At 37.7% G+C, this 72,089-nt stretch overlaps 2 protein-coding genes and 1 long non-coding RNA gene across 20 annotated transcripts; 1 reads left to right on the top strand and 2 right to left on the bottom strand.

The window, feature by feature from the left end:
* Nucleotides 1-5,857: 5,857 nt before the first annotated feature.
* LOC114306140 (uncharacterized) lies at nucleotides 5,858-6,487 on the bottom strand. Its single transcript, XR_014343058.1, has 3 exons — nucleotides 6,364-6,487; nucleotides 6,171-6,243; nucleotides 5,858-6,025 (listed from the first exon to the last, which is right to left on the bottom strand). It is a non-coding gene; the product is annotated as an uncharacterized LOC114306140 (long non-coding RNA).
* A 29,651-nt stretch (nucleotides 6,488-36,138) lies between these two features.
* Nucleotides 36,139-69,802, top strand: LOC114320838 (allantoinase). 18 transcript variants are annotated; one of them, XM_082893092.1, is made up of 12 exons: nucleotides 36,147-36,502; nucleotides 38,923-38,989; nucleotides 40,754-40,826; nucleotides 41,572-41,631; nucleotides 41,712-41,858; nucleotides 45,615-45,688; nucleotides 51,029-51,105; nucleotides 55,320-55,445; nucleotides 55,976-56,055; nucleotides 58,571-58,645; nucleotides 59,040-59,144; nucleotides 59,235-59,374. In XM_082893092.1, the coding sequence occupies exons 4-11, from the start codon at nucleotides 41,618-41,620 to the stop codon at nucleotides 59,053-59,055; spliced, it is 609 nt and encodes a 202-aa protein (XP_082749218.1). In that variant the 5' UTR covers nucleotides 36,147-36,502; nucleotides 38,923-38,989; nucleotides 40,754-40,826; nucleotides 41,572-41,617; the 3' UTR covers nucleotides 59,056-59,144; nucleotides 59,235-59,374. The 18 variants fall into 18 exon arrangements, with proteins under 18 accessions (XP_082749252.1, XP_082749240.1, XP_082749218.1 ...); XM_082893126.1 differs by lacking the exons at nucleotides 41,572-41,631; nucleotides 41,712-41,858 and adding an exon at nucleotides 38,636-38,849 and having other exon boundaries at nucleotides 36,139-36,502; nucleotides 38,965-38,989; XM_082893089.1 differs by lacking the exon at nucleotides 38,923-38,989.
* Nucleotides 53,784-54,642, bottom strand: LOC145801478 (uncharacterized). Its single transcript, XM_082893148.1, has one exon. It carries the CDS (start codon nucleotides 54,460-54,462, stop codon nucleotides 53,875-53,877), a length of 588 nt encoding a protein of 195 aa, XP_082749274.1. The 5' UTR covers nucleotides 54,463-54,642; the 3' UTR covers nucleotides 53,784-53,874.
* Nucleotides 69,803-72,089: the final 2,287 nt, after the last annotated feature.

Below are 72,089 nucleotides of genomic sequence, written 5' to 3'. Positions count from 1 at the left end.
GCAATTCTCTGTTGCTTGCTTCTGGTTAGAAGATTTAAGAAAAGAAATTCTCTGCCATTTGCTTAGAAGATTTAAGAAAAGAAAAAAAAAATATGCGTTGCTGCAACATTTTGTTTGGATATAATAAAAAATACATGAAAAAAAGAAAGTGAATGCAATCATATAGAAAAGTGAAAGAAAAGGGAAAAAAAATTATGTATTTGTTTAGATAGATTGAGTCCTATAAAATAAAAAAACTAGTTTGTTAGATAGGCTAACAATTTTTTACAATATATATATGAAATTTTATTTTTTCTCACAATTGGAAGGTGACTCTTTCTTTTTTCCTGATGCAGATTGAAATTCTTTACTTAGAGGTCACGATTTTGAGGAGCCCCAGTTAAGGGAAGCTTTTGACTGAGCTACCTATTCTGTTTTCTGTGTTGTTGAAGGCGGTAGTTCGTCTGTCTGAACTTTATTACTCCCCCAACTGGACCAACCACTTGTTTTTGGGTAATGTTTGTCCAGCCCCCAAGTTTAGTTTTCTGTCAACCCCCCATTCCTTACTAGACTCATCATTTTGACTGGACTTCCAAGAATTGGAAGGTGACTCTTTCTTCTTTCCTGATGGAGATTGAAATTCTTTATGCAGAGGTCACTATTTGAGGAGCCCCAGTTAAGGGAAGCTTTTGACTGAGCTACCTATTCTGTTTTCTGTGTTGTTGAAGGCGGTAGTTCGTCTGTCTGAACTTTATTACTCCCCCAACTGGACCAACCACTTGTTTTTGCGTAATGTTTGTCCAGCCCCCAAGTTTAGTTTTCTGTCAACCCCTCATTCCTTACTAGACTCATCAATTTGACTGGACTTCCAGGAATTGGAAGGTGACTCTTTCTTCTTCCTTGATGGAGATTGAAATTCTTTACTTAGAGGTCACTATTTTGAGGAGCCCCAGTTAAGGGAAGCTTTTGACTGAGCTACCTGTTCTGTTTTCTGTGTTGTTGAAGGTGGTAGTTTGTCTGTCTGAACTTTATTAGTCCCCCAACTGGACCAACCACTTGTTTTTGGGTAATGTTTGTCCAGCCCCCAAGTTTAGTTTTCTGTCAACCCCCCATTCCTTACTAGACTCATCATTTTGACTGGACTTCCAGGAATTGAAAGGTGACTCTTTCTTCTTTCCTGATGGAGATTGAAATTCTTTATATGGAGGTCACTATTTGAGGAGCCCCAGTTAAGGGAAGCTTTTGACTGAGCTACATGTTCTGTTTTTTGTGTTGTTGAAGGCTGTAGTTCGTCTGTCTGAACTTTATTACTCCCCCAACTGGACCAACCACTTGTTTTTGCGTAATGCTTGTCCAGCCCCCAAGTTTAGCTTTCTGTCTACCCCCCATTCCTTACTAGACTCATCAATTTGACTAGACTTCCAGGAATTGGAACGTGACTCTTTCTTCTTTCCTGATGGAGATTGAAATTCTATACTTAGAGGTCACTATTTTGAGGAGCCCCAGTTACGCCAAGCTTTTGACTGAGCTACATGTTCTATTTTCTGTGTTGTTGAAGGCGATAGTTCGTCTGTCTAAACTTTATTAGTCCCCCAACTGGACCAACCACTTGTTTTTGGGTAATGTTTGTCCAGCCCCCAAGTTTAGTTTTCTGTCAACCCCTCATTCCTTACTAGACTCATCATTTTGACTGGACTTACAAGAATTGGAAGGTGACTCTTTCTTCTTTCCTGATGGAGATTGAAATTCTTTACGCAGAGGTCACTATTTGAGGAGCCCCAGTTAAGGGAAGCTTTTGATTGAGCTACCTGTTCTGCTTTATGTGTTGTTGAAGGCGGTAGTTCGTCTGTCTGAACTTTATTACTCCCCTAACTGGACCAACCACTTGTTTTTGGGTAATGTTTGTCCAGCTCCCAAGTTTAGTTTTCTGTCAACTCTCCATTCCTTACTAGACTCATCAATTTGACTGGACTTCAAAGAATTAGAAGGTGACTCTTTCTTCTTTCCTGATGGGGATTGAAATTCTTTACGTAGAGGTCACTATTTTAGAAGCCCTTATTGAGGGAAAATTTTGACTGAGCTACCTGTTCTGTGAGAGCCTGAATATAAAAATTAAGTAAATAATTAAATAATAATCTTATTACAATCTCAAATATTTTGGTGGTCAATCCTAAAGTGCAAATTAAATATTTGGAAGGTCTTTTAATTAATTTTTAAACGTAAAATAAATTTATGGTGGAAATCTCTAAAAAATTTATGGTGGAAATCTCTAATTAATGTTTAATTTAATTATTGAAAATTCAAAAACCAAACATGAAAATTCCAAAGCATTAAAGATACCTGAGAGAGTCCATTCATTAATCCAGAACATTCATTAACTCATTGCAATTCAATAAAGAAAGTAATGAACTAATAAAGAATTGCAAAGGAAAGAGCACTCCCTAACAAACAAACAAAAAATGTATACAAATCTATTTGTATGTTTGGTGAGTAAAAATATTATATTCACCCATTTGAGTAAGATGAAAAAAAAAACTATATAACAACAGCCCAATACAAGTCTACATTAACTTGGAGTTTTTTTGGAAAGCTCAACCCATTAAGAAAAAACAACACGCCTGTTCAAACACCAAATAACACTACAAGAAATAATACTCTCTGTCACCTGTAACCTGTGCATATACAAAATTATTCATCAATCCCTCATTCGTTCAATTCTCAACCATTGAATAAAAATATTTCTCCACAACCTGTAGCATTCAATTTTCAACCATATACACAACTTAACTATTAACCGTACATATCAAAGAAAATAAGAATCCGTAAACATAGTATAATCTAACAAATACATATACTATCCGAACCAACAATTACAATTCAAACTAAAAAAAAAAATCTTAATAACAAAACATATTAGTTGTACATGTTTTCCATAAACAAAAAATATAATGTAAATTGCGCCCATGCAAACATCATCAAGCTGTCCCAAAAACATCACTGTATCCATGCCAACATTTTCAATCTGCAACAAAAACCAGTGAGGTAAGTAATCAAAAATGCAAAGCTTGATTTTTGTTTAAACATAATATGGTTCAATTTATTTAACAAGTAATTTGGCTTATGGAGAAGGAAAAAATTAGATAACTAACTCAGTTGAATTTAGATGAATAACACAACGAATATACCAATTGATATAGTAAGACTAAATAAAGAAAAATCAGTCAATGATTCCTTTTAGCTTAACATATTGTCATTTCAAAGATTTCAACTAAAATAGGCAAATAACGATTTATGAGAATATAACACACAATATCAATTATACAGCAACAAAGTGAGTTTATCAATTAGCTTTTTCGCACCCTTAACGCCCTTTTCCGATTAAGTTTAATGCATTTTCGGCTCTAACTCCCAACCTACACGTGCTAATTACATTCCGTCTGCTGTCACAGGTCCTATTTGTCACGGGAAAGCTGGCTGTGACATCTAAACAGTGGTTCAGAGGCTGTTTCGCAGTTTCGCCCCCTTAACGCCCTTTTTCGGTTAAGTTTAAGGCGTTTTTGGCTCTAACTCCCAACATACACGTGCTAATTACATTCCGTCTGTTGTCACAGGTCCTATTTGTTACATAGAAGGTGGCCATGACATCCGAACGGTGGTTCGGGGGCTGTTTCGCCCTCTTAGTGCCCTTTTTCGGTTAAGTTTAAGGCATTTTCGGCTCTAACTCCAAACCTACACGTGCTAATTACATTCTGTCTGTTGTCACACGTCCTATTTGTCATGGGAAAAGTGGCTGTGACATCCGAATGGTGGTTCGGGGGCTGTTTCACAATTTCGCCCTCTTAATGCCATTTTTCGGTTAAGTTTAAGGCGTTTTCGGCTCTAACTCCCAACCTATACGTGCTAATTACATTCTGTCTGTTGTCACATGTCCTATTTGTCATGGGGAAGGTGGCTGTGACATCCGAATGGTGGTTCGTTACATAGAAGGTGGCCATGACATCCGAACGGTGGTTCGGGGGCTGTTTCGCCCTCTTAGTGCCCTTTTTCGGTTAAGTTTAAGGCATTTTCGGCTCTAACTCCAAACCTACACGTGCTAATTACATTCTGTCTGTTGTCACACGTCCTATTTGTCATGGGAAAAGTGGCTGTGACATCCGAATGGTGGTTCGGGGGCTGTTTCACAATTTCGCCCTCTTAATGCCATTTTTCGGTTAAGTTTAAGGCGTTTTCGGCTCTAACTCCCAACCTATACGTGCTAATTACATTCTGTCTGTTGTCACATGTCCTATTTGTCATGGGGAAGGTGGCTGTGACATCCGAATGGTGGTTCGGAGGCTGTTTCACCCCCTTAACGCTATTTTTCGGTTAAGTTTAAGGCATTTTTTGCTCTAACTTCCAACCTACACGTGCTAATTACATTCCATCTGTTGTCACAGGTCCTATTTGTCATAGGAAAGCTGGCTATGATATCCGAACGGTGGTTCGGAGGCTGTTTTGCAGTTTCACCCCCTTAACGCCCTTTTCAGTTAAGCTAAAATCATACTAAGTGTGAAGCTCTATTCCTATTCAATCATCTGTGACCCCAAACAACTAAGCAAGCACTATAATTTATCTAAAGTTGTGATTACATTCTCATGATCCATATGGCAAAGCAATTTGATTTCACGTGACGTCCTCATTGCTAAACAATTTCAAACTCAAAGGCAAGGGATACATCTATTCAATGAAAAAATAATCAAAGCAAAACAAGAAATAAACAGGGAGAATTCCATAGAAAAACTGTCAAGGACGAAGTAATGGAAACATGGAAATCTACTGAAGTTATACGCACGGGAGAATGTATAACACGGACCAAGCTAAATTTTAGTGAATGAATGAGACCAAAAAGCTTTGCCCAGTTCAAAAGCTCCCTATTAGATTTAATAAAAAGGTTTCATCATTTATGAATTTAAACTGATTAAATTATAATCGTGAAAGGTAACAACACAGTAAGCATTAAGGAACTATATACTGTACTACATTTTATTTGCTGCAAATAAAAAAGTTGTCCAACTTTAAAAAAATAATATGAAACAATAAAAGTTGGAATGATCAAAAAGTGCACATAATTGGGAAGGCCAAGCTTTCCTGTAGCAAAAAATAAAAAATAAAAAGAAGACAAGGGCTACAAATGTCCTACTAGTGGGTTTACAAAGTACTTAAATGGACTCTAGTAAACAAGATTGTAATTTTCCACATCATTCTGTTTTAAACCCTCAGTCCCTCACCAGATATGTGGTAGAAAAAGTTCGAATGGACACATTACGATGGGTTATCTCTTTTTCCAGAATATATACGCTTATAGATTTTGTGCCTTTGACTTAAAGAGGTAAGATCTTTTGCCCTCATGGAGAATTTGAGACATGCTCATGACCATAATGAATTGTAAGCCTCAACCTTGAATCCATGTAGAAAGAGCACAAAACCTTGCTCAAAGCTTAGAATGTGAACTCTTCCATAGAATGTCATCTAGCATTCAATTAGACATCCTAAAATCCAAGAAACCAACCTACTTCACCAAATGAATGTCAATGTGATAACATGACTAACTAGAACAATACCAAACAAACATAATATATATATATATGTATATATAAACCACAATAAAGAGGTCATGCAAAATGGTATTAATAGTCAGTGAATGGCTTCTCTGTGAGAACCCAAAAGAGTCGCAAGTCGATCTGTTGGAATTAAGAAAATGGTATTAATAGTAAAAGACCAGCAATAGTGAAATTACTGAACAACGACGAAAATATTAGTCGCCAAAAGTAATATTTGGCGACTAAATTTAAATTTAGTCGCCAATAAGTAATATTTATTGACTAAAAAATTTTAGTACTGGTATCTTGAACCAACGCCGACAAATTTGAATTTTAGTCGCCAAAAAATGTGCATCAAGTGCTGTTATATACATGTTGCATACCGAGAACAATAGGCCTCTCTTTTGACCAGGGAAAACTGAATATTTTTTCCATCCTATTTCCCTCCTCCAGTGTTGGAACTCTCCCTGCAAAATAAATGCACAACACAATTAAGCCACAGGATATCAGAAAAGGGCCTTCATTTTATGTGCATATGGGACTTGATGATTAAGTGAGATGATCAAACAACAGAACCCCATCAACACAGGTGAGTGGCGCACCTGTCCTAACCTGTCTTAAGGAAGGAATCTATAGCCACATTTAACCTGGCTCGATTCAGCGTACGCAACACAACAGATTTAACCTGCGCAAAAACAAAAACAAAAAAATTGAATACTTGGTAGGTAAAAATGACACACTTTGTTCCATATGGCACAAAAGTATATAAAGGGCAAAAAATTATTACTAATATACAACAGACAACCTCTTGGTAGGAGCTACAAAGGTATCCACATGAAAGGAAGGCAAATGTTGTGACTAGGGAGGGGTTTCTTTTTGCCATCATGATGCTCAACCCAGTTCCAAGCTTCAAAAAACAAGGGTTCAGCAACATTAGCTCTGAGTAAAAATGTTCAATGCATAAGTATGTGCATCATGCAAACTGCAAAAGACCATAAAATTCATACCCAATTCTCAGCTCACTGATCCAAGCCAGCAGCAGCAACACACAGCCGACAGCAACCAGAATCAAGAAACAGCAAGCAACCAGCAACCAGCAACACAACACGCAGCTACCCTTTCCTTCAAAACAGTAACAAAAATAGCAACAGCAACAGCATCTAGAATCTTAGAAAATAAGCCACAATTACAAGATAAGATATGCCAAAAGCCAGAACTATATAATAAGCCACAACTTAAACAACGTAGACTAATCCAAGTGAAAACACCACCTGAAGATAATGTTTGAATATGCTTACCAATGTTGGTTGTTCCTAATGTCCTAATTTTCCCCCTGTTCCATAACCCCTTCCATGGGTTTGTCTCCTGGGTCTCTTACTATATACTCTCTATATATCTTGCGCAGCTACACGTACGACTCCCTCGCTCGCTTTTGTAGAAGCTGGCTGCACATCACCAATGGCTGCAGTACAATCATTTGATACCACCTCTGGCACACCTTCACATACGGCACTAAGCTATGAAACGCCATCATCCGCTGCATTATTGTCATGGTCTATTGCTTGGCGTCGCCCTCGGCCTCGTCCTCGGCCTCTACTTACACCAGGACGGCTGCCACAACCTCTACCCTTACCTGTCCCTCTGGTAGGTGCATGGACCTGGCTGTCCCCCTTCCCGTCAATGTGGAAGTCATGGGTAATGAGTGGATCAACATGGTACGTGAAGGTTATATGTGGTGTAGGAGATAATGGTGGGGTAGGAGATGATGGTACTATGAAAGGGTCGAGTGCGGTCAATGTCGACGTAGAGGGAATCATAATAGACAGACATGTAGTAGACAGTGGTGCTAAGGGAGTCACCGGGGTACCAACCGTTGTCCTATATGAGGGTGGTGACCAGGAGGGGTCCAATATATGGCCATGGTGTGTGGAAGTATGTTCAAACATTAGAGGATCTACCTCAGGGGCAAATTGGGATGTGTAATTGGTACATTCAGGTGGGGAAGTCTGTGGTGTATGCATTGCTGTAGATGGACCACGAGGGGACAGGCCCATGGAAGGCCCCTCACCAAAGTGTTCCATATCGAAATAGTCCGATTGATGTGCATGAGGTGCGGTAGGATGTGGTGGAGGCATTGATGTCGATGGCATTGATGTCGATGACTCAGTGGATGGCATATTCGGGTGCGGCATTGATGTCACTATAATAGCTACCCCCATATAAGGATCCTCGCCAAAGTGGCCGAAATCTAGTCGGTCACGTCGGTGTGCCTATTGCAAACCATCGTACAATAACTCTCGTATCTCGGCAATGGCATCCAATCCCTCTCTACCATTGCGTGTAATATGGGTAGCGTCTGCCATGTGATATGCCCTCGCAACTCTACGAACCTGTAATGTAATGGTAGCTGTGTTACATAACCATCAATGCCAAATAACAAACATACACAAACTTAAGCAAATGTTTGTTTTGGAGAATATAAAGAACTTACCAATCCCTCTAAACTACCCCCAACGCCTTGGTATCCAAAGGCAGCAATGTCACTCGGATTACTAAGTACTAGACATGTATGACGGCGAAACCATAACATGTATGGGTCCGAAGATGTAAGCACTTCATTGCTCCTCTCAGCATGGACAATGGTGTTGCGTCGGTTGTTCCACTCACCAATAAATGTCTGGTATTCCTTTGTCCAATCAATGGCCATTTTGCCACGCCTATCTCTAAAATGCATAGCCAAGTGGGCGTCAAAGCGATCAGGCACACTCTGAACTCGTCCAAATTGTCTAAGCACCCGGTCGGGGAGATGCCAGTCAATGATATCAAAGCATATAAGTAGCACTTGTGCCATCCATATGTCTCGACCAACGGTACAATACGATAGGAAGCTGGTCATGATATCATCCTCCGTCCTGTAAGACTCCCATATGAACTGCAATAGCAATGCAATAATTTAGAGATCTATTCATACAACGGAGGTTGACAAACAAAAAAATGGGTAAATTCACATGAACAAATTACAAACCTCCCCCTGCACCATGCGGTCGAACTGGTCCCGGAAGATGACACCGACATTAGTCGATATCACCTCATGGCTGAAGGGAACCCTCCACCTGCAAGCTCACGGGCCAGGTGGTAACAACTGGTCGCCCTCCCCTATGGCACGCTCGCCAGCAGCAATGTTTGACTTCCGACTAGGGGCGATCCTGCTCAATCTCTCCCACGCCCAAACCTACAATGAATGATGCCATTTTTAATTTATTACAGTAGGCACTTTACAAAACATGGAAATTGAGAATATGAGATAAAACTACAAGTCATTGTAACTCACTTGTAACAACACTAGTGGGCCAGCTATCTCCTTTGTATCAACCTTAGTTGCCCGACACAACATCCTGTACAAACATGCCAATGTGGCACCACCCCAGCTGTACTCCTGCATACGGTCAAAGTCTATAAGTAGTGGCAAAAACATCATCTTGACTATATTTTGTGACTTATCGGGGACGAGCACCCCCCCAAGAAGCCACATAATATAGGCTTGAGCATAATAATGAACCGTCTCATCGGATGCATCATGTGGAAGGTGACGGAAATGCTCTGATATCCATTTCAACTTAAGCGATGATCCAATGAAGTCTTCTTATGTAGGTGCTGCTCCTAACAACTCCACACATAGCGCTATCAAATCATCCAACTTATTTCCTAGGTCTTTTCCAGTGACTGTGTGTCCGTCAACCGGTAGGCCAAATAGAATAGTCACATCTTGTAATGTAACTGTGGACTCTCCAACAGGAAAATGAAATGTGTGTCTCTATGCGCCACCTCTCTACGAGAGTTGTAACGAGATGGTGGTCTAATCGAATAGGTCCGATCCGATACACCCCGTAGAACCCCGCATGGAGTAGGCAACATAGGACTCTATGGTCCAAGGCGGTGATCTATATGCCCGAATTAGATCGTCGGCATTTCAATTTCGGCTGATCTTTTGCCTGCACAAGACAACGTTGTGTGTAAGAGACATAATTCTTGTACAAATGACAATTGAATTTTCATAATGAACCCATCTTCTATTAACTAAAACAGTGGGTGAGATAACCAACATTTTAGTGGTGCATAGTGCGTAAGTGGTGTAAATGTACAAAGATAAATACATACAGACACAGATTTGCAGTGTCGTGACATAGAAATAAAAGGCTCCATCAAAACTAATATAAGTTTTAGAATGTTTGGTACACCTGTTAACGAAGTTGGGTTGCACCCTTCACTGTAGACTGCAATGGGGGGTTATGTGGTTTTCAGTTAAATTAGAAGGGCGTAAAATATAACCAAGCCGTCATTTCATCATTGAGATAAGAATTAAATAAGTTGGGGATCAAATGAATACAATGACATATTACAGACTAATATAACATATAATGAATATATTTGGAAGAGTTTAAAGTCCTTTATTTTGAAATGAAAAATGTCGCTCGAACTATATTAATGCAAGTTGTGTAGTATGAAATAAGTTAAAAGTTATTTAAGTAAACGAACAAGCTAAAATAGTCACTTTGTCAATAATTGAAATTGTTTGTGTTCTTATTTTATATAATTTTTAGGACAGTAAAAATATAAAATAAGAAATCGCTGGCAAGTAGAAGATTATGTTATTCGGAATTGGCAAAATGCTTCACTGATGAATCAACAAATGAGAAATCATAACATATTAAGTGAATTATTTATTTTTCTTAATTATTTAACAAAAGTGAATCAACACATTTTTCCCCTAGAGTACTACATATTTCTTAATTATTCCATTTAATATAATCTTCGTCATTCTCTCTCTATGGACTAACGTTTACACTTGGGGAAATTTGTCTAAACCATTGAAATGTCCAAATATGATGATCCATGGGCTAACATTTACAATTTCACATTATATTATGTAACAACTACAGTTTGTGTAGTATTCAAATATCGATTTTAGGTAAATAATTCATACCGACTGACTCCATATCGTATCGGCTCGATGCTGATGAATCAATAATGGGATCTCCTTTGGTAAATGAGTCATAGACCTGCACAAGTTTTCATATATGAAATCGATATCCAATGACAAGAAGTTTGACAATAGTACATACATATGCTGACAAAATTAGAATACGACCTGACAGTATATCACAGGTATACATACTGCAACAAGTTAGGGAAAACAAAAAAAAAACGGTTGCCTGGAAAAATTTCTTGATAACTAAAAAACAGTTCACCACCTAACAAAATGTGGCTACGCATTGAATATTACATGCATTTATATTGTTGATTAGTAATTCATTTCACATTATTGTGATAGGAGATAAGGTACACATGGTACCTGTGAGTTTAAAGATATTGTCAGCGCATTGTCACGTCAAGCTTTATGACATGAAAACCTATGCTTTAAGTAGATTTCAAATCCACTACTCAAACTTTTTAGAACAACTAAGCATTTACCAATATGTACTAAATTTAAGACACATGATTGAATTGATAAAATGGTCTTCCCTCACGTAATGAATTTTTTGGAAACTAAAAAAACAATTCATGACCTAACAAAATGTGGCAACACATTAAATATGACATGCATTTATATTGGTGATTAGTAATTCATTTGACATTATTGTCATAGGAGATAAGGTTCACATGGTACCTATGTGATTAAAGTTATTGTCAGTGTGTTGTCACGTCAACCTGTATGACATGAAAAAACGTGCTTTCACTTTAAAGGAGTTGTCATTTGGATAGGAAAGAAGTACGAAGGTTTGAAGAGGGTTTTATGTAGATTTGAAATACATTAGTCAAACTTTTTACAAGAACTAAGCATATACGAATACGTAGTAAATGTCCGAGAAATGATTGAATTCATAAAATGGGCCTTCACCCACGTAATGGATTTCGGAAAAAAAATTAAAAAAAAATTAGTTTCCCATATAACAAAATGTGGCAAAACATTGAATATAAACTGCATTTATATTGGTGATTATCAATTCATTCTGTGAATATTTGCATTTTTCTAACATTAGATAAACTAGTGTCCATCGAGGTCAGGACACAATTGACCATCAACGCACCAAAGTCTGCACAGTCTAGTGCACAAAGGACACTTGCAACAACTAAAGCAATTGAAGAGATTTGCCACATTTGACCAAATCTATGTCATTAGTAATTGAAGTCGTAAATACATTATCAATTTACTGAATACTAATTCATTGAATATTACATTGACTCCAATTCAAAGAAAGTAGCGTGGAACTAATATGTAAAGAAGACAAAAAACTAATGTCGAATCGATCGGATTCTCGCTGGACATTTTGTCTTATCATGCCCTCTTTGCAAACACAAACTACAGTGGTGCAATCCACTTTGTCTAGAAGTATCCATTCATTGTGTATGCGGCTATGTTGAGGATAACCCGTTTTAACTTCACGTTGTCGAGCTGGAATAGCAAGCAAAGTTGGGTAATCATTGTCAGGCCAATATTGCTCATGCAGCATGGGCCTAAACTTCTGCGCGAAGATACGCTTGTGGACTTCCAACCTATACTCTAGTGCAACGAAAGGAAAAGGGTCATCTCCCAAGTCTGCTGTCACAGCAAGCATGTGGGAACATGGCAAGTGTAATAATGTGTACTTCCCACATGAACAACTTGATGGTCGGAGACTAACTATTTGACGAGCACCACCCCGCATCCCATGCGGTGCGGTCCTCACCTCATATTCCCCTATTCCCCTGCAGGAAAAATGTGTGTACTTGGATTAATATGCATATATGTTTAAATATAGACGAACATCAATGATCGACGAGTGCGAAATGTTAATGTGTAGTGAATTCGGTGCATCCAATAAAAATTACCTATTGATCGGTACCAACATATGCACATTCGCTTTAGCTTGGTGCTCGTCAATCCATCGTTGAACATTAGTCGTGTACAAGTGACCCTGATTACTCGCATTTTCAGCAATGGTCTTGCCCTCGTCAAAATATTTCACGAGCCGATAAAAAGTTATCTCAACTAATGCTGTAATGGGAACACTGCATGCGCCTTTCAGTACACCATTGAAGCCCTCTATATGGTTTGTCGTCAATATGCCCCAACGACAACCACCATCATGGCACAATGTCCAATGAATAGGGTTTATCCGTCTAAACCACCGTTCAACATTCTTCTCGAGCTTGTAGATATCATCCATAATCTTGTTAAACTTCCGCACTTGCCGTGCAGAACCAGCTCTCCACACAAGATCCTTCGCTACTATATTGCCGAATCTTTCATTGAAATTGCTACATATGTGTCGCAAGCAATACCTATGGTACCCTCTTGGTTGAACTGTTGGATTGTCCCAAATTCTTGACACGACACTAAGCAAAGCTGTGTGTCGATCGGATATCAATGTGACCCCCTCTCGGTCACGGCACACATGTCGCCTAAGCAGAGTAATGAACCAACCCCAACTCTCGATCATCTCCTTGTCAACAATGGCAAAGGCATGAGGTATAATCTTGTCCGCAGCAGTCACTGCAGTGGCCGCAACAATCTTCCCTTCGTTTTTCCCATACAAGTGTGTGCCGTCAATGCATATCACTGGACGACAATACTTGAAGCCTTCTATTGCAGGTTTAAATGCCCATAACACATAGTTCATGTACATTTCAGTTCCGATTGAGGTAGAGTGCAAATTCAGAATCATGTCCCACATGACAACTGTGCTTGGATTGAATGCCTGCAATGCAGCCATATATCTATGCAACCTTCGGTGTGACTCGTCCCAGTCACCAAACACCATTGCAACTGCCTTCGTCCTTGCAAGCCACGCTTTCTTATATGATATAGTGAACTGAAACTTCTCCTTCATGACCTCAATTATGGTAGCAAGAGGCAATTCTGGCGATATCTACAAATATAAATTATATTTGAATACATTACAGTCATAATGAAATCCTAAAAACAATAATGTATCTAGCATGGCACTTACCACAATTTGTGCCTTGATGAAATGAGCAATGACCTCGGACTTGAGGTTGCAATTGTCCCTATTCATTCTAGGGTACACACACTGATGCGGCGCTTCAAACCTTCTAATTTGAAAGAAATCTTTGTCTTTCAACTTCGTTGCCCGAACCCTCCAGTTGCAGCCGTGCTTGCACTCGGCCACCCAACTGTTTCCTTTGGAATCTACGACCTTGCATTCTCGATTGCGCTTCAGGTTATACAACTGAACAGCGTGCACTAGTCTCTTCTTATCAGTAAATATCATTCCTTTCTCCAAATTAGCAGTTTCGAAGTCCCACAATGGCTAACGTTTGTAGACGTCCCTGAACGCCCCGGGAGGGTGAGCTCCCGTTCTGTTCATTTGGGGTCACTACAGCTTAGGACTCTTGAATTGTCACGGTTCTAAGTCTGAACCAAAGAGTCCAAATCCGGCAAATCATTTTGAGAAAAACAGATTTTTAGAAAAGAAGTGCCAAACATGGACTGCTTTGCCAGATACAGAGTCGCCACCTAAATATTTCATTTTTGGGAAATTTAAGAAACCCTGACTCGTTGCCTAAGGCCACGTGTCCGTCATCACCAAAGTTGCCTCGGCTCGAGAACTTGGGTACAATTGGGGAAGGTCACTTCGTGAGCACCCCCGCTCGCCCAATCAAAGATCGGCCTCTACTAACCATGATATCAAATTTTGAAAACATTGTGTGTTCTTATTCCGGTTATTAGCCTAGATTACTATGTGATGCGCTCAGCATACAAGTATAGACTGGGTCGCCTGAATTGGAACAAAACATTTCATGTTTGTTTGTTTGAAAATGGTTTGATGGTGCTACTCGGAAGTAGGCTAAGACGTGGATTTGCCACCCTTAGGTGGGCTTAGAAAACATGATTTTGCCACTATCTAGTGGGCGTAAAACACACATTTGATGAATTGTTCCAATCCAAATAACCCAACCTTCACCCACAGGCATTCAGGCAGTTTATATCACATAAGCACATAGCCTCATGGTAAGCATGCTATTCATGGCAGTCACTCACGCGCATGCAAGGATGCTAAAGCATAAAACTTACCGAGTACTCCAAGCCAAAATAGAAGCTAGGTTAGAAATCATGCATGATCCTAAATATACAGAAATGCCTAATGCAACACATGCAAAATGCAACTATAGCATGCTCGGCTATTCTAAACATGGCATATGAGATGCAACAGCTAACAAGTACTCAACTTGGAATTGAAAATACAATGCAGTTGGTATGATGCGCCGAGCCCGGTGCATGCAATACAGATGAATGATGCAAACATGCTGTCATATTGTATGCTAATTTAAACATGCCCTAATCTAACCATCATAAGCAGGTAAATAAAAGGGAAGAAAGACGTGGGGTTGGAAGACATACATCACACTCACGCACGCTTATTACAACATTGCCCTCGCGCAGAGGGTCCGAAAGAATAATGCAGTCTCAAATGAATATTACAGTCCAAATAGTACAGTCCAAATATATACAAATTCCTAATTAATTTACAAATTAACTAAGAAAGCTGTAAACTGGCATGCAAGCCAGGGACTGCCTTGACTCTTCTTCGGATGATGAATGATGCATGTCTGGGCTGCCTTGCGCGGAAATCCACGGCGATGCCCCGATTAGCCTCTGTTTGCAATTTATCCTTGGAAAGCGCGCCAAGCCCCGGAAGACTGCTGATTCTTGATTTGCTGCAACAGAGAGCAGGAAAAGGGCATAGCAATGTATTTTCACAAATGTATGCATGTCTCGATCCTCGTGCCACCAATCACGCATCTCGATGCATGATGGCCGAGGAGTCGATTTGTATTATTCAATATAGAATGAATGCACATGAGAACTTAACTAAAACCTAACTCCATCATGGATAATCCGGAGTTTCGGTGACTGGGGAATTGAGACACGTTCCGTCACTCAGAGTACGAAATGTACCTCGTTTCCCGTGCTCGGGCTAACTCCTATCCCAAGCACGATGCAATATGCATGATATGCATGAAATACAACTAAGATACAACCTAACATGCACAATGTTATGAGATGGCATACACGATGCACGAGGTGACATGGCATACACAATGCGCTAACAGACAACCTAGCGTACGCAATGCTATGAAATGAAATGGCATACGCAATGCACAATGGACTTACACTAACATGAGTGGACCTCAGCCACACTCACATAAGAGGCCATGAGATGAAAATGAGACACTCGAGATGCGTGCACGCATGCACGCAAACCGAGGACCGAACCTAAGGCACCAAATGCCACTCTAACAAGACATGGCAAGGCATGAAATATGATATGCTAGCATGCAAATTTCAGAACTGAAATGCGACACAAAACAGCCCCGAATCATGACGATATAGCACCCGATGCATGAAATGGTCCCGAAATGGAAGATTAAGCGCATGAAATGACTTGTAGCTACATCAAGCATGCATTATTTGATCATGACATGTGAAGACAGATTCAAGGCAGCCCCAAAACAAGCATGTTTTCAGTTTTAAGCGAGGCCAAACAGAAAACACAAATAGGGCAAAACTAGCATGCAAAAATGGCCCTAAATGTGAGATAAAGAAGCAACTCACAGCTTATGACCCCAAAAATATGAGGGCCCTTCAACAATGTTGAAGAGGGGCCCAAAATATGACCTTTTACAGTTTACAACAAACCCCAAAAACCAGCACAGGTATGACTAAGCTCTCATGCAAGAAAAGGGCCAAAAGATGGACAAAGAAGCAAGTAGTGGTTTCTGGCCTCAAACACAAAGGGGCCTTTCAACAATGTTGAATAGGGGCCAAAAATAATTCACTTTACAGTTGATGTCCGGACCCAAAACAGTATGCAAGAATGCTCAAAATGCTATGCAAAATAAGGCCAAAATGAGAGATATAACACAAAATATACAAAGGGTGCCTCAAACAGTGAAATACCCTTAATGAAACATGAAAAATAGCTCAAAATAATGTCACTTGTAGTTCAGACCAGAGCCCAAAAACAGAAGCAAAAGAGGCTAACAAATCATGCAAAAATGGAGCCAAAAGAGAGATATAAAGGCAACTGATAAATAAAAGCCTCAAACAGTAATGAGCCCTTCAACAATGTTGAAGAAGGGCTCAAAATAAGAAACTTTACAGTTTATGACATGTCTCAAAACAGTCTACACGTAGGCCAAAAATACTACACAAGGAATATGCATACAATAGGGATAATGAAGCAAGTGCAACAAGGAGGCCTCAAACAGTGAGAGGCCCTCAAACAAAAGTGAAAAGGAGCTCAAAATAAGTCTAACTCCAGTTAGGGTCGGAGTCCAAAACAGCAAGCAAGTGTGACTTATGTATTGAACAAAATATGGACCAAAAAGGGGGAAATGGAGCTTACCCTTGAAGACTTGTCTTTGGCAGCTCTTTGGCTTGAGTTGCAGCACTCCTAGGCCTTGAAGAACAACCTCCAGCTGCTGGAATGGAGGATGGAAGGGTGAGGCTTGGTGGTGGTATGAAAAGGGGTATAGGACTTGGAAGGTTTTGAGCTTGGAATAGAGAGGGAGAGAGATATAATGCCAAGGGCTTGAGGCAAAATTTTCCAACCCTTAAAACCAGAGCTGGAGGCTGGTTATATGGGTAAAAGAGGGGGAAAATGGGGGGAAAAATGGAGGGAAAACAATCAAGTTTCCCCCCAAAAATGCACCCCCCCGGATACACAATCTGCAGGGAAAACAGATACACAACTGTAAGGAACAGGGTGCCAGGAGCATGGCCGGCCAGCTATCTCAGTTGCAGGTGGCCGACCGGCTACTTCCCATGGCCGGCCGGCCAAGGGTCAAAAGGTTCAAGTATAATTAGTGGCCCAAGGGTGTTCAACATTGGCTTTGAAGTGAGGAAAATCGGGCGACGGAGGGCAATGAAGGGATAAAGTTGGCTGACAGAACAATTACTGGCCTCCCACCCTTCTATGGCTTTTTTACCAATGAAACAGAGGTCCTTACCAAAAATGAACCAAAACCGATGCAGAATGAAGGTTCGGGGGCCGAAACACGCAGCTCGGGGCCCCGAAAATGGGCTGTTAAGCACCGGGAGTGGTGTTCGACCACGAAGTCGGCTTCTCAGACCACAGTGTCCCTCAAAAGGGAGTAAATGAGACGTACGCCAAAAACCGGAGCAAACGGAGATGGTTAAGTGGTCCCGAACCGAGGCACACGGCCAACGATTCCGAAAAACCGGAAACCGGACTCCAAACAGGCAAAATGGCCTACGACCACGAAACGTAGCCTATGGCCACTGAGAGATGATCTACGAGACCTCTCCCTCCCTTCGCGAAGAGAAACAGAGAAAACCAAGCCTGGTTCGTAAACCGAGGCAAAGCATGAAAGAGTCCGGAGGTCCGAAGGCAAGGCTCGCAACCGAGACTCTAAAACCTCTGGACGAGCACGATATGCAACATCACCAAGCGCTCAATCGGCGACGTCTGAGTCTTAAGGTCGGTCAAAAATGGGGTGTCTACAACGTTCGACAACATCACGGCTAGTGATGGAACCATCATTGTCGAAGTGCAAATTATGGTAGAAAGGGATATGGACATTTGTGTGTACCTCCTGCATATCATGATGCCCTCCAACTTCGTCATCAGCGGAGTCATTGTCTGCACCTTCCCATGCGCCATCCATATCTTCCACAGAATCTTCGTCACTTACTCCAACCTTGTCAAACAATGGCACTGTATCATCGGAGGATGCATAATTTTGGACAGCCATCTCCGTTATACGTTGAACATTACAAACCGGTGGACATTCTTCATTCCAATGGGGATATGGGGTTGTAAGAACCATCGGATTATACGTTGTCGGAGCACTTGAACCTGCTGCGGCACTGTAATAACCATCTACGTTCTGTGATGCATTAAATTGATTGTAACTTTGAGAATGATTGAATGAAGGGTAATCTTCAGGGAACATGTGTGCAAACTGTATAAGTGTATTGTCAGGGGATTGCGATTGTGTCAACATTTGAGTGAATGTCCCACCCACTAGAATTGGCATCTGTGTGCCACCAAAATTGCTATCCTTCTCCACATAGATTTCCAAAAAATAATCAGGGCCTAATTTATGTGGGAGCTCTAAGACATTACTTAAGGTCTCATTATCTTTGATTGGCAGCAACCTATACTTCCCCCGACATGGGAGTCTACATTTAAACTCTAATCGCATTATTTCCCCATGCGTACCAACCTTCGGCACCATCATAGCCTCCAACTCGCCCAATGTTATCCCCTAGTGCACATTATACAACCCTTGAGGTTCGGTGTCGTACAACACATTTTCATCGCGATTGCTCAAAATCTTTCCACCCCAATAGAACATAATGCTCACAACTTCCATACCAACACTTTGCATTCAAAGTAACTCAATTATTTCTAAATAATAAAGTAAACACATTTGAGAGCAAACACCACATATATTACACAGGAGTACCTTTAGGCATGGGTCTTTTGGTATTACAAAATATTTAAGTGGCATATCGACATGAACATGGAAATGAAAGTTATTTGCTCCATATATAATAGCATCCTACATGACTTACATTTCTTGTATTATTTAGAAGGATTATCTATTTGTACATTTAAACAAAAAATCATGTGTCAGATCATTTCTTCAATTATCATGAATTAACATTTGAATTCTTTTGTTGTGATTTGTCATGATTTCTTCATCCCTTCTTACGAGCTTATGTTTTCCTTTACTCTTTGTTTTATGTTGTTATGCTTTCCCTTTGGTATTATTATTATTTTTTTAAATAATTTTTTCAATTAAAACTCTTTTTTTGGGGCTTTCATGGGTGGGTGTTTTCAAATGCTTTGAAAGAACCTTTTCCATATCTTTTATTGACATTTTGTTCAGGTTTATCAAACCCGTTTTCGTTATGTGTTTCGTGTGTAGTTGCTTTCATACTTTGATTTTTTTAATTTCACATTCTATGAAATAGCATGCACACACTATAAGAACTCTTCCCATAACCTCACTGTGCGCACCATAATTTCTCATTTCATCTTCATGTATTGAACCATCCATGTAAGACATTATAACCAATAGGCCTTTGACACAGAAAAACTCTACTAAACTAATTCTTCATACTATAAGAACCTAATTTTACAAGCCCTAATTTTTCATACTATAACAACCTAAGAACTTCCAACAGGAAAATCCTAAATTGTTCACAAGTTCAAACTCTAAACTACCATGCCCACAATTGTTCAGTCTGAAACAATAGTATAAAATATTGAAATTCCAACTTTCCATGAAGAATAAAAAGTATCTTGCCTTCTAAAAACATAAACACATTAAGCTTTTGGGTCAATCGCTATTCTAATAGATTCATGTAGCTACAGCTAATCAATTCACGCATGGAGTTACAACACCTCAGTTTAGAAGAAGCTCTGAGGATTGTTGAATAAACATTTGTTTTCTTAACTCCGTTTGATTGGGCTAATTACATTGATAAAGAGGTTATCTTTGCAACTTGGTAAAGTAAATGCCAGTCAAACAGATGTCAGATCAAGTGCAAATCAATGACACATAGACCCTTTGAACTTCTTTTGACTAAAAATCACCACAAGAATTAAGACCAACCAAAAAAGATTTTTTGAGACTTTATTGTGATAACAAATTAGCTACCAATTGTGCTCGTAGTCTAGAATCCATTAAGGAGCAATGCACCGATTGTTTATTTTTCCATGCCTACTGTTACAAGAATTTCGCAATTTCTTTTAATATATTATTCTTAAAATGGGAAACCCCTTTATCCAACTAAGCATTCATAACACTCAACATGTTCAAGTAATTAACTATTCAGACTTTATTAACATCAATAAAAGTTTTTATTTTTTTTCCCTAAATATTTTCATACACTTTCAAATCCTTTTGTTATTTCTCATGTTTTCGAAAAGTTTGAAAAGTTTCCAATTCTATTTTCATTTCCAACCTAACTGAAAGAACGTATGGAAACGAAATTTTGATCCTATTAGAGAAGACGGGAAAATTATCACATTTTAATAACAACATTTGATTTCTTTAACATCAATTTATAACCCAAGTTTGACATCACATATGCACACCTATACAGTACCACCGAACAAAGTACTAGCCAAAATTAACAACAAATAAAGAAAAAAAGAAAAAAAAAGCTTACTAAAAATAAAAATAAAAAGAAGAAAAAATAAGCACTTTTTCATATTTTTTATTTTTTACTGAAATTTTTTTCAGACTTCTCATAAATATTAAAATTTTAAGTATATTTATATTAGGTGCATCAAAATAAATAGATTTTTAATTAAAATCTAAAAAAAAAATCAAAAATAGATGAAGACAAAAATAAAAGCTCATTTTTTTTTAAAAAAAAATTTCTAAACTCTATTAGAATGTGTGTATTTCTTAAATTTAAATTTATCACAATAGTACCTGTAACCCCGTGCAAGGCATCGGCATTTTACCCTAGTATCTATATATCTGGCCCTAAAGGGTTGCACTCTATCACAAAAATATGGTTTTACCATAAAATTGTGTAATATCAGTAACAAAATGTATAATCTCGTTACAAATTAGCATAATAAAATGTCCAAAATTTTGTGGTTAATGATGTAAAAGTTTTTGGCTTAGTTACGATACTTTTTACTATGCCAATTTGTAGTTAGGTTATGCATGATGTAAAAGTTTATGGTTTTGTTGCGGCATTTTTTGTTACGTCAATTTGTAATAGGATTACACATTTTGTGGCACGTGCATATGGTAGCATTTTCCATATAGGCTTGAATAACTCGATTTAGATCTGTTGTTATTGCATACGATGTAATGGGTTGGGCTAGGCTGTGGGCTCATACAAGAAAATTGTGAGCTTATTGTAGGGCTTGGTCCAAATGGGCCAGACTTCTATATCTAGAGGCTCTGAATTATAGGATTTTCCTTTTTTCAAAAAATGTTTGATTCCCTTATTAGATGTGGGCTTTTTCTTTTTATATTTGTTTTGAGGATCTTTTTTGCACATATTTATAATTTCCTTTTTATGTACTAAAAAAAATGTAATTAAAATACAAGGAAAAATATGTTAAGTTTGTTGTGAAGTTTTCTCAAACCTAATATATTATTATTTGAAGGCATTTGTTATTCCCCAACTTTTAGATTTATGAACTTGTTCATCTTGTTTTTTCTTTTCTTTTTTTGCCATTTCTATTGACAAATTTAAAATCCAAATGTAGAAATTAAAATTAAATCTTCTAAAATATGCCCCTCTATTCCTCGGTCATTTGGCATATTAATTCCATGCTGATCATTCAAGAGGTAAAGTCTCAAAAAATTATGAAGTCCAAGTGTCCATCAATGGCCGTAGGGGGTTCGAGGACAACAATGTGATGTTGAATCACCAAAAACTCCAAGCAACTCATTGTTGTCCTTTGTTATTAATATTTCCTCAACCCACTTACAAAAAATATATATATATATATATATATATATATTTGTGTGAGTGATTTTCTGATCACACTGCCCAACTCAGTAATCAGCTAGAGAGCACTGACAGAATAGATGAGACCTGGCTGACCTGTAACAGAAAGAGAAGATTCCGGGGGTGGTTCGTCCACCCGGGGGCACTCCGACGATCAAGTCAGTATATCTCTCAAAGATAATCAATAGTGCTAAACTCACTGTTCAGAATATAACTTGCGTATCTTAGACCCATGGGGGTGCCTCTCTTTTATAACAAACTCAATCCTTGTTCCACTAGAAGCCAAGCTTCAATGGACTCTTGTACAGTGCTTATCTTGGACTCCCTAAGAGATAAAGATAAACTCCCTAAGAGCTTTATCCTTGTCCATGTCATAGTCCTTCATCATTCTAGGACTCTTGTCCCCTATCCGCTTATCTTAGATTCCGATATCTTTGGAGATAACCTCGGCATCATAACTTGGACACGTGGCACCTCGGCTGACACGTCGGCGTCACCTTGGCCATGTGTTGGGACTCAAAAAATATATCCCCACAACTGCCCCTAGATTCTATTACCTCGACATTCTGAGGTGATGGAACCTATATCAGTACTTCTTGCCAGTACATCGGTTTAAGCCGAGCTCTTTACTATAAGCCGACATGTCTTCTTAACGACCAAGATTTTCAAGAACTTCTTCATGCGCATGAGCTGTCATGCATAACAACTCGACCATTTCTAACCACGTACTTTCCTCCTACTAGATCGTGCTTGTGACGCACTTCTAAATCGTCTCGCGCATACGTGCGCCGTCTGACGCTCACGTTGTTTTAGGCGCATTAATTCCGTCTGCCGCCGTTTCAAGTTTTAACAAAAACTTTTTCCCTCTCTTCGTTGTTTCACTGTTTGTTCAATCCTCTAGCTTTTTCTCTCTCTAGCTCTCTTCCTCTGATCCGCCATTACTCAAGCTTTCTGAGCTCTGTGACTTTGCTTCTTTTACCACCTCCGGCGTGATTTCCACCACTCTTCCGTCTCTACAACTGTCGTCAGACTTCGGCAAATCCCATTTCGGCTTCTCTCTTTCTAGTAAGCCACTGTTCCTCCTGGTTTTTTATTTCTTGTTGCTTTACTGAACTTCACTATTTTTTCCTGCTGTCTTTGCAATCTTGTTCATATTTCTGGTATTTGCATCTTATATTCCATCGTATATTTGGACATGTTTGTTTCATGATTCTGTTTTAACCCAAATCATCTTCTTGAATGCACACTATTCACACACCAGTTGATTTCTGCCACTGTTCTTGGCCTGATACCTTTTTGTTCTTTCAATGTTCTTGACAATCCATCTTTGTTCTTGATTCTGAAGCGCATCCCTGTTTTTCTGTTTTCCAGATCCGTGTATCCAATCTTCGTTTCCATAGATCTAGGTTTGGGATTTGCTTGTAGAACCTTTGATTTTTAGGAAAAACTGAAACTATTTCCACAAATCTTTACCCAGTACATTCTTTAGGTTTTTTGCTGAGGTCCCAATAACCCTTTTAAAACACCTTTTTAAAATCCAACCCCTTCAATTAAGCCGATATCATGGGTATGTGGAAGGATAGGGTAGACACCCCGACAAAATTAGACTACTTTAGGCAAGAGTTTTCCATCCCTGCCGACGTTCATCTGAGGTTGGCTAGGGATGACGACTCCATCATGCCCACCACTGATTCTATGCCTTTCCCTGTAGTGGCCTTTATCGAGTGTGGACTTTGACTTCCACTCAACACCCTTTTTCGTGAAATACTTCATTACTATAAGTTGAACCCTATGCAACTTGCCATTAACTCATACCGAGTTATTCATGGTATCATAGCCTTAGCCAAACAAGTGAACGCTAGGATCACCTTAGCTGACATCCAGTTCTGCTACACCATGTGTGGCCTCAAAAAAGATACGGGCTATATTTACTACCTTAAGCCAAGGTCCACTGAATACAAAATCGTAGCTGACCTCCCAGACTCCAACAAGGGAACTGGAGACGATTACTTCATTACCTCGGGGAACTGGAAATTCGCTCCAGACGAGGACCTCCATCTCTATCCTCTTCCTCGATTAGTTTTGTAGAGGGCAATGGTAAGAGCCCTGTGTCCATACTTACTTGTTTGTTTCAAAGTCTTTGATACTCTTTATTTGTTTCTAATGTCTGTTTTTTCTTGCAACTCTTCCTCAGCCTCCAAAGGGTTTCCGTCAGTCCTTCTTTCCCAGCAAAGACTTGAGGAGACTTTTGGATCTGCCAGTTCTCAAGAGAAAGGCCCCTTTGCTGCTTAATTTCATTCCGACGTATAAGTCGGCTCTTCCCGACATCCCAAAGAGGAAGAAGAAAAGCCTTTCTCCACTTTCTGCCACAACTCCACAAGTCGCGTCCACATCTCGAACAGACCAAGGATCAACCTCTGATCCTGCTGAGTAGCCGTCAACCTCGGCTCCATACCTGATTCTGATATCCCAACGACAACGCTGGCAACGAACCATTTTTTTTGCTGAGATGGGCCGTCAAAAAGCTATTGCAAAAGATCTCCTGGCCAGCATCCCATCAACTGTTGACGCTCAGCCAATGCAAACCCAGCCTCCACCAAAACAAAAGAGAATTAAAAAGGCTCAACCAAAGGCCAAGGTGACTCAGATTGACACTGAGGACACTTTGCCAATCTCCAAACTGGCTGGAAGTGACAGGTCCCAGCCTACCGCGAAGAAAAGGCGTGTCGAGGCCCAGCCATCTGATTCTCCGAAATCAAAGAGGCCAAGGTCATCCTCTGCAACCACCTCGGGGTCCAAAAAACATGACGCCTCCTGGGCCCCAAAAATCACTCTGGAAGATAAGCCAGTTATGGCAAATGATAGCGCTGATGACATCAACGTCGGTGTAGCCCTCAGTATTGCTCTGCTTCTCCCCGGCGATCTCGACTGAAATGCCGAGTTAAGCGAGTACGAAAACTACGCTCTGATACTTCAACGCTCCATTCAAGTAAGTGTCTTTATCTGGCAACTTTTTTCTTTCTTTCTGTTCATTTCCACACTTTGTAATTTTTTCTAACAACTTTTGTTCTATTTACTTTCAGGCCATCCAGCATGCCCATTCTTTCTCAATCCAATCTTTTGAGAATTGGGAAAAACTAGCCAAAATGAAAAGAGAGGTCTCCAGTCTTCAAAAGGCCAACAAAATTTTACAATAAAAAATAAAAAAACTAGAAGACCAGGTCGAGGCTGCCATCAAGGACCAAAACGATGCTGAAGAAAATGTAGAATCTATTGAGGCCATCAAGAAGGTTCTTGAGGCCCAGAAGAGAGAAGCCAAAGAAAAGATGGCCCAGGCCCAGATAGAACTGCAAGACGCTCTGGCCACAAAAGAGGCCGAAGTCAAGGCAGCCAATGAAAAGGGTTACAACGAAGGGGTGGCCGACGTCACGGCGGATTTTGAAAAGCAAGTGAAGCTGGCATGCAACAAGGGTTTCACCCTTGGCTGGATGACCTTGCTGAAAAGGCTTGATGTCCCCTAGGACTCCCCCCTCAGGAATGCCGATGTCCTTCCTCTGCCATTCCCTCCAACTTTAAGCCAAACCGCCAACGATGACTCTGAGTCCGAGGAGGAGGTTTTGGTGAGGAAGCCCAAGGAAGCTGCTGGGGCCAAGTCACCTACTCAAAATGAGCAAGTCCTGGACTTGACTCAAGATGAGGATGATGAGGAAGTCTCCAAGGATGCCACTCTAGAGAAGACGTCATCGGACGTGCCTCCTGCCGACAAGAGCATAGATGAAACCCTTCAAGAAATTGATGCTAAACTTGCGGCCGACAAGGTTGCCGAGATGCCTTCTCAGCAGTCTTCCGAGGTCCAAACCCAACCTACTGCCGAAGACTCTTGATTTCATGTTTTTCTCTTTCTTTTGTGTACTTTGTTTCTTCTTTTAAAGTAATGCAAACTCTTTAAGTTGCCGATGTACCTTTTAATGAATGCAACTTCCTTCTTTCTTGAATGTTTGCATTGTTCGTCTTCCCTTTATTGCTTCTTGTATGACTTTCATACTTAGAATAATTTTGTGCTCTTCAAGATGCGCCATTGTCTTGTGCAATCTTCTTGGGGTGAAACACTTTAGTTTACATCGGCAAGTACATAAGTATTTAGCTCAATACTTCTTCGGTTTTAACTTGTAAATTTTTCTCAAATTTCAACAAGTGTTTTAACATTATCTCGGTTTTAACTTTAACTTGTAAACTTTTCTCAAGTTTCAAGAAGTGTAAAACATCATATCGGTTTAACTTCAACTTGTAAACTTTTCTCAAGTTTTAACAAGTGTTAAACATCATTTCAGTTTTAACTTGTAAACTTTTCTCAAGTTTCAACAAGTGTCAAACATTATTTCGGTTTAACTTCAACTTGTAAACTTTTCTCAGGTTTCAACAAGCGTTAAACATCATTTCTCTTCTCTCTACCCCCTAATGTGAATCTAAGTTCCACTTAGGGTCTCATTATGCATGTATTCCGAAATAATCGTTATGTATCTTCATCAGTCACAAATATAGAAGAATTTTGCTAAAATTTTATTCATGACTTCGGCAAACAACAAAGAAAATTCAATGATAGAAAAACTTCAGATTACAAGTATTCCAGGGTCTTGGCAACTCTTTGCCCTCATTATCTTCAAGCCGATATGCCCCATTGCCTAATATCGAAGTGATTGTGTAGGGCCCTTCCCAGTTTGGGCCAAGCTTGCCCTCCATGGGATCCTTCTTGTTGTCGACGAATTTTCTCAAGACTAGGTCGCCGGCTTAGAATTCCCTTGGGTTGACTCTTTTATTATAAGCTCTGGCGAGCTGCTGCTGGTAGGCTGCGAGCTGAATTGCAGCATTCTCCCTTCTTTCTTCTAGTAAGTCCAGATCTCGGGCTAAGAGTACATCATTAGTCCCGTTCTCTACTCCCTGGGTTCTGATCCCAGGGATGCCGATTTCAAGCGAAATGACGCCATAGGTCATGGTAAAGGGGGATTTCCCCGTTGATCTTCTCGGCGTAGTCCAATATGCCCAGAGTACATTTGGTAGTTCATCCACCAACTTTCCTTTTGCTGCTTGCAACCTCTTCTTTATCCCGTCTAGGATAACTTTGTTAGATGCTTCTGTTTGTCCATTGCTTTGAGGAAAGCTTGGGGTTGAAAAGTAGTTTTTGATCTTGAACTTTACACAGAAGTTCTTGATTAGTTTGCTGTCAAATTGCGTTCCATTGTCAGCAACTATTGCTCTCGGAATCCCAAATCTGGTGATGATGTTCCTCCATAAGAAGTTCTTCACATCTACATCTCGGATCTTGGCTAGGGGCTTAGCTTCTGTCCACTTGGTGAAGTAATCTGTTGCTACCAGCAGGTACTTCCTTTGTCCAGTTGCTTGGGGCAGTTGCCCAACAAGATCCATGCCCCATTGGGCAAACGGCCAAGGACTGGATACTGGGTTAAGGTCTGCTGCTGGTTGGTGTATAAGTGGTGCAAGCCTTTGGCATTTTTCTCACTTCTTGACATAGGCTTCTGCGTCCTTTTGCATGTAGGGCCACCAATACCCCTGGGTAATGGCCTTATGGGCTAATGATTTGCCCCCGGTGTGGCTTCCACATATTTCTTCATGTATTTCATATAAAAAATCTTCAACTTGTGATGGGTGTACACACCTTAAAAGGGGTCCAGTGAAAGATCTTCTGTAGAGATGTCCTTCTACTGTTAGACTGAATCTTGTCGACTTCAATCTGACCTTGTGTGCCTCCTTGTGGTCATCTGGCAGCTTTCCTTTTTTTAGGAATATAACAATTGCATCCATCCAGTTTGGTCCCATGTCCACACACATTGTTTCACGCTCTGTGGTCAGTGGTTCGATGCTCAGGCCCGACAAGTATTCGACCATGATCATCCTTGCTTTTCCAGGTTGTATTGTACTGGCCAGATTGGCTAGTGTATCAGTGTGACGATTATCATCTCAACTAACCTGATGTAGTCGGTAATTCTGAAATAAAGCTACTAACCTGTTGACTTCCTTTGCGTAGGCTGACAATCCTTTTATCTCGGGCTGCAAATTCGCCTGTTGTTTGGTTGACTATGAGCTAGGAGTCACAGAAGACTATTACTTCATTTGGCTCTGCTGCTACCGCCAGCTTTAGTCCTGCAATCAATGCTTCATACTCTGCTTCATTGTTTGAGGCCTTGAACCCCAATCGAATGGATTGTCAATACATCTCCATCTGGAGATACCAGTACTACTCCTATCCCCACTCCTTGCCAGTTTGAGCTCCCATTGACAAACAGTTGAAAGGAATCACCGATGTAAATGCTGCAAGGTCTGAGTTTTTCCTTTTTCCTTTGTTCTGTTGCATTTGGCTGGGCTTCTCCTTGCTTGCTTGGACATCGTTCATCTCGGCTCAACGGAGCCCGATGTGCGATGGATTCTGGTGTGAACTCGGCCACAAAGTCGGCCAAAACTTGGCCTTTGATTGCTTTTCTAGGTTTGTACTCCAAGTTATACTGGCCCAAAGTGACTGCCCATCTGGCTATTCTCCTTGTCAAGTCTCCTTGTTGTAGTAAGGACTTCAAGGGGTGCTCAGTTAGCACCACAATTTTATGGGCCTGGAAGTAATGGTTCAGCTTTTTGAAGCCATTACTAAAGCCAGTGCCAATTTCTCTAAGGGTAGGTACCTTGTTTCTGCATCGGCAAGGGTTTTGCTTACATAGTAAACAGCCCTTTGCTCCCCTTCTTCTTTTTGGATTACTACTGCGCTTACTACATGTTTTGAAACTGCTAAGTATAGGAACAACTCCTCCCTAGGTTCTGGATTTGAAAGAACTGGAGCTGTGGTCAAATACTCCTTCAGGTCGGCCAGGGCGGCCTCGTATTCTTCTATCCATAAGAAATCTGTGGCTTTTTTCACTAAGTTGAAGAAAGGTTTGCACTTGTCTGAGCTTCTACTTATGAACCTGTTCAGGGCTGCGGCCCTTTCAATCAACATTTGTACCTGTTTTGCCGACATCGGGCTCTTCAATTCCAGGATGGCCTTAATCTGATCTGGGCTGGCCTCAATGCCTCTTCTAGTCACCAGGCATCCTAAAAACTTACCAGATCTTACTCCAAATACACACTTCGCCGCATTGAGTCGGAGCCGATATGTTTTAAGAATGTCAAAGACTGCTTTCAGGTCGGCCAGATGACCTTCAGGTTCTTTGGTCTTCACGACTATGTCATCGATGTAAACTTCTACCGTTCTGCTAATCAGGTGTTTGAACATTTTGGTTACCAGCCTTTGGTAAGTCGTTCTTGTGTTTTTCAACCCGAAAAGGCATCACTCTGTAGTAGTATAGCCCTTTGGGAGTGATAAACGTAGTCTTCTCTTCATCTGAGGGGTACATGGCTATCTAATGGTACCCCCTATATGCATCGAGGAAGCTCATCCTTCCATGCCCCGAAGTGGCGTCTACCAGCTGGTCAATCTTGGGTAGAGGGAAGCTGTCTTTGGGATAGGCTTTGTTCAGGTTAGTAAAGTCTACGCAGGCCCTCCATTTACCGTTCTTTTTCTTCACCACCACTGTGTTTGATAGCCATGTCGGGTAATCTACTTCTCGAATGGCCCTGGCCTCAAGAAGTCTGTCTACTTCCTCTTCCATTGCTTCGACGTGTATCAACGTCGGTCTTCTTGCTCGTTGGACTACCGGTTTGGCCGACCTGTCAACGTTCAGCTTATGGCAAGTGACCTTGGGGTCAATGCCAGGCCTTTTGTAGGGCGTCCACGCAAACACCTCAATATTTGCTCTCAAGAAAGCTTCTATTTCTCTTTCTTCTTCTTTGACTAGGCTCGAGTTGAGAAGAAAGAAGTGTTCCTCATCCCCCTCTTGGACGAGGATTTTCTTCAGTGTTTCTTCACTTTTTTCGACCGGCTCCTTGCCGACATCCTCTAGGAGCTCCACGTCCTCATCTTCAATCTCTGCTTTCTCTGGTTTTCGAATGCTGCAGGTGGATTTCATTGCTGCCATGGAGCAATTCTTTGCCTGCAGCTGATCTCCTCTGACCTCTTCAATCTTATACTCTGTTGGGAACCGCAATAGTTGATGCAAAGTTGAGGAAACAACCCTCATTGCATGCAACCATGGCCTTCCCAAAATGATGTTGTAAGGGGAGGGTGTGTCAATCACTGTGAATTCTGTTGTTATCTTCTTGGTGCCTGCCTGCACCTCCAAGCTAGTTGTTCCTAGTGGCCATGTCGGCGTTCCATTGAACCTGACTATTGGGCTATTGGATTACTCCATGTCGTCTGGGTGAAGGCCGAGCTCCTTGTAACATCAGACGTACATGCTGTCACAAGAGCTGCCTTGGTCAATCAAGATGCGCTTTACTTGGCATTCTCCAACCTGGAGGGATACAACCAAGGCATCATTATGTGGGTGCTGCACCATTTCAAGGTCGGTTTCGGAAAAGGACACTACTGGCCCTTGGCACTCCTTTGGCCGATGTCTCTTCTCCCCGACTTGGTTAACATGTTGCAGATGTTTTACCTTCTGGGTCTCCCCCCGAATCTCGTTTTCGTTGACCTTCGAGTGAATTACATTAATTACCTGAGGTCCTCTTGCTTGTGGTTGCTGCGCTGGGGGAGGTGGAGCTGCTGTCGCCTGAGGCAATCTTGCCTGTTCTTCCCTTGTTTTGGCCTCATCAACAAGGTCTCTCAGATGGCCTTGCCTCACTAGGTCTTCCAAGTGTGTTTTCAGGGCTCTGCAGCCCTGAGTCATATGCCCGTTTTCATTGTGGTAAGCACAATGCCTACCAAGGTTTCTTCTCATGAATTCTCCTGGTGTTTTTGCAGGTGTTCTGAAATAGGGTTGATTCCGAATTTGATCCAGGACTTTGTAAATTGGGATTCGGAACACGGTTGTCACTGCTTGTGTTGCCCTCAGTTCTATCTCCTGTTTGTTGGATCCGTTGTTACCTTAGCCTCGCTTCGGCGAGCCGTTTTCCTTTTCTTGCTTTACCTCCTTGGTCCCCGATGTATCTTCTTCGGCTCTGGCATATTTCTCGATCCTCGTCATGAGCTCTTCCATGCTTTTTAACAATGTCTTTGCCAAAGATTTTCGTAGTAAACAGTTGTCATTGAGGTCGTTCTTGAAAGATACGACTGCCACCTCTTGATTACATTCTGGTATTCGGTTGAACACCTCATAGTACCGTTTTGCATAGGCCCTAAGGCCTTCATCCTTACTGATCTTCAGAGCCATCAATGCATCCACTCTTAATGGCTGCAACTTATTTGTTACGAACCTGGCCACAAACTTCTCGGCCAGGCCTTCCCAGGTCTTCACACTTCCCTTCGGTAGTTTATGAAACCAATCTGATGCAATCTCCCCAAATGATGAGGGGAACACTTTGCAGAGCAACGGCTCGTTCCCACTATATAATGCCATTAAGTTCAAGTATAATCCATTGTTGAAGTTAGGGTCTGACTTACCATCGTATATTTGGAGCCTTGATATACTGAATCTCTTCAGCGCCTTAAATTTGTCTAACTCCACTGAGAACGGTGTTATCGGCTTTTCAGGGGAAGTTACCTCGGTATCAGCATTCTGCTGTTTCCTCTTGAGGTAATCTCTTAAGTCTTCTTTGCTTCGTCCAGGAGCTCGACTATCTCCTGACTTCAGTCTTTTCGGTATACTACTCTCAGCTTCATGGTGGGTCCTCTTCGATCTTTCTCTGTGGGTTGTGTCAAAGCAGAGTGCCTGTCTCTGAACATGCCGATGTTCTTTGGGGTCTGCCTCCTTAGCGCGGTGCGTCCTCCGCGACTCTTCACTTCTCTCCTCTCCTCTCCTGACCTCCCTGAAAGGCTAGTGAGAGTGTTTTTCGCTTCTGGTGTGCTGAAGGGCTATTGGGATTATCTTCTGCCCTCCTTTCTGGGTATTGGCCGCTGGAATTGGCGTGTCTTGCAGCAGGTATGGTGGTTGCATGACATTGTATTGCATCATAAAATTGACGACCAATTGCAGGTCTGCCAATTTATTTGCCATCTCTTTTACCTCTTCGTCCCTCCGCAGGCATCTGTCCTTCCATACCTAGAGGCCATCCTCATGGTAGTACCCACTTCGATCTGGCTGCTTTGGTACGTCTCTATCTTGGCCGACGTCTTTCTTGCTGTGATTCTGGTTACGAGTTTCTATGTTGCGGTTGCCTCCTTCGACGTCAAGGTTGATAGGTCTGCCACTCCCAGTAGGAGTGTTGTCCCCAATCTTTTCCTTCTGTCCGTCACTGGCCATCTATTCTTCTTTCTTTCCCATAGACGGTGCCAAATTGTGTGAGTGATTTTCCGATCACATTGCCCAACTCAGTAATCAGCTGGAGAGCACTGGCAGAATAGATGACATCTGGCTGACCTGCAACAGAAAGAGAAGATTCCGGCGGTGGTTCGTCTACCCGGGGGCACTCTGACGATCAAGTCAGTATATCTCTTAAAGATAATCAATAGTGCTAAACTCACTGTTCAGAATATAACTTGCGTACCTTAGACCCATGGGGGTGCCTCTCTTTTATAACAAACTCAATCCTTGTCCCACTAGAAGCCAAGCTTCAATGGACTCTTGCTCAGTGCTTATCTTGGACTCCCTAAGAGATAAAGATAAACTCTCTAAGAGCTTTATCCTTATCCATGTCATAGTCCTTCATCATTCTAGGACTTTGTCCCCTATCCGCTTATCTTGGATTCCGATATCTTCGGAGATAACCTCAGCGTTGCCGAGATAACCTCGGCGTCATAACCTGGACACATAGCACCTCGGCTGACACGTCGGCGTCACCTTGGCCACGTGTTGGGACTCAGAAAATATATCCCCACAATATTTTTTGATTGGTATCCAGCCGTAATGACTTACTAATATGATCTAAAAAATACATATATATATATATATATATATATATATTTATTTATTTGGATTGGTATTCGGCCGTAATGACTGACTAATATGAGAGATCAATCCCAACGTAGTGAACAGTGGGACAGTGGGATTAAGGGAAAAAGAAGAAAAAGAAGAAATCATAGAGTCCACTCTTTTGCTTATGTCTCATCTCTTTACTGACTGACTATAAAGCTAGTGTTTATATGGGTCAATCGTAAATAAGATAGTCTCTTGCTTAAAAATGCTATCTATATAATTTGCATTTATTGAGAGAAAATTATACTATTAATACGTCTTGAATGTGGAGATTTAAAAGGTTGAATTTGGATATTTTAAAGGTTTGGAATCACTAGGAACTCCAATGATGTGTTAAAAATACCAAGTAAAATAGATGGACTACTTGAAATTGACAAGTTGAGAGTTAGCGAGTTAGCAAAACTCTTGCATCAATTCGAAGAGAAGATCGAAAGCTTTCACGAGGAATTTGCGTTAAGGATGTGGTCGTATTAGGCGGGGAATAATGTCACAACTTGGGAATTTTATCAAATATTTGAGTTACGAATTCGATTTTAGATTTATGTAAAATTTTGTAGAAATCCTTATAATTAGGTAGATAATTGTAGAATTTTTTCATCATAAGGTGGTGGAAGGATGTAGATAGCTTTCATACTACTAGATCATTGAAATTTATACATATGTAGACTATTAATTAAAATATATAATAGGCAATCATTTGGTTATAATGGAAGAATTAGATAGTTTCCACACCATTGGATTGTTGATATTTGTATATATATCTAGACTATTAATTGAAGATTTGAAGGCCAAAGGCATCATTTGGCCAAACTAACAAAGCAATGGTAAACTCTCCGTACTTTCAATTCGAACTTTACTTCTTGTGAACTTGCTATTTTCAATTCAAACTCTCTCTACTTCCAACTCAAACTCTATACCATCCTGAAAGTCCATCAGGGTGAATACCACATGCACACAAACCATGGAAGGCCATGGCCTCCCTGCCTAATATATATATATATGGGTTTATTTTATGAGACATGAACTACCTTATCTAATTTTCAATTTTATGCTCACAAGACATACGACTATGCATTTAAAAATTTTGATTTTTAGAATTTTGATTTTTTAGGTGTATATATAAAATTTTGATTTTTATAAAATTTTGATTTTTTAGGTGTATTACCCTAGTATATATAAAATTTTGATTTTTTAGGTGTATTAGCTTATGGCCAAACGTGTGGTGTGTATACTTGTATAATCTGTGTGTAGTGTGCTCAGCATCTCCATTGGAGATGCCCCAAGGATCCTAATAATGAGCCAAGGCCAGTAGTATTGCCCCAACTAGGAATGGTGTAGGAATAGAACACCACAAATCCAATCCCACTCTACTTCATTGCTATTCCTACTTTTGTTCTAAAATTTTGCCCTATATTCCCAATACATTTCCAAACACAAGATTATGTCTCAAGATTTCAATATTTCAAACCGACATACAAACAAGGATATTTCAATATTCACAGTATTGAAAAAGAGGAAAATAAGGATATTATATAATAAACAAAAAAGGAGTGAACAGAGATACAGAAAAAGTGAACTGAGATATAGAAAATCGTAAACTATATCCTACGAATAACAAAATTTGTAACTTTTCAATGCCCTAGATTCAGCAATCCCTAATTTCGAAATTTAAAATCCCAAAGTTGAAATGAAAATCCTAATTTATGCGATACAAACCTGAATGTGGGTGTTTGATAAAGGTGTTCCTCGTTTTCCCGATGGTGTACTGTTGGCCGTTGTTCGTTGCTTCCTCTTCGTCGTCGGTCTTCCCTTCGGAGTTCGGTTGAGTGAGGGAGAAGAAGATGGGCTGGAAAAGAAGAAACGACTTTCGTAAAGGGAGAAGAAGATGGGCTTTGTTTAAAATGAAACGGCTTTCCAAAAATCATTTTCTATTTATGATAAAAATATTATTTTAGGCAAATAATATTTCTAAATTGAAAAAAAAAATTAATAAAAATAAAAACGGTTTTATAAATTAAAAAAAAAATTAATAAAAATAAAAATAATTTTATAAAAATCATTTTATATAAACTTAAAATTAATTAGGTTAAAAACTATTTTTACGAAGAAAAATTTTATTAGTTTTTTATTCATCAAAAACGGCTTTGCCAATGCTATTTTAATGAAAACGATTTTGCTAAGCCCGTTCCACCTTATATCTATCTATACTATTATAAAGTGAACATATAATATGGTGTCCTGAAGCTTGCTTTACTCTACTCATGCCATGTGGTAGTGTTTTTTATTTTTTTAAAAAAAGTTAAACAAAGAGATGGGTAAGGCTTGAACCCATAACCATGGGTTTAAATATGAGGACTGATACCACTTAAGCTAAGTACACATTATAATATTAATTTCATTATTATTTTCTTTTATTCCTATTTATTTAATTTGCACACACGATGTGTGTGCTCAACCGCTAGTATGTATATATCTATACTATTATAAAGTGAACAAGAACTTTGGTATCCTGAAGCTTTACTCTCTATATCTATCTATACTATTATAAAGTGAACACATAATATGGTGTCTTGAAGCTTGCTTCACTCTCCTCATGCCATGTGACAGTGTTTTTTATTTTTTTAAAAAAAGTTAAACAAAGAGATGGGCAAGGCTTGAACCCATGACCATGGGTTTAAGTATGAGGACTCATACCACTTAAGCTAAGTACACATTATAATATTAATTTCATTATTATTTTCTTTTATTCCTATTTATTTAATTTGCACACACATCGTGTGTGCCCAACCGCTAGTTATTATAAAGTGAACAAGAACTTTGGTATTCTGAAGCTTTACTCTCCTCATGCCATGTGACAGTATTTTTTATTTTTAAAAAAAAGTTAAATAAAGAGATGTACAAGGCTTGAATCCATGACCACATGTGACAGTATTTTTTATTTTTTAAAAAAAAGTTAAATAAAGAGATGGGCAAGACTTGAATCCATGACCATAAGTTTAAGTACGAGGGCTCATACCACTTAAGCTAAGTAAACATTACAATATTAATTTTATTATTATTTTTTTTATTCCTCACCCACTAGTTAGGAATAAAGTAGGAAAAACGAGCTGGAGTCGGACTAAAATATTCAAAATGCCACGACGAGGGAAATTGGCCAAGTTTGAGCTCCTTCTCTCCTCTCCACCTAAAACCTCTATCGCTCTCATCCCCTCACTCCTCTCCACCTAAATCCCTCTCATCCCTCGCTCATCCGACTACCTCTCCGACGTGCCATTCCGACTCCATTCGACTACCTCATCCGACACCACACTGGAAAGTTCTCATACTTTGCTCAATGCTCATTCTCCTTCGACTTGGTGGTCAGCGAGATACTCCTCTCATGCTCCTCTCGTTCGACCACGCTCATCTGACTCCTCTCAGTGCCGGAAACTTGTCATACGCCGGATTACCGACCAATTGAAAACGAATCTCAGGTAAACCCGACATCGCAAAACTAGGGTTTGAAGATTCAAGAAATTAGGGTTTCGTGTTTTTCCTTTTTGCCTGACTCTCTAAGGTATTGTATGTATATATGTTCAGTTGTTTGAATGAAGAATTTGATGGAGTTTAATTTATGTCAAAATGTGGTTTGATTTTGCTGTGTGGGTTGTACAGTTAGTTCTTCTGGGGATGTTCAAATTAATTGTGGTGATGATCTTGTAGGGATGTTCATTGCCACACATTTAATTTTTTTTGCTGCTTCTTTTTTTCCAATGATTTTTGCTGTTACATATTGGTTTGCTCGTGAATTTTTCCCCAAGAATGTTTGCTGCTAGAATCATGTTTTGCCGCTGAATTGTTTGCCAATAATGTTTTTCTGCTACAAATTGGTTTGCTGTTGAGTTTTTGCTCAAGAATTTATTTGCTAAATCTTGTTTTGCTGCTGAAATTTTCCATAATAATGTTTGCTGATAAATGTGGTATTCTTGCTGAATTTGTTTTTGCCTTTGGTTGTATACAAAGTCAAAAACAAACCCAAGTTCTGGGCAGTCCATTTGATACAATGTCTGAAAGTACAATCAAACATGACAACAGCAAGCAAGCACATCTCAGATTATCAGGAAGATATGGAAACTTAACATACGGATTTAAGAAAAAGAAATCTCAAATACTATTTTGTGGAAAACACAAGCAGATCGTTACGAATTAGCCACACTAACCCATTGATTTAAAAATAAAAAAAATAAATAAAGAAAAGGCAGTGGCTGTCATGCACGGACAGCCTACACTATGACCAACACAGTGTAGGCTCAGGCTACCACTGCCATCCCATAGGCAGTTAAATTACCATTTTGCTCCCGCAGATCAATTTTGGAAAAAATAAGATTAGGGACAAATTTGTCATTTCAACCTCAAATGTCATTTCAACCTCAAAAATTTAACCTAACTTCCCAAACATAACTAAATAGCCTACTAAAATAGCCAAAAAGCCTCTAAAATAGCCACTTCCCAAGCACCCACATATTACATTCTCATTGTTTAGTTGCAGATTAAAAATGGCTTCTTCTTCTACGAACAATAGCAACATTACATTAAAACCAAGAATGTGTGACTGTGGGAGAACAGTTGCAATGTATATTGTACAAACCAATGAGAATGGAAATCATGGGCATTTGTTCTTTATTTGCCCATCAAAATATGTAAGTATGTGTTATGAAGTAAACATTTTCGTATTTGGAAATTATTTGTGTAATCTGACTACATCACTTCAAAAACTTGGAATGCATCAGATCATAAACCAGTTCTGAAGAGAATCAGAATTCACTATTTTCATTAACAAAATTACAAACCATATAAACCATCAATTGCCCACAACATAAATTCCTACAATTGAATGCATCACTACAAAAACCTGGAATGCATTAGATCATAAACTAGTTCTGAAGAGAATCAGAATTTACTATTTTCATTAACAAAATTACAATCTCTCTATGTGAACTTTCATCAAACACCTGGAATGCATTACTACAAAAACATTGGCCACACAACCAATGAAAAACAAAACAAACCCAGAACCATTGCAGACATCTCAAATTCATCACAAAAATCAATAGATTTGCACCTATCACAAATGCAAAAAAAATCAGAAGAGGAACTTACCTAATCTCCAATGCACGGCGGTAGGGATTTCGAATAGAAGTGGTCGTCATCGGAGAAGATGTTTCATTGTCGCAACTTACCTAAGTTGGTCGTCGGCTAACACCCAAGTCGGTCGTCGTCGTGGTTGTCGGAGAAGATGTTTCACTGTGGCAGCTTTGCTCTGCTCTCTCGTTTCCCACGCTTTCTCTATCCTCTCCTCTCTCTTGTGTTTTGTTTTTAAATTGTTATACATTTGTTTCTTTTCTTTTAATTTACTAAGCACGTGACAGCAAAGGCAAATCATACTTTCGAGCCATTCGGGTAGCTCGTTTCGAGCTACCTAGTAGCTTTGTAAAAACAAAAACAAATTTTAGCACACCAGCCAGTACTCAGCATAGTATAGTCCCCTGCGGAGAAGACTACATACATCTATAACCTATTTATAAAAGCAACAAAATTTGAGTCTAAATAGTGCATCTAACAAACAGGAAATTATGAAATCACCCTCGTTGAAGATTGCTAGGGAAGCTACAATGACACCGGCTGAGTTGTATGCGGTGCTTCTCCAGCAAGCTCTTCATTAATTCGAGATTTGTGCCGCTATAGATTAGGCAGTGTGCTTTTTACCCAAGCTTGTTCCTCAAGTCGTGAGATATTAAGAGGTGTAAATTATTCAATTTCGTTGTTGCAAATTACTCTCAGGTTTATCAAAGAAATTGTTCAATTTTTTACAATGAATGTTCGTTTGAGTGTTGTATCTTCCTTTATTCTACAGTTTGTATTTGGGCTGAACTCTGTATGCTTTTTTCTTTCACAGACCAGATGCAAATCCATACTATTTGGTATGTAATTTTTTGGTTTGCTATTTCTCTGTCTTCTATGGAGATGTCAATACCTGATTTCTATGCATCTGTATTAGATTGATGTTTGTTAGTGCATAGACAAATTATGCATACCATCTGCTTGACAATATGGCTGACTAAGCCTAACCAAGTTTAGCAAAGGCAAAAATTAATTCAAGTTTTGTTTATTTTGTAGGAGAAAGTAGCACACTTTTTGATTCCTTATTAAATTTAGACAAAATTGTCTGCTTTATTCGTGTAAGGAAATTAGTTGGACAAGACATGGTAAGAGTGAAATCGGCACACTCTTTCTGAATACTTGTCAATTGGGCATGCTTGGATCAAGCACAAACTGGGATTTTCCACCACAACCATGATCCTCTGATCGCCACTTACTATATCAAGGATCGTTGGTGAAAAGGACCAAACCTTTAGAAGAAGGATAGATGTGAATATGAAAAGAGAGGAAGATGTCTCAAACTCTTCTGGATAGATAACAAACTCAAGTAATGAAATAGAAGGCTTTAGGGTGATATTTGATGCCTCTAGAGTGGAGACGTATACAACAATTTCTGTATGCAAGTTTCAGAATAATCCTCTTGCATCTTAAAATGTACCAGTTATGTTCACAACATAATCTCCCACAAAACTTCAATCTGAACATCTATCTCCCTACTATTTTAAGTTTCAAAACTCACACCAAAATTCAATAAACCAGGGAAAAGTTTAGAATTCTAAAGTTGAAAATCAGATTCAAAACATCTAATCCTAACCCAGATATTTGATTACAGTAAAACTGGATTTGTGGGTGCCCCTGAAATCACCTATTATAGACCAAACCTACCAGCCATTGAACCCCAGATTTGTTAAAGAGGAGAGATTACATATGAAGTTGATGAGATATTTGAAGAATTCAACCAGATATCTAAATTCATGTATGCAAACATTTTGTATCCCACAATGAGTCACTTTGATTGTCTTCTACAAATTGAATCTATTCTTTTGTTTGGATTGCATCCATTGTGGATTAGAGGGGTGGTGTGGCTTTTATATTATGCCAAATATCAGCCTCTCCTGCTATATTTTGGAATTGATTAGATTTTACTTCTCATGTGTATTTATCTCCTCCTGAATTAATAAGGGAGACACTTAGGCTGTGTTTGGATAGATTTTCAAACTATAATTCCACCCCTACATTCCAATGCCATGTTTGGATATATTTTTCAAATTATATTTCCACAACAAAAAGAAAACTCTGTGTTAGGCGGGATTTTTTTTTTTTTTTTTTTTGAAATTTGGCTAAACTAGTCGTCCGACCAGTCAACCGGAACAGGACAAGGTTTTTTTTTTTTTTGGTTGCAATTGGCATTTTTTTTTAAAAAAAAAAATTTAATAAAACAATATTTTCGGAATTTTTAAAATTTTTTTATGAGCTTTTAATAGATTTTTCAGTCCTATGTTTGGTTATGAGTTGTAAGTTTTTGCATCAGATATCATATATCACATCAAAAATTCCCCACTCAATTCAAAACTCTTTTCAAACTCATATCCAAACAAATTTTCTACACTCGAATCATAATTCCAAAACACACAAACTCAAAATACAACTCTATTCGCAAATCATATTTCCCAAACTCTTCCAAACACTACCTTAATATGACAAAATCAAAAGTCAAGGTTTTTGTTAATGCTAATTTTAGATTTTTTGTTTCTTTATTTCTCTCAAATTGCTTTCGTGTATTTATCCTTGTCTTCATTTTTCAGCATCACTGTCTGATGTTTATCCCTGCATTCAACTTGATATTGTAATGCTCTTCTCTCATGGCTGCAAATTCTGGTATGTACATGCCTACCTCCACACTTATTTGTCTTGTATGATATCCTAATTTCCATGTTCCTATTTTCTTTTGTATTTATGTGCACTACATGCAAACCACATATTTGTCAATATGCCCGAAAAAATGAAGAAAAAAGAAAAATAATATACTTCAGACTGCCTTTACATTCTTTATGTTTCTCTTTATTTGTTTTGCAAAATTTTCCCAACTCAAGGAAACAAAAGCGATTGTTTTACTAAACTGGTTTCTAGATGTTTATGTATGATTGGAAAAGACGTTGCTCTTGTATTAGCTGAACTGGTTTTGGATTAGGAATAATGTATGATATTTTAGACAATACAAATGATCGGTGTAGTATTCCAAACTGCTTTTAACTTGTGGAGAATGTAATTTAGATGTTTGTGTATGATTGTCAACACCTTGTTCAGTTATTCATTGAATGTTTTTTCGATTAGGAATGACGGATATAATTATATTGGAGGTCCATGAAACAAAATCGAATAATATTGACAACACAAGCGATGCTTGCTAATAATAAATACTAAAGTTGTTGAACTTGAGGGAATCTAATCTAATTTAAATGTTTGTTGTCTAACATGAATTTTTAAAATTAAATTCAAATTCAAATCTTAAAAATTGCAGATACTCGAATCAACCTTAAAAAATTCAACTACTCAAATTCTAATCAATTTTAAAACCACATGTAAACTAAATCTAAATTTTAACTATTTTGATTTTCTGAAGTTCACTATGGTCTAGCTCGAAGATTCAACAACAAATGAACTGAAAAATGATACAAAGGAGGTGATGTACACAATTTTTGTTCTCCTTTTTATTTTCTTTTCCCGGAAGCATAAAAACTTCATTTAGGTAAACTAAATCAGGTTTTTAAAAGCTATTTGTTTGCTAAACGCAAATTATCAAACTTTAAGAGCACTAGATTCTGATAATGTTCCCACGGTTTCTTCAATGACTGAGGAAGAGATAAATGTTCTTCCTGTCCATAAGTACAAAGTTGCTGGCTCCCAAAGGTTAGTTATCAAGTACTACAATAATTCTTAGTATATCTGCTTCAAAGAGTCTCCTTTTCATGCTGTCCGCATCCAAGTAGCAGGATCGATTCTTTTTTTTTTTTCTTTTTTCTTGTTGGATGGAATACGTCCCTCATCATACATACTTTCTGAAATGCAATAGAAAAAAGAAAAAGAAAATATGCACATGCAAATTATTGGATTTTTTATTTTTGGAAAATTAAAAATTAAAAATTAAATTGTTTTCAATTCACCAGCCTCTCCACTTATTGTTGTCTTGGTCCACAGGCAAAATAGATTGGTGACCTCTACATATGGACTTTTGTAAATTAAATTATTATTTTTTTAAAAAAAAAACAAATAAAACAAAAAAGAGTGGATTTCTATGTGAAACTCGTTTTCTGGACCACTTCCTTCTTTCAAAGTGTTTTCCCAAGTGAAGCCAGCATAATTGCATTTGTCACATAGACTTCAAACTGCACACCTAGGTCCTATCAAATATTTGTATTTGTCGTTGATAAGTGGTAGTTTTACTATCTATTGACAACTGAAGAAAATGTGAAAGTCAGAGTGACTTTGCAAACTGCAAGAAAGATTTCACGTAACTCTTAGATCTGTTTTTCAATCCAAACACTTTTTTTTCCCCCTTCAAATGGATAAAGATTAAATTACACTTCTCCTTACAAATTTTAAACTTTTAAAAGAGTTAATGGTTAACAATCTAATATGTTATTAGAACAGATTAAAATTTTACCACATTTTCGGTGCACTACAAGAAATTTTTCCAAAATAATTTCTTTCTTAATGTGAATTCAAGGTTGGGGAAAGACAGTTGAATCCAATCATCTTCCCAAATACAAAAATTTTAGTTTTCTAAAATAGCCAAAAACTAAAGTAGCCTACTAAAATAATAACTTCCCAAACATCCACATAGAGGGACATATTGATTTTGTTGCCATTGCTGCAAGGTATCAGCAAGTTATTGAATTGTGTCGAGTGCTCGGTCTCAGCGATAGGATTTCTGGTGAGGGTTTTTAGTTTTTCTTTCAATATCTACTTTACACATTTGCATATTATTTTGAGTCGTACGATATGAATTTTGATGTTTATAGATAGGAAGCTCAATGGTTATTTATCATTATTATTACTTTGTTGCAAATGATAAGTTATTATCAAATTTTAGTTGAATGTGAGGATGCGAATCTTTTCACAAGTGATTGCATGGTGGCGATGGTGGGACTGTTGGTTTCATCAGAGGTGTGGGATCATTTTCCTCTACATATTCTCCTTTCATCTTCTCTCTCCTCCTTTCTTTCTTTCTCTCTCTCTCTCTCTATATATATATATATATATCTATATGTGTGTGTGAAAGTGAGTATAAGATACTAGAACAGAGAAGGATGAGAGAGGTTAAAGAAGAAGTAGAAGTGGTTTTGGGGTTTGGATTTGGAGAGGGTTTCAGGAGATGGTGGATTTGAGTAGAAGAGGGTGAGTTTGCATCTTTCTTTTGAAATTGGGGTCAAATTGTAATTTTTGAAAATTTTCCATTTCAAATTTGACGGTAGGGGCTAAATTGATACGATTTCAAAGAGTATAGGGATAAAATTGACATTATTCAAAGTCTAGGTGTGTAATTGATCATTGAGACAAAGTATAGGGGCTAAGAAATTCTCTGTGATTTGGATGAACAAATGAGTATGTCCCTCTGGTGTTATTCTCTGTCTACCCTTGGGACATCTCATATTTTACATGTACATTTCAATTATCGACGCTAACAATGTCGTGACCCCCACGTGCTCTGCACGTGGGGGTCTAACTAGTATAAAAGAGTAAAAAACACACCCGCTAGTAATTCATGGAACTGAGAAAAATTATACCTTTGCTTGTAGTGGAAGAATAAGAAATTGAGGACCTATGACACAAAACAAAAAATGAAGATGTGAGTTAGTACATGGCAGCTAGTGCATATACTTAATTATGTTCTTTGAAAGGATCACAGGGGCCCATGGTGCCCCTAGCCACCCCTTGTGTCCACTGGTGACTTGAGTAATGTAATGAGTAATGTTTATCTCCTTTCTAGTTTGATGGAAATCTTTAATAAGGAATGCCCGGTGTTAGTTTTGGGGGATTTGTTTATGTAATATTCAAAAGTAGATTTTAAAGGGAATGCATAAGTTCTTTCAAAAGCTTACTAATTTAAATAATAAAAAAAAATTATATTTGTCAAAAATAGAAAGCTGCAATTATAGTTCACATTCCCTTTTTCTCAGCTAATACTGGACAAAGCAAACATATAGGACCAATCTAGCAATAGTTCATAAGACATGTTTCTAATTTCCAATTTCTATTAGGCTTATTGTTTCCTGGGTAATTCTTTTATTGAATAAACATATTTGCCCGAGTCAAGTTTCCTAATTGAATCTTAGGAGGACATTTTTTTGTTTCCATTCATAGTCATTTCAGTTGGCAAAAGCCAGGAGTACTTTGGAAAGAGAAAGTCCCAAATCACACACCCACCTAACCTTGTACTTACCCACCTTGCTAGTATGTGTGCACACATAGCTAGAATAACCATACAACTCTTGAACAAAAATACTGGGGTTGGTGTGTGTTTGTTTATGTCAAGTGGTACTATGACATTCTTATCTCTAGCATCAACATGGAGACATGGGACAATGGAAAACTTTAAGCACCCATACAAATTTTAAAGCAAATATAAGCTTAGAAAAGCCATCCATTTAAAAAAAAAAAAAAATTAAATTAAATTAAAATTAGCTCCCATGGAACACTTTCGTATGGCAAGCCATAATGAACAACCTTCAATTGCGAGAGAGAAAACTATACCAAAGTGAAGAAGATTACAACAAACATAGTAGCTAAGGAAAAAATTATATGTTCACCTTCAAGAAGTAAACGGGAACAATAGTACCTATCAATTTGTTTTCTTCTAAAAAAGTAACTAGCACTACAATTTATGCCTTCTTTTTTTTTTCTCTAGAAAGATAGATATAACAAAATATATAAATAAAGCACGATTACAATGTAGCATACAACATTGATTGCTTGGAGATTTCAAAAAATCCAGAAGAGGCACATTTCAAAAAAAGGCCATATGCTTTCAACGTTCAATGCATACAAAATATTATTTTAAAATGGAATCCAAAAGGCTTTGGCTAAAAATTAAAATAAAAACATTTCTACAACTTACACTAGAATGTTGAATTGGAGCACAAATTCCCATAAGTCCACGTCCAAGATGCTGTATACCATCTTGAAATAATTGGACAATGTTATAAGTCAATTTTTACCCTAGGTGCCTTTTCTCTTGCTCTGTTTGCTGGCTACATTATGCTTTTGGTTTGATCATTTTCAGTTAGTTTTGGTCTTTCTTGAATGGCTGCTATGGCCTTGGTGTAGCTTCAAAAAGCTTTGCTTTATTTTTATAAAGAATGTTTACTTGCCATGGTTGTTACTATTTTTAATTTGTTTAGTAAACAATCAAAACCCATCTTTTATTTTAAACACTCATTCTCTGTAGTAAAATTTTCTCTTGCATTATATTGGAGGTCTCATTCACAATTTTTCTTGGAATGTCAAATTTTCCTAGATGACATCATTGTTCTCTGGTGATATTGGATTCCCGTTCACTTGATTCATGTATTTGCTGAAAAATTTATGTGAGGATCATTGATCAAAGTAATTTTCAGGCTTTTAAATTCTCTTTGATATGATATTCATAAGTTACCTTCATGGCAGGCATGAACATCTCGATGACCCTAGAAGAGCAGAATGGCAAGGATTTCCTTCAGGGACTAGAGCGGCTACTGCTGGTTTGTGTTAGAATAGGAAATAATTGACTGTAATCTTATTTATTCTCTTGATTGATTGCTCAGAATTATGCCTTATGGCACTCCTGTAATTGCTCAGAATTATCAATATAAAAGGGAATGAAGTCTAACTCATTCCCTAACTCTTTCTCTTCTCTAAAACTATATGGTATCAGAGCCTAAACCCTAGCCCACACCTTTTTCCTGTCTGCCGATAGCTCTTTCTTCCCCAGAAGCCTAGTTGGCCACAGTAGCCTCTCACCCAGGCCATCGTCTGTCATCCCATAGTCCATCCAAGCCATCGTCAGTCCACTAGGGGGTCTGTCGGCAGCTTCTCTGGCACCCTAGGTCCTGTCGACAACCCCTCTGGATTCCTTGGCTTCTGTCGGCATCTCCTAGGCTGCCGTCGACTCTTTCCCAATGTCGACTCTCTCTCAATTGAATAGTCAGTGTGTTCTTCTCTCTTCCTCTTGACTTGTAATGGTTCGTTTGTTACATAAAAAAAAAAAAAATGTTTCTTACTTCTTTATGAGTTTCTAGTTATTATTGTGCTTATCCCTCCACTCTCATCTTCTAGGTTTGTGATTGGCATTGTGGTTGAGGAGTAGTTAGTAGCATCCCATGGCAAACCCTTCTACTCTGACTGATACCCTCTACACTGGCCTTAGAATCCCCACATCTCTATTCAATGGTTAGAATTATCTAGCGTGGTCGCAGAGTTTGACTATTTTCTTGAAGAGCAATGGGAAGATGGGATATGTTAATGGGCGGGTTCAGGCACCCTGTATCACCGACCCTCATTATGACCAGTGGGAGATTACTAATTCTTTGATTATGGGCTGGTTAATCCATTCTATGGTTCCGGAAATTGGAGAGGGCTACTTGTCTATGGACACTGCCCAGGATATGTGGGAGGCCGTAGCAACTACTTACTCCAGGAAGGGAAACTTTTCAAAGGCTTTCGAGTTATGTCGCTCTATTGAATGGATGGTACAAGGTGAGAAGACTATCCTCTAGTAGTTTATCTTCCGTAGCAATGGGTGGAAGTGGCTTGATCACCTTCAGAATTACAAGCCTGTCTGTCCCACTGATTCTGCTAGTTACCAGAAGTTTGTGGCGCAAGAGCGGGTCTTCAAGTTCTTGGAAGGCCTAAATGTGGAGTATAATCCAGTTCAGAGCAAAGTACTTGGCATAGATGTGCTTCTTTCTCTCTAGGAAACCTTTGTTTTTGTGCAAAATGAGGAGAGTTGCCGTTCTGTGATGCTTCCTTCTACTACTACTGATCGCTCGGCCTTGGTTTCCGAACTCTCTCGCGATGGCAACTGTGTGACTCGTGGTTCTCGTCCTTCCTTTGAGAAGGATAATCTTTACTGTGACTACTATTGTTGACCTCGCCACACATGAGAGACTTGTTGGAAGCTGCATAGCACTCTCTCTGGTGGCCGAGGCGACCGTCCTGGTACTCGAGGGGGTCAGTTTGGTACTAGAGGCCGCGGGGCCAATGCACGAGCCCATCTTTCAGACATTATTGCGCCACCATCTTCATCTCCAGTTGTCTCCTCCGCTGCTGATGTTTCAAGGTTATCTGTCTCGAATTTTGAGATTGTTCTTTGCCACTTGCTAGATCGTTGAGCCTCCATTTCTGCTACAGGTGCACTCTCTTCTTCCTTTGCCAATTCAGGTAACTTAGCTTCCTCCCCATGTGCATTGCTATCTCATACGACTGTACCATGGATTATTGATTCCGGTGTTTCCGACCATATGTCTGGCTCTTCTAATTTATTTTTAGAGTATAACCCCTTCTCAGGTCAGGAAAAAGTGCGTATTGCTGATGGTACCATTTCCTTTGTGTCATGAAAATGTTTAATTCATGTCACTTCTTCCTTTCCTTTGTCTTCTGTCCTTCATGTTCTCAATTTTAGTGTTAATCTTTTATCTTTGAGTCGTATCACCCGTTACTTAAATTGTAATGTGACATTTTTTCCTGATCGTTGTCTTTTTCAAGACCTTATCACGAGGAAGAGGATTGACAGTGGTAGAGAGGAACATGGGTTCTACATTCTAGATCAGACAGACAAGCTGACTCATTAATCTATTTAGTTACCATCCACCAAGGAAGACAGTTGGCTGTGGCACCGTCACTTAGGACATCCCTATTTTTTTATTACTTAAGCATTTATTTCCCTCCGTTTTGGAGAAAAATAATGTGTCAGATTTTCAATCTAAGTCTTGTCAACTTGGAAAACAACACAGAGTCTTTTTTGCTCCTATTAATAAAAGTTTAGTTCTCTTTTCTTTAATTTATTCTGATGTATGGGGCCCATCCCGTTTTGTGTCTTTAACTGATCAAAAATGGTTTGTTACCTTCATAGATGATTGTTCCAGGGCCACTTAGGTCTATTTGATGAAAGATAAAAGTGAGGTTTTTTCTGTGTTTCAAAACTTTCATAAAATGGTTTGTACGTAGTTTGGGGCGGTTGTCAAAATTCTACGTTATGATAATGGGGGGGAATATATTGGCTCTGGTCTTGTCACTTACTTCGCCATGCATGGCATTATTTACCAGACTTCATGCACTAATACCCTTGAACAAAATGTTGCTGCGGAACGCAAAAATCGCCATCTCTTTGATGCTGCCCATTGTCTATCCTTTGAGATACGGGTTCCTCGATCCTATTGGGGGGAAGCGGTTCTCACTGCCGCTTGTTTGATTAATCGTCTTCCTACCCAAGTCCTTCAAAAACAAACACCTCTTCAAGTTTTGTTTGGGTCTCTCTCTTTTGGGTTCTCCATTGCTCCTAAGATCTTTGGCTTTGTTTGCTTTGTCCATAATCATTCTCCCACTCGTGGTAAATTAGATCCTAGGTCACTTAAGTGTGTTTTTCTGGGTTATTCTGCCACCCAAAAAGGTTATCTGTTATCACCCTCCCACTCGCAAATGGTTTGTCTCCATTGATGTCACGTTCTTTGAGTCTTAGCCTTACTTTTCGCCTTCCCCGGTATCTCAGTCATCTCTTCAGGGGGAGCCTTGGTGTGAAGAGATTCTTTTTCTGCCTGTTTCTCTTCTGCCAGTGGTTGAACAGATAGAGGATGATGAGCCAGCAGTTGTTGAGGACAAGGAAGCAGGCAAAGTTTATATTCGGGACAAGGACAAACAACAAGTCACTTAGATACAAGAGCCTACTCTCCCTAAGAGTTCAGGTAATTCTAATTCTAGTACTCCTATTCTTGATGTTCCTGATCTTGATGTTCCTATTGCTAATAGGAAGGGAGTTAGGTCATGTACTCAGCATCCTATTACTAATCATGTCTCTTATTTTAATCTGTCTTCCTCATATAAAGCCTTTCTGTCTAATATATCTTCTGTGAGTCTATCTACCACTTTTCACGATGCTCTCTCTATTCCTGAATTTAAACATGCCATGATAGAAGAAATGCAAGCTCTCAGCAAAAGTGGCACTTGGGAGTTAGTAGAGTAATAGAAGAAAAAACCAGTTGGGTGTAAGTGGGTGTACACGGTAAAACAGAAAGCATATGGTTCCATAGAGCGGTACAAAGCAAGATTGGTTGCTAAAAGCTTCACTCAAACTTATGGAGTAGATTACCAGGAAACATTTGCAGTTGTTGCTATATGAACTCTGTGAGAATCTTACTCTCTCTTGCTGTCAATTTGGATTGGTCACTTCATCAATTTGATGTGAAGAATGCCATCTTTCATGGAGACCTAACAGAAGAGGTCTATATGGATATTCCTCTTGGTTTTGCAGATGCTAAGTCCAAAGGTAAAGTACGCAGGCTCCGAAAGCCGCTTTATGGACTAAAGCAGTCCCTTAGGGCTTAGTTTGAAAGGTTTGCTCAAGCTATGCTGAAATATGGGTTCAAGCAGAGTCAAGCTGATCACACCTTGTTTGTGAAACACTCCTCACATGGTAAGACCACAACTCTCATTATTTATGTTGACAATATTGTTTTGACAGGGAATGACGTTGAGGAGATCCCTCGATTGAAGGAATATTTAGTCAAGGAGTTTGAAATCAAAGACTTGGGTAGTTTGAAGTATTTCTTAGGTATTGAAGTAGCTAGGAGCAAGGATGGCATCTTTATATGTCAGAGAAAGTATGTGCTTGATTTGCTAAAGGAAACTAGACTGTTTGGAGGTAGAGCATGTGATACACCTCTAGAACCAGGCTAGAAACTCAGTGAGGATCAAGAGGGAGAGCCAATGGACAGGGGGAGATACCAGAGACTAGTGGGTAAGCTTATATACTTATCCCACTCACGTCCAGACATTGCCATTGCCGTGGACATGGTGAACCAATTTATGCATGCTCTTAGAACTTCCCACTTAGAGGTAGTTATGACAATCCTGAGATACCTGAAGTCTTCTCCTGGAAAGGGTCTCTATTTCTCAAAACATGGCCATCTCAGTGTGGAGGCATTTACTGATGCAGATTGGGCAGGATCAGTCACTGACAGACAATTAACTTTTGGATACTGCACATTTGTTGGTGGCAACCTAGTCACATGGCAAAGTAAGAAACAGAATGTGATTGCTCGATCAAGTTCTGAGGCATAATTCAGGACTATGGCTCAGGGTGTATGTGAGTTACTATGGATTAAACTATTATTGGGAGACTTGGGAATTCATCAAACTAACTCCATGTGACTATACTGTGACAACAAGGCTGCAATCAATATTGCTCATAATCCAGTTCAGCATGATAGAACTAAGCATGTGGAGATTGATAGGCACTTTATCAAGGAAAAACTTACTAGTGGCACCATATCTATTCCATTTGTGAATACTGGGGACTAACTAGCTCATGTTCTCACCAAGGGACTAGGAAGCAAATCCTTTCATGGCATTCTCAACAAGCTGGGCATGAGAGATATCTTTGCACCAGCTTGAGGGAGAGTGTTAGAATAGGAAATAATTGATTGTATTCTTATTTATTCTCTGGATTGATTGCTCAAAATTATGCCTTATGGCACTCCTGTAATTGCTCAGAATTATCAATATAAAAGGGAATGAAGTCTAACTCATTTTCCAACTCTTTCTCTTCTCTAAAACTACAGTTTGTAGATCTTGGTCCTTTATATCTAGTCTTGCTTTGATCATCTTTAAGAGAATAGTTCATAGATTTCTCAAAAGCTAATGCTTTAAAAACCTTTTGAGTACATGTCTCATTCTATAATAATTCCTAACCCTATTGGTTACCTTATATATACAGAAATAATAATTCATTTCTTTGTTGTATCTAATTATATTTGGTCGTTGACTTTGTAAATCAAACTTTTATTGGCAACATGTAACTAACTACTTAATTAACTTCGTTTATACAGGTGGGTTAACAACATTGGTTGACATGCCTCTTAATAGTTTTCCATCTACAATTGCCGAAAAAGCTTTTGAACTCAAGGTATGGATGGTTAGCACCATTAGTTTTTCATTTTTCACCATGGAGACTGCTTAAAGTTAAAGCATGCTTATATCTTTATGTTTAGCTCTTCAATTTTCATTTTAAAAATCATTATAGTAAGCTTGCAATAATCATCATAAGCCTATCTCAACTCACTTAAAGAGAAATTTTGGCAAGGAAATTTGGAACAATTAAAAAATCAGACTTGGTTGGATTTTAAAAGCCTATTATTGATGAAAACTTGTAGTGAAGTGACCTTGAAGATGGTGCAATTTATAGTTCTATGAGATATCTAATAAAGTTTCAGATTCTGTTTTTCTGCAGAAGAATTGTATCAACTACAGGCAGTAATGGATTCTTTTTGACGTGATTAGTCTCCCACCAAAAACAACCCATATCCTGCCAAAATAAGAAAGAAAAAATCCTACCAAAACAGCTTGTATCATTTACTCAATTCCATTCATAATGATGATATTGGTTACAATTTACAAAAAATAAATTATTATGTTGCTGCCCTTTATGGAGAGAGAGAGAGAGAGAGAGAGAGAGAGAGAGAGAGAGAGAGAGAGAGAGAGAGAGAGAGAGAGAGAGAGCAGCGGCACATTTTGAGGATCCAATCTGGTTGCCATCAGCGAAACCTCCTGACAACCCATATAGGAAGGTATTTGCATCACAAATAACTAATCAAAGGTGTATTTAGTCAAATTAATTGTAGAAAATTTAATGTATAAAGAGAAATAGAGAATTGTATTATTGATTGATATTAATGTTATATTGATTGATATATGTTTATTGATATTACAAATGGTGAGTGGCTCATTATATAGGAGAGGGTGAGTGTAGTAGGTGAGGAGTAGGTGAAGTGGAGGTGGTAGTGGTGTAGTGGGTTAGGTTTAGTGGAGTAGGTTTAAGTGGGTGAAGTAGGTGATAGGTTTTAACAGCCCCCCGCAAACTCAAGGGGGATAGGAACTAACCAACTTGAGTTTGGAGAGAGTTACAAAACAAGAAAATACATAAAAATAAAAGAGGATAAGAGACACTGTATGGTCGTGTCAGACCATTGGTGAAGACACTGGATGGTGGTGTCATAACGTTGTAGCGGACACTGTATGGGGGTGTCATAACCATGTAGAGGACACTGTATGGTGGTGTCATAACGGTGTAGAGGACACTGGATGGCGGTGTCAGACCGATGTAGAAGACAGTTTATGGGGTCATGTCGGACCGATGTAGAAGACAGTTTACGGGGTCATGTCGGACCGTTGTAACAGACACTGTTGTGACAGTTTACGGAGTCTTGCTGGACCCTTGTAGAAACTAACCGGAATCAATGTCGGGACAGTTTACAGAGTCTTGTCGGACCCTTGAAGGAGCTAACCGGAATCAATGTCGGGACAGTTTACAGAGTCTTGTCGGACCCCTGAAGGAGCTAACCGGAATCAGTGTCGGGACAGTTTACAGAGTCTTGTCGGACCCTTAAAAAGTCGCACCCTCAAAAGGTGTGCCCAATCTTTCAAAAGGCGTGCCATCAAAAGGCGTGCCCAATTCATCAAAAGGCGTGCCATCAAAAGGTGTGTCCAGGTTGGCGTCGAGCGGCGAGCGGCGCATGATGCGCGTGGCTGCCTTGGCTATTTAACCAAGGTTGAATGCTGAGGCTGAGGCTGACAAAAAATTTCTGAAAATCCTCTGAAAAAACTCTTCCTTTGCTGAGAGAGAAACTCTGTAATACTCGGTAACCAACCCGTCTCTGAAACACTCAGCAACATGGCCTCTTCTTCCCGTCCAGCTACCCAGAACATGGCCTCCTCGTCCCGTGGTCTGCTCACGCTCTTTCCAGAACTGAACGAGTCCACAAGAGAAATAACTGGTGCGGTGGCCAGTGAACCTCAACCAAACACCTCCGGTTTTGCTCCGTTGAACTTTCCGATGCGGTCGGTGGAGCAAAAAATGGCGGTGCAAACTGATATTGAGGCCAATCAGTATACTTTGAAGTCCTGTGTGGAGACGATGACGGCAGTTACAAACTTGTCGCACCGGCTGCAGAGTAGGACAAATGAGGTGCAGCATTTAAACGGCCAATTGGCTCTGCTCCAGCGCATGTATAAGGATGCGCGAGCAGAGATAAGTGTGCTGAAGGCGGAAAACAAGGAGCTGAAGCGGAAGGCTGCCGTGATGTTCCGATTTGGAGGTCCACCATATGCTGTAGTGGAGGAGCAGGGTGGAGTGAACGTGCTCGGTGGAGTGGGTAGTATGGAGGCAGCGCCGGTAAGGGACACCCAAGAGAAAAGCAAGAAGAAGAGACCTGCAGCAGAGTAGAGAAGAAAAATCCCACTGTGGGTGCGGGTGTGTTGTGGTGGTTTGTTTGTTTGTTTTTTTTTTTTTTTTTTTTTTTGTATAAAATTGTGATCGGGGTTGATCCCTGAGATGAATAAAATATGATTTGGTGTGCAAAGCTATATGGTATGAAGGGAATTGGAAAAAGATTAAAAAGAATGTGAAAGAAAAATAAAAAAAAAATAATAAAAATATATTTGAAATCAAAAAATGAAAGATGGAGGAAATAAGGAAAGTGGTTTGGAGAAAATAAATAAAAATAAAATAATGGAGTTGGAAATCAAACGGAGGAGAGATGAAGATTTTTTTTTATTTTGTTATTTTTTTTTTATTTTTAATATAATATAATAAAAAGAGATATATATATATATATATAATAAAGAAAGTGGGGAACAAGAGTGTAAAGAAAAGAAAAAGTATAGGTTGCATCGTGGGTCACATGGGTGAGTAAAAGAAAACAATAAAGAAATGAGTGGGTGCCCCCCATGTGCAAGGATAGTGCTGGCACTTCAATAGGTGGTACAGCCTGCTGAGCATCAGCTTTGACAGGAGCTGCCTTTGGACCTTTTTCTCTAATAAATGCGTCAAACTGTTGCTGTTGGTGTTATCAAGAATGTGGAGAAGAGGAGGCTTGTCTGATGGCCTCTTGGGCTGTGTAATCATATCGAGGTTGGTGGACCTCTCAATCATGTTGTCACCCTCAAAACCAGAGATGGGGACAAAAGGAATTTTGTCAGGGTTGTAACCAACCTTCTTCAGATAGGAAGAGACTTCCTGCACAATTTCATCATACCTTGCTTTTGAGTACTTAGGAGTGGTAGCATCCATCTTGTTACAGCAGCAAATCATCTGCCTCACTCCAAGAGTAAAAGGAAGGAGAGCATGTTCACGGAAGAACTTGGGCTCCTTCTCAATCTCCTTTCCAGATCGACGATCAATCTCAGCAAACTTGACAGCAATGTGGGAGGTGTGGCAGTCAAGAACTGGAGCATACCCATTACCAATCTGACCCGGGTGATTCATAATAATAACCTGGGAGGTGAAATTTGCAGCTTTCTTGGCTGGATCATCCTTTGAGTTGGATGCAACAAAACCACGCTTGAGATCCTTCACTGCAACATTGTAGATGAAGACGACCGAGACGGTGGTGTATGGGAGGACAACAGTGAGAGGAGGGGCAGTGGTGGTGGACTCGAAGAAATTTCAAGGTATGTGTAGAAAATTCTAGCAGATTAGGTTGAGGTCCGGCGGGCGACCAAGGCGAGGTTGCCGCCCGCCGGTGAAGCGAAAAATACTAAGTGCTTAACCTTGCTCTGATACCATGTAGAAAATTTAATGTATAAAGAGAAATAGAGAATTGTATTATTGATTGATATTAATGTTATATTGATTGATATATGTTTATTGATATTACAAATGGTGAGTGGCTCATTATATAGGAGAGGGTGAGTGTAGTAGGTGAGGAGTAGGTGAAGTGGAGTAGGTGAGGTGGTAGTGGTGTAGTGGGTTAGGTTTAGTGGAGTAGGTTTAAGTGGGTGAAGTAGGTGATAGGTTTTAACATTAATCATTGTACTATTCTGCCAATTATTTGAGTGGATCGAGTTGATAGCTCACACATAACTTCTCATATAAAAGAACATTTAAATACTTCTCTTCTTACTCTTTGCCAATTATTTGTAGTGCTAGCTCTTTTAGTATGATCAACGCCAGTGTTCTTGGTTTAAAGGTAGGGAATTATCCGTATTCTTTTTCTTTCCCTTTCATTTAATGTACTACTTGTTGCTACAATGTTGCTCAATATGTTGCTCAATTTATGTTAATTTCATCTTAAATGGATGGATAATGTTCTCCTTCTGCTCATTTTTACTATGATGACTAAGGAAGAGGCAGCTAATAGAGAGCTCTTAACAGTAGCAAACGACGCAAGGGCTGGTGGCCCTGCTGAAGGAGCTCATCTTCACATTGTTCATCTGTCTGATGCGAGATCTTCCTTAGATCTAATTAAGGTATGCTAGAGTTTCTCTTTGTTCTTATAGATATAAAATTCTAATCCAAACATAAAAAATGAGTTTTAAATAATAATAAAAAGTGATAGTTTTAATAAAGTAAAGATGTGCTATTTGTAATAAAATTGAAACTGGGACCCCCAACATTGCATCCCAGCTATTATTAGATGACCCCTGTATTAAATTCAAATCTAGAAAAGGTCAAGGTCCATTCCAAAATATTATTGGGACCACCTTTAGGCTCTGGTTATTCATCTCTCTCTCTTTTGGATCAATTTCCAAATTTTTACTACACACATTCTGAAGAGTTCTATCAAGAAACAATGTTTCAAAATAATCTTCTACCAGGCAGATGAATTTTAGTTACTTTTTAAATGAAGTATAGTGGAAAATGATCTAAAAATTCTGAAAATGGAATTTTTCTAAGTCCATAGCCTCATTGTTACTTGTTCAAAGTTTTGGAAAGTTTTACCAGTACTTTTATGAAGAATTAAAGATTCTATTCTCATTTCACTTCCTTGTTTGTCTAGGAAGCAAAAAGTGGTGATAGCAATGGTGATAGCACAACTATTGGATTTGGAGCATTACCACATCAAAAGTCGTTGCACAGGTATGGATAGTTTTGGATATGACTTTGATGAATGGATTTCTATAATCTTTGGTTAGTTTTGGATTTGTTTAAAAACCTAGATAAGAATAGAGTTTTTGGGTTGTGTAGAACTTTTTGGATGGTTTTGAACTTAAGGATAGTTTTTAAAGCTTCACGAACATAGTTTTTGGATGTTTGGAGTGTATAAACAATTATTGGATGTTCATGATTGGATATAATTTGTTTTTGATATTTTAAAACAATATTTTGGTGGTTGATTGATGCTTTGTGAAGCTTGTTTATAATGTTTTCTTAGATTATATAGAGCAAGTCAAATAGAACCTGCCGAATTAAAAAGTACATATACATATTCTACGGCCAGCAAAAAAGTCCGTTTTATGAAATATTCAACAAGCAAAGAGTGTTGTGGTTTGTCCCACGAATTAACAGCGTGTAAAAGTAGTAGTAGAAATCTTAAAACACTACACACAAAATATATTGTTTAAGGCTTTTTAACGGCGTATTGTGACATGCCATTGAAGTGAATGACTTTCCATGATTGGTTATTATACGACTTTACAGCGCGCGTTGTAGAACCATCATCATGGCGTGCATTTCATGTCGTTAAAAGTGAGTATTATAAATATAAAATTTCATTCTCATGCCAACACATTTCATCTTCACAAAACTAAATCATTTTATCTATTTTTCTCAACACGTCATTTCATGGAAATCCACTTATTGAAACATCATGTGATTGTATTCTACAATATTTTTTCATGTCGTATTTCAGGTCTTCTTGTACTTCATCTTGCATTCGAATTCTTGTCATCATTCCAAATTAGGAATATGTTTCACTGGGCAAGCCAAAAATTGTTGGTAGAATTTTTGTTAGGCTTAGATCGACAGAGACTTAACTAAAATCTCACCAAACAACATAATGATCAAGCAATTGTGTTGAGGTTTTATGTCTTGAAAGTTTCAAGGACTTCCTTGGAGTAAAAATAATGACAAAACAAACAAGAGAGAGAGAGAGAGAGAAGATGATGATGAAGTAAAATGATTGAATAAACAATCAAGTTACAAATAAAATACATTAAGACTACTCCTATCTAAGTTTGAACTACTCCAATGTAGATTAGATCTACTCCTAATATAGAAAAGAAATAAAAATCAAGTCATGTATTTGATTTGTTGGTGCCCTCTACAATAGAGCCATCAATGGCAATTTATACAAAGAAATGTAGGAAAAAACTTCTATTAACCATCAATATAACTTCCACCTTTTTACATTGTCATTTGTCCTCCATCCCTTGAACCTTCAAAACTTGACTTAACTTCTCTTAATTTTTAAGATTTTCCTGCATAATCATAATAATAATAATAACAATAATAATAATAAGTAATAGAAAGTTTAAACATAGTCATATTCGACGGAAAATTTATTTATGGTGCAAACAATGCCCTCCAACTCTTTTAGAATGAGAGTACTCAAATTCCTTAAGAGTTGTATGAACATAAATATATAATATAAACTGTGAAAATTATAATCGATTGGCCATATATATAGTTTTTTTTTTCTTTTTTTGTGTGGCCACATCGAAATACTCCTCCATTACTCTTATATAAGAAATAGAAATAAAATTCAGAATTTCTTTTCGTAAACCACTTCATCAAAATTAATTTTTGATGTGAACCACAAAGCCATTCTTGTTGTTGGATGACAGAAATCATAATGTTAATTGACTTTAGAAAATTAATTTTTTTAACAAAATTAACAATGTCAAAAAGTTGAAATTCATCAAATGTGGCTTGTTCATAATTTGTAGCTATGTTTGGCTTAAAATCATACCCCCTAATTGGATTTTCACCATCATTTTGTGATGATTCATCGAATTTAGCAATGTTTAGCTAAAAATCAGGCCCTCTAATTGGGTTTTCAACATCATTTTGTGATCGTTCATCAAATTTAGCCATGGTTGGCTTAAAATCATGCCCTCCAATTGAATTTTCACCATCATTTCGTGATGGTTGTTCAATAGTCTTTGTCATATTTGACTTAAAACCATACCCTCTAATTGGATTATTAACTTTAAAATGCTCAATATCCTTTTGGCAAAAGAAGTTGGTCTTCTTTTTCAATTAATGGCTTGAAAAATTGCCCCCCAGCCATGCCATTTTCAAAACTTAATTTTTTCTAGGCCATGGTTTCTGTGGATGGAAAGTTTTGCTTGGAAATGTCTCTTAGTAACCCATAAAATTTGTGCTTTTTAAGATTCTCTAATTTTTTACTCTAATGCTAAATTTCTCCATCAACTTGATAAACTTGACAACTAAGTTGATGGATTTTTCCATCAAAGTAGTTTATATTTTTTTGCATCAAATAATATGGTGGTGATGAAATTATTTGAAATTTTTTCCAATCAAGAGAATTAATCGCTTTTCTTCCAATCTAAAAATAAATAAATAAATAAGTTAATTCTATACCCTCTCCCTTCCTCGCTTTCTGGCATCTGATATCAATTCTTTTTTTCAGGTCCTCAAGATGGCGGTTACAGATGCTGGCCACTAGGTCGTGGGCTCGTTTCTCTTGGAAAGTTTACAACAGCAAGTATGGTTTGTTTCTTTGTGTACATAATATGATACTTGACCTCATTTGTCTCTAATAATGAAAATACAATTTACAGAGCCGAGGCTGTGGATTTCAACAATTTGATATGAGACTAAATTTGTTGACCATAATGTTTAATTTATAATTTTGGAGCAAAATGCGTCCTTTCTATTTTTCTCATTTCTGAAATCTCTAAAAAAAATTTGATGATTAATTACTGTTCTTTCTGATTACTTATTTTTGTTTTTGAATATTTATTTTTATAATATTTTCCTTTTTCAACTTGTTTATATTGCATATTTCTCAGGCATGATTCCTGAGCTTTGATTTTTCTCAAGTATAGTTTTGTTATATATATATTTTTTTCCTGTGCTCATTATGCTCAATCCTGCAGTTTAGCAAGCGTCTAGCATCGGTCATGAGGATTCTTAACGTTATGCAGGCATCTACGCTTGACTATCAGTTCATCATTCTGCCCCTTCTGAAGTCATTCATGCGGGTTTGACTTTTTAATGCAGCATAATTCTCTGCAATGTTATCCAACTTTCTTGGATCTAAATTTAAATTAGTCAGAATTTTTCTATTCCAGGAACTATTTGAGGTTTTGGTCGACAAAGACACAAAGAAGAAGGCAGATGCTGCAAGAGAAGCACTTTTATCAGAGATTGAACTGGAAGCCAAGAAGAAGAAAGATTTTGAGTCCAAGAAAAAGAATAAAAATCAGAGAAAGAATAAGGATCCAAAGGTTTTTAACTTTAGACTCTGGTTGTGTTTTTTACCATCAAGGTTGCTGTCATGTATGTCTTACATGTTTTGTACAAGTTCAGTCTAATACTCATAGCATGTTTTGTACAAGTTCAGTCTAATACTCATAGCATTGCAGGTTACTCAAGGTGATGACCTGTATGTACCGCAAGAGGAAACTGAAGAACAAGTGTAAGTCCTCAATTGTCTCTCAGCCACAGATAGCACTGTAGAAAATTATTAAAAGATCACAGCTTTTTTCTAATATCGGCTCTAATGCACATTTTAAGTTTAATCTGGGTTTTCGATCTTTGTCTTCCTCCAGTCACTTTCCTGTTAGCTACAATGGTGATTATCCTAGTTCTGTGATTGTTGTTGCTGCAAGAGCTGATGAATTGGGGCTACAGGAAGAGGAACTTAAGCATGAAATTGAGCATGATGTGGAGGAAAGAAAGCTTGAAGAGAAGTTGGAGTACCAAAGGCAGATTGCGGAAGAGGATAAGCATACAAATCTAGCCATGCAAAATAAGCATGCAGTTGCTGCATCCATAGCAGAGGAGGTGGAAGAAATGGATGTTATTTGCGCCACTGATTTAGGGCCAGGACTGAGAAATGTTGGTGAAAACAATTGCTTTATCAATGTGATTGTACAGGTTGGTGTTCTGTTCAAAGAGTTTTCCTTTTTTGGGGGTCTTGGTATAAATTTCATTTTCTATCCCCTTTAACCAAAGTATGATAATGAATTCATTTTATCAACCTTTTTGTCAATATGCAGTCTCTCTGGCATTTAAGAACATTTAGAGGCAAGTTTTTGAGAAGATCAACATCTGCTCATGCTCATATCAAAGATCCCTGTATTGTTTGCGAATTACATGGTATTTCACTGCCCTAAGAGAAGCTAAGGAAGGAGATGATGCTGTTTCTCCTACCACTTCAAGAATTGCTTAGAGCAAATGGCAAGATGGTAATTTCCTGGGAGTAGACAATTTTGACGGTCTTGTCATCATATTTTCACCCTTCTTCAAAGTTATAAATTTAGACGTCACTTCTGTTTCCTATGCAACTTCGGTTGCTGATTTGCTTGATTTTACAGGGACAAAAGAATGATGCTTCTGAAGCTATTTTGGATGTTCTTCATTGGTCATTTACTTTTGGTTCTGATACTAAAATTACCCGGAAGCAGTTACACAGACTCGGAATTGTGATAGTGATGCTTGTATAGCACATACAGTTTTTGTAATGAACATAATTGAAAAACTGAACTATAACACTTGTAGTACTGCTGAATCCCGACAAATGAATTATCTTTGGAAATGGACAAATGCGTCTGCAATCAGACAATTGAAGACATGTTTTTTCTGAAGCATTTTATGATAAATTGTCAATTTTTCCTGTTATAGCGAAAGAAAAGAAAAGTCCATTTTGGATATGTCTTTTAAAGTTGTGTTATTTCCCAACTCAGCATGATCATCTGAATGAGCTTTTGAAACGCGATATAAGGGAAAAACATCAGAATAGTTGTGGCAGCTGTAGCAAACGAAATATTCCTCACTGCATTCTTTCAACTCCTCCACGTGTTCACAATAGGTAAATTATAAGTTGTTTGAAAATATTTCATTACGCTTTGTGTTTTTTGTTTACTAGTTTTTGATTTGTTAATTGCAATTCTTAGTTGGGAGAGTCTTGAAGAGCCTGCACATAAAATATCTGCAACATTGGGAGCTCTAAGTACCAAGATAGATATTGGTGTCATCTACGAGGGTTTAGATCCAGGAAACACACATTATCTTATTTCAATGGTAAACTTGCCTCCGCTTTATACTCTTCTATCATTTAGTTCCATTTTTCATGATGGATTTAGTAAACAAATTTCCCCAAGTTCTATTGCTTATGGGCTTCATTTAAAGTCACTTTTCTTCTTCTTCTTCTTCTTGTGAAATGTTGGTTTAGTAGAATGATAGAGCTGATTTTTTTTTTTTCTCTTTTCCATTTTATTGAAGAATGTCTTATTGCTTGATTGATACTCAATTCTCATTCTTTCCCTGTAGCATAGCAAATGCACTATTACTAGTTTGGCATCACTATTTATATTTTTGGACTAAATCAATAATATGACACAAGAACAGTTTATCTCATTAACAAATTTCCTTTTAGGTTTGCTATGGCCTAAAGCACTACATCTGCCTTGTTTACAACCGTGCGAAAGAAATTTGGATTTTGTATGACAATGATAAAGTGAAGGCACATTCAATTAAGTTACAAGATTTTATTCTTAAATCTTACCTTTCATTTAGTTTGTGTAATTTATGTTTAAATTTGAACAGGTTATTGGTAGTTGGGATGGTGTTCTTACCATGTGTTCAAGAAAGCGTTTGCAACCCCAACTTCTATTTTTTGAAGTGAAGGGAAGTGTCTCTGTAACTCCTTTGGAGGAAACCAAGGTGCCTGACAATCCTTAGGAAGTATGCAAGGCTGAAAGGAAAAGATCTGGCAACCATGGCAAGACCAAGCAAGGTAAGCAACCTTTTTTTAAAGCTAGGCTATCCTGAATATCATTCTAATCTGTAAAAAATTGAAAAAATAATAAAATTGACACGGCATCTGCAAATCTCCAGGACTTGTTTGGATGGTTATATTCCCAAAGAAATATGTAGCAGTAAAAAGGGCTTTATGCCTACTTATAAAGTGACTTATTATGTATTACATACAATTATTGTTGTTTACCATCTAAGGTTGTTTTAATGCCATCATACATCTTAAGATATAGATAAAATGGGGCATATACAGGCAAGTGCTTGTGTTTTAGATTGTTGCTCTTTCATGGGTGGGGAAATTTGATCCGACGAAAGATTCTCCGAATAACTAACAAAAAAAATAAAATAAAATTGATGAAGTAAAATAAAACCAAATATTGAATTCAGTGTTCCATATTCCTCTTGAAACATAAATGAGCAAATATAAGCTTGCCACATTGAGAGGTAGCTAAAGGAGATTCCGGACTTCTAAAATTTATATTTATTTCATTTACTCAAGTAGTTGAAAACTATGGAAGGGCCTTTGCTCGGATTTCTGGTTTGTCCACAATTTTTAGAGACATCATGAGCACCATAATGAGCCAAAGGGTGCTTCAAAGCTATCCTTCGGGTTGATTTGATATTTAGAAATATTGATTTAACAGACACATTAGGGCGAGATTGTTAAATTTTGGTTTAATTTTATATTTTATTACTGTTTGTTTCTATTCAATATTCAAATTTGTAGTTTAAATTCTATAAAATTTGTGGGTTATTGTTGGTTAGTGATTTTTTAACTTCTATTATTTGTTGTAAAATTTGTTATTTGTAGCAATATACTTTATAATTTTTTATTTTTATTTTTCTGTAGATATGGATTTGGGTGATGAACACCTATTTAGTCATCTTCTTCAGAGACAGTCTAATTGTGTTATTTATGTACTTAAGGGTGACTTGGGAAACCATTCCTATGGTTATACCTCCATGCAAAATTGTGTTAAGAATTAAACTTTTAAAATTAGCATACTAGATTATAAAACTGATGAGGAGGCGTTTGAAGGGTTTATCTGCTTGAAGTCTTGCAAAAGGTTATATGTCTTCGATGGTTTCACATTAGATAACAACATTTTATTAGTAGAAAGATTAGGGTCCAACTTTGCAACGTTCTTTCAAGATGAATACACAACATTTGTGAGAAAGGGTTAGCCTCACACTCATTGGTTTGAGTTTATCAAGGACAAATTTTGTGCAATTTTCAAGTATTGTTTTTCTTCTAATTATTATGTTTAATAATAATATTTTGTAATTATTATTTTTTGCAATTAGTTATAATTGTTGTTATGTAGGGATATGATCAACGGATTATGGCGCATATATTCATTACAATTTGTGAGTGAAGTGAGGGTTGGCGGTACTTCAGTAATCAATAATTGTGCGAAACTTTTTTTTTTTCATAATCCTAACTCTGGTATGTTTAGCAAGTTATATTTTTTTTATTTTTTATTTTAGACTCTTTATTTTAATCATTTCTTTTCTTGGTATTGAAGTTTTTTTTGTTTTATAGAATTTTTTTTTTTTTGTACGAAGTATTTGAGGAGCTTGTTGAACTAAAAGAAATAATCATTGAAATTTTATTGAAGTCGTGTGGTAATTGGGATGGTTCTATAAAGATGTTGGAAAATTGTTTTCATCAACTAGCTGTACCAGGTGATTTGTATTGCTTTGTGTATTTTTTGTGTGATGAAAATTATTTGTAAGTTTTATTTTAATTTTTTCAAAGCTTTGTATTTATTTATATATTTTTCAATTCACTTTTCTTTTTTTTTTTCTTTTTGTAGGAATAATGTTGATTTGGATTGGTTACTTGATAATTCTTTTTTCTAGAATACAATGGAGAAATCTAAGTTCATTCGTAAGTTGGGTAACATTTTACACGTGCAGCAAAGGTTAGATACATATACATGAATATCTTTGTGATACTTAGTGTTATTGCACATTCTGGCTGGGAGAGTTTGGTTCCAAAGTCATGGCTGACTTGGGATGTCTATTGTCGGTTTGAAGCAGATATGAGAAAGGATAGCAGCAACAATAGTAATCGGCTTCAAAGTGTTAGACGTAAAATAGTAAGATACATGTGCAACTTGTTTGAACATGCAAATTCGAGCTTCCCTGTACTTGTATATTTTTTTTTTGTCCTGTGATTTGACTTTATTAAAAATTAATTCTTCTTTTAAATTTTTGATAGATGCATGTGAAAAAGGAGAGAATTGTTCAGGGGGAAGACAATATTATGTTTGTGTTTGGAGGGACTGCTCTCCTCTTACGCCGTGCTTGCAACCACCTTTTTTTTTATCTCCTGTCAAATAGCCCCTACCAGCACTAAATGATATTTAGTGTGGTTGTTTTTTGTTTTGAAATACTAAATGGTATTTGGTTATTTATCCAAAAAACAAAAAATAATTCAAAAACAAAAAACCAGAGACACTAAATACCGTTCAATATTGCTGGGGCATAAAAAAGTGGTGGTTGCATGCACGGCGTAAGAGGCCAGCAGTCCCTCCAAACATATCGCCTTCCATCTAAACAATTCTCTCCATTATCACACGCATCTATCAAAAATTTAAAAGAAGAATTAATTTTTAATAAAGTCAGATCAGAGGACAAATAAATAAATAAAGGCAAAAATTATATATACATACATGTACAGGGAAGTTGGAATTTGCATGTTCAAACAAGTTGCGTATGTATCTTACTATTTTATGGCTGACACTTTGAAGCCGATTACTATTGTTGTCGCTGCTGTCCTTCTTCATATCTGCTTCAAATCGATAATAGACATCCCAAGCCGGCCCTGACTTTGGAACCAAACTCTCCCAGCCAGAAGGTACAATAATACCATAAGTAACACGAAGATATTCATGTATATACTCATCAAGATACGAGGTATCTAACCTTTGCTGTACGTGTAAAATATTATCCAACTTACGAATGAACTTATATTTTTCTATTGTATTCTAAAAAAATAATTATCAAGTAGGCAATGCAAATCAACATTATTCCTACAAAACGAAGAAAAAAAAAAATAGTGCATTGAAAAATATATAAATAAAAAAAAGCTTTAAAAAAATAAAAATAAAACTTACAAATAATTTTCATCACACAGAGAATACACAAAGTAGTACAAATCAACTGGTACAGCTCGATGAAAACAATTTTCCAGTATCTTTATAAAACCATCCCAATTACCACACGGCTTTAATAAAATTTCAATGATTATTTCCCCTAGTTCAACAAGCTCCTCAAATACTTCGTAAAAAAAAAAAAAAAATTGTAAAACAAAAAAAACTTCAATACCAAGGAAAGAAATTATTAAAATAAAAAAATATAACTTGCTAAACATACCAGATTTAAGATTATGAATAAAAAAAAAGTTTCGCACAATTATTGAATAATGAAGTACTGCCAGCCCTCATTCCACTCACAAATTGTAATGAATATATGTGCCATAATCCGTTAAATATATCCCTACATAACAACAATTATAACTAATTGCAAAATATAATAATTACAAAGTATTATTATTAAACATAATAATTAGAAGAAAAACAATACCTGAAAATTGCACAAAAATTGTCCTTGATAAACTCAAACCGAGTGTAAGGCTTACCCTTTCTTACAAATGTTGTGTATTCATCTTGAAAGTACGTTGCCAAGTCGGGCCCTAATCTTTTTACTAATAAAATGTTGTTATCCAACATGAAACTATCGAAGACATATAACCCTTTGCAAGACTTCAAGCAGATAAACCCTTCAAACGCCTCCTCATCAGTTTTGTAATCCAGTGTGCTAATCCTTAACACAGTTTTGCATGGAGGTATAACCGTAGGAATGGTTTCCCAAGTCACCCTCAAGTACATAAATAACAGTATTAGACTGTCTCTGAAGAGATGACTGAATGGGTGTTCATCACCCAAATCCATATCTACAGAAAAATAAAAAATTATAAAGCATATCGCTGCAAATAACAAATTTTACTACAAATAATAGAAGTTATAGAATCACTAACCCACAAATTTTATAGAATTTAAATAATAGAAGTTATAGAATCACTAACCCTCAAATTTTATAGAATTTAAACTACAAATTTGAATATTGAATACAAACAAACAGTAATAAAATATAAAATTAAATCAAAATCTAACATTGCCCAAATGTATCTGTTAAATCAATATTTCTAAATATCAAATCAACCCTAAGGATAGCTTTGAAGGCACCCTTTGGCTCATTATGGTGCTCATGATGTCTCTAAAAATTGTGGACAAACCAGAAATCCGAGCAAAGGCCCTTCCATGGTTTTCAACTACTTGAGTGAATGAAATAAATATAAATTTTAAAAGTTCGAAATCTCCTTTAGCTACCTCTCAATATGGCAAGCTTATATTTACTCATTTATGTTTCAGGAGGAATATGGAACACTAAATTCAATATTTGGTTTTATTTTACTTCATTAATTTTTTTTTTTTTTTGTTAGTTATTCAGAGAATCTTTCGTTGGATCAAATTTCCTCACCCATGAAAGAGCAACAATCCAAAATGCAAGCACTTGCCTGTATATGTCCCATTTTATTTATATCTTAAGATGTATGATGGGATTAAAACAACCTTAGATGGTAAACAACAATAATTGTATGTAATACATAATAAGTCACTTTATAAGTAGGCATAAAGCCCTTTTTACTGCTACATATTTCTTTGGGAATATAACCATCCAAACAAGTCCTGGAGATTTGCAAATGCCATGTCAATTTTATTATTTTTTTACAGATTAGAATGATATTCAGGATAGCCTAGCTTTAATAAAAGGTTGCTTGGCCTTGTGTCACGGGCCGACTCCTTTAGAGGTGCAGCGGATCAATTTTTGCCCGTGTGGCGCTCAAACTCCACCAAGTTTAAGCCCGCCATAGCTCATTGACAAATCGAGTGTTGATGGTCTCACCCGTTTGAACATTAGGGCCCATGCTTTGTCAAGCAAAACAACTTCACATGGAAGCTCCGTCTTCACCCGGATGCCACAAGTAGGCCTGACACCTCTAGTGCACCAAGCACGGCATAAGTCGCTGCATAGCGCCAAGCTTACCTCAAGCAAGGTGCTCGCCCAACTTAGGTTCATGTCATCAAGGTGCCTAGCCACACAACAATGTGCTAGCAAAGGTCCTCAACTTAGCCGACAAGCCAACGTTGCATGTTGGGTCTTTAGTAGCATCTCGAAGTGTCGTAGGGTCTACATGCCTCAATAGATGCATATTGGATGGCCACTCGGTCATGCGAAGCCCACAAGCCATCGAGGGTCAATCTCTTGCCTACGGCGTAGTTCTTGTGCCAACATGTGTGCTAGATTCCGCCTAAGGCCATTGCGCACCTTAGCGTTGCACCAACGTGTAGCATGAGTAAGGCGATGTCTCAATCCGTAGTTTGCATGTAGCATAATGTAGTCCCTCAATGGACGTAGTCATTGCATAGCTTGATGCTTTCATTCGATAGCCCACATATGCGGTGTCGCTGTCCAACCGCTTAGCTTAAGCCACGGGATCCCCTCGTGCAAGGTTGAACCCAAACCAAGCACTAGAGTTGGCACGCGAGGCCTTTAGTGGTGCCTCGATAGCCCATTCGGTCCAAAACGAGTCCCAAAGATATCATATTGCGTGGCATAATGGAAACAACATAGTGGACCTCCCCTCGGGAGGACAGGCGCAATGCTTACATTATTGCATCGTCCACGGGGCTCCCAAACCCACGTGGAGACTCTAGACACCCCTCTGGATGCCTAAATCCCGCCCTTGAGTTGCCCCAAGGTTGCTTACTTCAAGCCTAGTTTGGGCGGGGAGGCAGGTAGGTAGCACACCATGCCCCCTTATAATAGCTTGTTAAGCAATTTTCCATGTGGTAGGAGGAAACATCATTCATGTCCGAGGAGTCATAATGACTTATATGGGCTATGGCTTTGTCTTTTGTTGGCTATTAGTGGCTTACATGCCTTGGGCTACTTGGGGCCAATGTTAGGCCACGTTGGGGCACTTCCAATGGCCACTCTTGAGCACTCAAATGGCTACACCACCGTGTGCGAAACGTCACGGAGTTAGCCTTGCAAGGCAACCCGTGACACCTTGCCATGGTTGCCAGGTCTTTTCCTTTTAGCCTTTCGTACTTCCTAAGGATTGTCGAGCACCTTGGTTTCCTCCAAAGGAGTTACAGAGACACTTCTCTTCATTTCAAAAAAATAGAAGTTGAGGTTGCAAATGCTTTCTTGAGCACATGGCAAGAACACCATCCCAACTACCAATAACCTGTTTAAATTTAAACATAAATTACACAAACTAAATGAAAGGTAAGATGTAAGAATAAAACCTTGTAACTTAATTGAATGTGCCTTCACTTTATCATCGTCATGCAAAATTCAATTTTCTTTCGCACGGTTGTAAACAAAGCAGATGTCGTGCTCTAGGCCATAACAAACCTGAAAGGAAATTTGTTAATGAGATAAACTATTCGTGTCATATTATTGATTTAGTCCAAAAATATAACTAGTGATGCCAAACTAGTAATAGTGCATTTGTTATGCTACAGGGAAAGAATGAGAATTGAGTATCAATCAAGAAAGAAGATATTCTTCAGTAAAATGGAAAGAGAAAAAAAAAATCAGCTCAATCATTCTGCTAAATCAACATTTCACAAGAAGAAAAAGTAATGAAGCCCATAAGCAACAAAACTTGGGAAAATTTATTTACTAAATCCATCATGAAAAATGGAACTAAATGATAGAAGAGTATAAAGCGAAGGCAAGTTTACCATTGAAATAAGATAACGTGTGTTTCCTGGATCTAAACCCTCATAGATGACACCAATATCTATCTTGGTACTCAGAGCTCCCAATGTTGTAGATATTTTATGTGCAGGCTCTTCAAGACTCTCCCAACTAAGAATTGCAATTAACAAATCAAAAACTAGTATACAAAGAACACAAAGCATAATGAAATATTTTTAAACAACTTATAATTTACCTGTCGTTTACACGTGGAGGAGTTGAAAGAATACAATGAGGAATATTTGGCTTGCTATAGCGGCCACAACTGTTTTGATGTTTTTCCATTATGTCGCGTTTCAAAAGCTCATTCGGATGATCATGCTGAGTTGGGAAGTAACACAACTTTAAAAGATATATCTAAAATGGACTTTTCTTTTCTTTCGCTATAACAGGACAAATTGACAATTTATCATAAAATGCTTCAGAAAAAACATGCCTTTAATTGTCTGATTGCAAACGCATTTGTCTATTTTCAAAGATAATTCATTTGTCGGGATTCAGTAGTACTACAAGCGTTACAGTTCAATTTTTCAATTATGTTCATTCCAAGAATTGTATGTGCTATACAAGCATCACTATCACAATTTTGAGAGTCTGTGTAACTGTTTCCGGGTAATTTTAGTATAAGAACCAAAAGTAAATGACCAATGAAGAACATCCAAAATAGCTACCAAAGCTTTAGAAGCATCATTCTTTTGTCCCTATAAAATCAATCAAATCAGTAATCAAAGTTGCATAGTGGTAGGTTCCTACTTATTGCTAATTCTGCGAACAAGCTTCGGTTAATCGAGTTGTATTTTTTTTTGGTGTTTTGGCCTTCCTGTTCCAGCAGGAAAAGTTGCGCTCGAGCAGAGTTTTCACCTTCTCAGTGATTTTATGCTTGAGTGTAAGTTCCAGCGCTTGAGCATGGACCGTGGTTTAGAACACGCATTTTGGTGACACCGCACAAGCGACCACTAAATAAATGTGCACAATATTTATATTTTGCTTTAAATGTAATTGTACGATCAGGATTATTTATAAATATTTTTTCAAAATATTTCCAAGCACTACTACTTCTACTCTTAGATGATGATCCAACCGTTGGAAGAGGGATATTAGAAGGAGAATCAACAGATTCATGTTGTGTGGTATATATATCAACTTTGACATAAGCATTAAGAATATTGGGATTCATAGTAATGTAAGTAAGATAATGTATAAGAATTAACAATTAATTTAAATAATGTGTAAATACAATCAGTAAAAAATAATAATTAATATATATGCACAAATAATTAATGAAAAAAATGAGTAGCTAATAAATTTGATTAAACTAATTAATGTTACCGACTGGCAAATGCGATAAGAAATTAGCTTCTTTTGATAAAATTTTCTTGTTGCACAATTTAGGGATGACACTTTAAAATTAATTGAGAGTTTAAGAGAGATTGAGAGAATTTAAAAGAGAGAGAATTATTTGTTGTGAGATTTATTTTAAAAAATGAAAGATAATTATAATAGTTTTAAAGAGTGAAATAAATTTATAAATATATATTACTGTTTGAATCATGACTATTGGTTTGTATATAGCATTGGTCGTTGGTTTGAATTATGACTGTTGGTTTGTTAATTTGAATTATGACTGTTGGTTTCTTATTACACACACACTCTCTCCCTCTCCTCTCTTGTTCCATTATTTCGGTTGCTATAGCACTGACAGCCACGGTGCCCACTCCACTCCCACACTCCATTTCTCTCTCTCTCTCTCTCTCTTGTTCTTGTGGTTAGCCTAGGGGTGGGTAAACTATTATAAAAAAAAATAAAATTCTAAATTATTAATGTTATTTATTTAATTATATAATTTTTATTTCAGTTCTTGTAATTCAATTATAGATAATTGTGCAAATTATTAACTATTATGTTATTTTGTTTTTGTTTTTGTTTTTTTTATTTTTACAAGATCAAACTTTTTATTTATTTTATTTTTTTAATTATTTAATCATTGCAAGTTTTTTATTTTTATTTTTTGAAATTTGACCATTGGTAGAGAGAGGGCCGGATGGGTGGGTTGGGTTGGGCCGCTGTCGGGATTGAAATTTTTTGGGCCGGGCCGGGCCACAAATGGAAGGCCTAGGCCCGGGCTGAAATAGACTGGGTCCACCTCGAACCTTTGGCAGTCTTCAGGCCACCCACGAACGTCGGACCATTTTTACACCCCTACCTATATGTACACCAAATGTTCCATTCCTAATTATTTCTCCTAAAACTCCCCCCAAACGATATGGCAAATAATTTGAAGAGAATTGATTGGTTTGTTTCTCACATCATTAGGAAGGAAAAAATTAGAATATGTAGCATTGCTCCTTTGATACCCAACTACATAAGTTTCTCCTTCTATCCTATATTAATAGTGTTTTTTGAATTCAAACTTTAAAATACTATTTTATTTTTATTTTAAATATATTTATAATTACTTATAAGGGATGATCTTGGAACTTTCAACTTTAAATTTTAACTTTTCAAAGTGAATATGTATATTAAGACAACAAAATTGAAATAATGGACCAACAAATTTGAACGGAGGTAGTACATTGTTTTTTATTTTATTTTTTTGTGATTTTTTTATAAAAAAATTGTGTCAAGTTTTTTTTTTTTTTTTTAAATCTTTTTCAAGAATTTAAAAGTAAAAAATCTTTTAAAAAAATCCAAAAAGTTTACTAAAAAACTTCTTTTTTTTTTTTTTTTTTTTGTCGTTAGTGGATTTTTAAAAAAAAATATTTATTTTTATTTTTTGATTTGTCTAGTTGAATAGATTAGGAGAAATTATATTTTAAAAAAACTAGATTTAAACGTTATAACAAAATAAATTCTGAATTTTTTATTTTATCAGTTTAAATTATAAAGTTTTGATTTATTGTCAATATAAATCATTTGCCTATTTTCATGAAATAAAATCAATAAAAATAATATTTTAATCATTAAACTCAACAAAAAAAAATAGTACTTTAGATATTTTAAATACTATTTTTTATTAATCAACGTGTTTTTGAAGGGAAGATGTGTTCGAAGAGTTTTATATATTAAACGATTTGAAATATCGAGACAGATATTGGACATTTGCAAATGCCGTGTCAACATGTATAGCATGCCAATTTTATTATTTTATTATTTGTTTACAGATTAGAATGATATTTGGGATAACCTAGCTTTAGTGGGTGTTTAAGAGGTTGCTATTTTAGTAGATTATATTTCGTTTTTGACTATTTTAGTAGGCTAAAATTTATGTGTTTGGGAAAATAGTTGATTTTTTTGTAGTTGGATGTAATGTTTGTGAAAGAAAAAGT

This window comes from Camellia sinensis, chromosome 1 (genome assembly GCF_055761805.1).
Source record: "Camellia sinensis isolate YWXY chromosome 1, ASM5576180v1, whole genome shotgun sequence".
NCBI lineage: Eukaryota > Viridiplantae > Streptophyta > Magnoliopsida > Ericales > Theaceae > Camellia > Camellia sinensis.
The sequence above is the reverse complement of the archived record's forward strand: the minus strand, read 5'-3'. Positions and strand labels throughout refer to the sequence as shown.

What these genes read in the sequence shown, in the direction of transcription:
- LOC114320838 (XM_082893080.1), top strand. Translation starts at nt 59,064, where the DNA reads ATGAGGATTCTTAACGTTATGCAGGCATCTACGCTTGACTATCAGTTC. An exon ending in TTCTGAAGTCATTCATGCGG is followed by an intron (nt 59,145 to 59,234) that starts GTTTGACTTTTT and finishes TTTCTATTCCAG; the next exon opens with GAACTATTTGAGGTTTTGGT. An exon ending in GAAAGAATAAGGATCCAAAG is followed by an intron (nt 59,391 to 59,528) that starts GTTTTTAACTTT and finishes ATAGCATTGCAG; the next exon opens with GTTACTCAAGGTGATGACCT.
- LOC145801478 (XM_082893148.1), bottom strand. Translation starts at nt 54,462, where the DNA reads ATGAATCACCCGGGTCAGATTGGTAATGGGTATGCTCCAGTTCTTGAC.